Source organism: Rattus rattus, chromosome 8, assembly GCF_011064425.1.
Source record: "Rattus rattus isolate New Zealand chromosome 8, Rrattus_CSIRO_v1, whole genome shotgun sequence".
NCBI lineage: Eukaryota > Metazoa > Chordata > Mammalia > Rodentia > Muridae > Rattus > Rattus rattus.
In genome coordinates, this window is record NC_046161.1 from 87763704 (window position 1) to 87835792 (window position 72089).

Here is a 72089-nt window from a genome sequence, read left to right on the forward strand (position 1 = left end):
CAGCTGGCTGCAAGGAGCAGTGTGCAGTGCCGACAGCTTCTCCCTCGCCCGCCTGCCTGACTGTCCTTGGTAGGCAAGAGTGAACTTGGAAGTCGCAGTGGGGGTCTGTTGTCGCCTGTGGCGGTGAACTGCTGAGCTGGTCCAGGTCTAGCTGAGCGCCTCATGCATCTCTGCCTTAGCTTCTGAAGGGAGCAAGCGCTAATCTTTAAGTACCTAGGTGACACGTAGGAAATTTTACACTAAACTGAGGTGAGCATCTGTCAGTGCGTTGGTGCATAGGAGTTACTAGGACTATTTCTGGAAGCCAAAGTAGAATAGCATTTCCATGTGCATTAAAAACTTCGCCAGCACTGCCTTTTGCCAGCATTCTAAGTTTGGAGTTTTACTGAGAGGGAAACTGTTTTTATAGTTTTAATCAAAGCTATGCATTCATACAGCTTTTTAATTTACAATGAGACAAAGAAACCAATTCCTTTGACCAAATTGTGATTTTACCCATGTGCAATTTGTAAAAATGAACCAAATGTCATTACTTTTGTCTTTATTTCAAGAATATGGCCATCATTGTTCTCTTATACATCTTATCTTTTCCATATTTTAATTATCAAAATGACCTTACAGATTTATTCCTGGGTAAATTGCATTTCAAACTAACTCAATATTCAGTATTGTTGTTAAACCATGACCACTCCAGTTGACTGTGTCCACGCTAGTGCGGCATATCATACGTGATCTTACAGACAAAGATGCCGCGAAAGTCCCGCGGTTTGTCTGTGATTGCTGCTTCTCCACGCAGAGGAGCATGAGACGTCCACTGCCAAGCCACACTCAACTTACTAGGAGCAGAGAGTGGCTGGAGAGTCAGTTCCACGGCCAGGTAAAGCCAGGGCCGTCTGTATCTGCTCTCTGTGAGCCCTGCACCAAGTCAGTCCAAATGCTCTTTTCAGTCCCGTGGTCCGGGGAGCACAGGCTCTCTTCCATGATGCCTTTCTGAGACGTGACCATTATGAGCTGAGCATAAAAGCTTTGGCTGGCTTACATAGGTTATTGAGGCCATTAACACTGATGAGTATGAGTATACAGATGTGGCTTGGGTTTCTTCAGGAGCAAACTCATTCTGTCAGGAGGAAACTGTAGAACGAGCCCAGAGTGTTCAAGGGGCATAACGGTCCTGGCGGGTTTCAAAGGGCTTTGTGTTGACGTGAGTTCTAGAACACGTTCAGGCTCTCAGAGCAAAGTGACTCAGAATGCAACAGGAGCTACCTCCTGTTATCACTGTCTGTCTTTGGGAACATAGGAAGACATGGAGATTAGAGACATCAAGGGCCACAAGATGCTTTTTTAGTCTTCAAAATACTGAGCTACTGGTCCTAAGATGTTTCAGAACTTAAAGCAAATGCATGTGTTACACCCATCCCACTTACTAGACTGCAAAATCCTTGCAGTAATTTTCAAGGAACTGTTTCCCGTTATCTGCACCCCTGCTGCCGTATGCTTTACATTGACAAATCTTGGGCTTTAAATTGGCAGTCATGTTGGGCATGTTGTGTGGCTCTAATCCCAGCTTTTGGGAAATGGAGCAGAAAAGTCAATCTTGGCTACATAGTGAGTTCAAGGCCAGCTTGGGCTACATGTAACCCTGTCCAGGGGAAAGAGCTGGGGAGCTAACCAAAGACTTAATCTTTGTGTGCCCCACCCCTGAACATTCTAACTACCACTGCCCTGCACTGCCCAGTGTAACCCTGTTCCCCCTCTGTGATGTACTGCGGAGGGCATCTGCATACTAGACCAAGCCAGGAGTGGTGGTAACACTTGTAATCCTAGACAGGCAAAAGGTCACCAGAGGCTTGAAGCCAGCCTAGGCTACATTAGATTAGCCCTGACATACACGCACGTATGCCCTCAAAGGTTGAGGTGGGGTGAGAGAGGAGCCTAATTGAGATGTTGAAAAAGATGAACTCTGATCTTCATTCACTATGTTTATATTGCTCTGGGTCCAGCAACACTGAATCACAGTTTAACACAGGGATCAAAATCAAAGGGGTGGGGAGTTAAACTGTGGTCATAGCATCTGGGTTTCTTTGTAGGAGGGCACTTAGGTTCCTTGCACACAGCCATTCCCTACCCTAAAGGTGCTGGTCACTGCTTATCGAGGAGCTGAGGTGGCTTTCCCCTCTCAAGGGTCAGTTTGTTATTTCTCAAGGGTACAGCACCCATGTCAGTCAGTTGTCACTCCCCTGATGACATGTGCAGCTGCCTGCACCCTCCATGTGAAGAACAGGTCCAGCAGGCTACACAGAGGTGCTCAGCCCTCGCGCTTAGTAGGCTTCCCGTCATGTGTCCCTGCTGGCAGTCTAGTCGGTCTTTGTATTTATTGTGCCTTACATAGGAAGAAGGGACTGAATCTTTCCCTATGAACAGTCATCCAGAAAACAGGCTGTGGTGGCCACACAGTTTGCATCTTTCTTACTTGATTCTTTTAAAGAAGTGTGGGGAGGAAAACCTGTCATCTCTGTTGTTTTACCAGAATGAAGACAGCTCCTCCTGTTAGCAAAACCTATACTTAGAGCAGCAGCAGAACGGTGCCCATTTTAGAAGGTAATTCCCAGGTCTGTCCTCAGAAAGTTCCCCTTTTGGATAGTCCAGATGAAGAAATGTCTCACTGTATCCCTGCGTAGATTCCTACTCTGCCGTTTCTAAATCTAAACCAATATCTTAAGTCAGGGGCAGTGAAGCTGGTCAAGAACAGTGTGATTTGTGCCCTGTGACAGTCTGAACAGTGTGTGTGCATGACAGACAGACAGACTGACAGACTGACTAAGCAGATGACAGGAATGGCATCAGCAGTTTGTGCTGTAACCACGCCCAGAGCAGAAAACCTACTCAGTTTTATAAGCTCCTTTCCCAACCAAAATGGGTTGTCCTCATTCAAAAAACCTGTGACAAATTTTGCTCCTTTAGTGATGAGCATGGGGCATGGTTTGTTTTGGAGCGAGAATGTTGAAATGCTGAACTTAGCTAGTTTTAGGACCTGAAAGGCAGGCGGGGACTGCAGCAAGGCCGTGAAGTTCTCAGTGAGTCGCATTCCCCTGAGCTGAACCTACCCTGCAGGCGGGAGAGCTGAGATCACATGATCTGTAAGCTGCTAATACATAGAGATAATGTATAAGCTCATGAATTGAACGCACGAAGAGTGACCCTCATGCTGCACATAGACTTCGTCTTTGTTGGAAGGTGGACTGGATAGCTAAGAGCCAGCTTCCCAATGGCGTTCCAATTTGTGTACGCCTTGGGCTGGTGCCTCTGGGCACTAATGTTCATCGATACACAGTCTCTGAAGACCGGGGCACATGCCAGGAGCCTGCAGCACGGCACTTAAATGAGCCTCAGAAATGTCCCTTCCAGCTCACGAAGTCAGTTCGCTCATGCTCTGTTGACCTGTACTTGAGCCCAGCACTGTCATTCAGAAGGGGAGGCTAATGTGACAATTCTTCCTTTAATTCTTTTTGTTAACGTTAGTGCTAAAAGGCTGTTATAAGTTAGAACAAGCCTCAGGAAATAGCCTCTTACCTATTAGCGGAGTACCTGAAAAATATCCGTCTGTAGGGTCCAGTTTTCCTGCATACATCTTTGATCACAATATGCTAAGGGAAAAAAAATAGGACACAAAACTGGCATTTTATGTTTCCTGGGAGTCCTTGGCAGATACTGACACTGATGTGGGTAGCCGTCCCTCACGGTGTCTGGAGAGGAAAGCTACGCGTTTACACTGTCTGTTCTGCGCAGTCTCTCAGCTAAGACGATATCCTGGATCTTTTTTTAATGTACAAAACCCTGTAGAACCAGTGCTTTGGCTGCTTTCTATCCTAGCAGAGAGGACCTTGGTCCTCTCTACTTAGAAAGCTACTTCAGAAGCCATTGGGAAGTCAAGGTTTGTGTCTTCTCTACTGAGGTCTCAGAAAGGGAGAGAGCATCTCTGGGAGCCGGGCCTCGGGTAGGAAGTACCCAGAACCTCAGGTGTGGCCCAGCGGCCCTTCGCCTCTATAGCAGTGAGCTCAACAGCCTGGCCTGCCACCTCCCTCAGGGCATCATTGCTTACTGCAAAGCACACCTTCACCATGCTCCAGCCAGACAGCTCCAGTCTCGCCAACAAGTGCCAAAAGTCTGAGAACCCAGGGGATCTCTTCTCGAAGCCCCATCAAGTAGTGCCATCTTGGGGCTTCTCAGGACTTCCGGTATAGGTGGTCACGACCACAAGAAACCTCCAGGCAAGGGTCCATTCAGTCTGTACATCGGTAGGGACACGAGAGGTGGGATTGCCATCCGGGCCTCAGTGGCTTGTCTCCAACCAAATTATTGGACTTCAGGAGCCGTCCCTCTGCTGTGCTTGACTTCAGACTCAGTTGTTCCACCTCGGTCATGATCTGAGTACAAAAGCTGTACCAGTTTCCCATGCTTAGATCCTCTGTCTGTCTGTCTTCGTGATACTGAAGTGTCTCCACTCGTCCAGCGGCTTCTCTGTGGAAGTGGCTTCTCTCCAGGCTGCTAGTCTGTTTTTTCCCGGTGGTACTAGGACAGCATCCTGAGAAACGGGACCAGTTCTCCACCTGCTCTGACTGCTCAGGAGGCCTGGGTCCCGTTTACCCTGCCACACTTTACCGGAAGGGAGGTTGCTCAGTCACCAGGTCGCTCACTTTCCATTCAGAGACGCCTTGCTCTGCTTGTGTGCCGAGAGTTTCTGTCTCCAGAAAAGTGTAACTTTGCCCTTTTTCTGCATGACGCACATACCCATGTCGCGCACTAAGTAGTTTAATGAGGTAAAGGAAAACGCAGACCGCATCTTGCTTGCCTCTTAGAGTTGCCTCCCTAAATTGAAGTACATAGGCTAATATATTATTTTGTAGTATCTCAGACTTTGCATAAATACTATTATTTTTGTATGGAATTTTTTATAGAAGAGCTATTTCTGTATACTTAATTATTTGTGGTTTTTGAAATGCCTTCCAGTAGGTAACCGACAAGTCTTAAGCAGTGTCCACTAAGGGTAGCTCAGGGACCACCTACCCAGAATAGGCAGGGAATTTAAATTTTCTTACTCCCTGTACCCACTCCAGACAGAAGCTCAGGTTGTGTCTAGGAAGCAGTTTTAATAAGCTCTGAGTGATTTTCTTCATCAACCCACACATCTTTGTCCATGCTGTAAGAGAAGACATCTGGAATGAGTATGTTGAGCTGGAGAATAATTGTATCATATACTCTGTGATTGAGATACAAAATAAATAATTTAAAATAATGTTGATGTCATAAGTGACGGCTGCCAGGGATACTGTGGAGCTCTCTCGACCTCACACTGTCCAGTACTGAAGCTCTGAGCTGAGTACTGAGTGACTGAGTGACTGAGGTAGTGAGAGGTACAAGCCCCACCTCCCTTTGTCCCAGTTCTGGGTCTCTGAAGAGCTACTCCAACAGCAAAGCTCTCCAGAGGACTGGCTGAGGCCTCTGGGAACAGGATCAGTAGGCACTCGGCTCCCATTCTGCTGCTTCATCGGGGTTCCCCAGCGCGTATAGCCCTGCAGTGTGCAATACCTGCACCACCCGGAACGAGTTCTGAGTTGGACTCATGTTCAAAGGCTGCTTTGAAGGCAGCTCTTAGGAACCATGCCCCGGGTACAGTGCCCTCTCATCATCACTCATAGCATAGAAAAACAACAGGATGAGTAGGGGTGGGAGCAGCCTCATAGAAGTAGGGGAATGGGGACGGTTGATGGGGAAGGGGATCACATTTGAAATGTGAATACATAAAATATCCAAGAAAAATACAATTATTAAAAAACACAAAAAAACAACAGGATACAACGCTGTCCCCAAGCGACTATGCAATAGCATCTGTCTGTCCTCCAGGACCACCTCAGCACCCCTTACTATGCAAGAACCACCTTTCCAGGGAGGAGATGGTTAGGTGACTTGTATCCCAACAAGCTGCACACAGGGTCAGGAGGAGGGCAGTTAAAGGATCACAACATGGACTGAGAGATGGCTCAGTGGTTAAGAGCACTGACTGCTCTTCCAGAGGTCCTGAGTTCAAATCCCAGCAACCACATGGTGGCTCACAACCATCTGTAATGGGATCTGATGCCCTCTTCTGGTGTGCCTGAAGACAGCTACAGTGTACCCACATACATGAAATAAATAACTAAATCTTTAAAAAAAAAAAAATCACAATGTGACAGTGGACCTTAAAAAGAACTCAGTGGGGCTAGAGAGACAACCGGGTTAGGCGCACAAGCTGCTCTTCCAGAGGACGCAGGTCTGATCCCAGCACCCATGTGGCAGCTAGTACCGTCTAACTCCAGTCCCAGGGGTCTGACACGCTCCTGGCCTCTGAATAGTAGGCATGCACATGTTACAGACAGACAAGTTTTTTAAGGACAGAAAACATTGTCACACAATCCCAGGAGTGAATGCCACTTTGTGTCAGCGCTTCCGTTGACCAGATCAAGGGAGGGAGAGGGACCCTCATTCCCTACAGACTCCCTGCAGGACTAACCCAAGCTGGTGTGGGTGGCTCTACTCCGTCTGCTAGCAGCCACTTTGTGCCACTTGGTAAAAGTATCAAGGGCATGTAGGCATGACCACTGAGCCACTCATGCAGCAGGGTCGTCACCACCGGCCATCAGTAGCCATTGGACCTGCTGCTGACAGAGCCCAAAGGCTTGACTGCGACTGCAGTGCCCACTGGAGCTCAGGGTTTTTCTGCTGCTTCTCCTAGGGCTATTTTGTCTCTGTCTATGGAAGTCAGCTGCCGCCATCTCTCTCCTTCCTTCCATTCAGGCGCCCTCCCCAAGCCTGCAGGAAATCACCTGTCCTCTCCCAGATGTAGAAAACCTCCTACCGTTCCTAGGCACATCCACGTACTGTCACCAGCCTAGCCACTGTTCAGAAGGTCCTTTCCAGCCTTTTGCTTAAGCCTGCTTCCAGGAAACACCAGAGTATGAAATGCACTGTGAAGGAGGCCCTGTAGTCCCAGTGGAGGCCATGCCCATTCAAATTTTCATAATCAGTTTTTTTTTCTCTTCATCTCTAAAGACAGTTTTATACCCCAAACTGGCTTTAAACTCACTGTAGTGGAGGGTAACCTGGAATTTCTGAACCTCTTGTCCCCACCTGGAATTACAGGTACGCGCCACCATACCTGGCTGTATGCAGTCTGGGGTCAAACCCAGAGCTTTGTGCCTGAACTTGGTCCTCATTCTGTACGTTTGCCACCAGAGCGTAAGACTTTAAGTGGCTTGTTCATCTTGGTTCGTTTCTCTCTCTCTCTCTCTCTCTCTCTCTCTCTCTCTCTCTCTCCTCTCTCTCTCCCTCTCTCTCTTCTTCCCTTCCTCCTCCTCCCCCTCCTCCCCATCCTTCTTCCTCTTCTCCTCCTCCTCCTTCTCCCTCCTCTCCTCCTCCTTCTCCTTCATCTTCCAGCAAGGTCCACAGTGACCTGGACTCTTACACCATGAGGCAGAGCTGGCTGATCTCTGTAAGTTTAAAGCTGGCCTGGTCTATAAAAGGAGTTCCAGGATAGTCAAGGCCACACAGAAAAACCCCATCTTGAAAAACAACAACAAAAAGCTACCCACAGACTTGTCTATGTGCCAATCTAATGGATGTTTCTCAATTAAGGTTCCCTTTTCCGGGGTTGGGGACTTAGCTCAGTGGTAGAGTGCTTGCCTAGCAAGCGCAAGGCCCTGGGTTCGGTCCCCAGCTCTGAAAAAGAGAAAAAAAGGGGGGGGAAAAAAGGTTCCCTTTTCCTCAGATCATCCAAGTTGACAGATCATACAAATAAATAGAATTTCGCTTGCGGAGCAGTGAGCGGCCATTCTACACAAAGGATACCAACCCTGGGAACAAGAATGACAGATTTTATTTCGATGTGGAGATTCTGGGCATTGAATCCTGGGATTCAAGAAGCTAAGATAGGAACATCTTGAATTCAAGCCTGGGCTATCTAAGATAAGGAAAGGAGGCAAACAAGCCTTGTTGAAAGAGTAAAGGCCTAGGGAAAGATGCACCACAGGAGGCGTACCAGCATGGGCTGGTCAGTGCCCATGCTCTCCCCAGCACAAACGGGCGAGCAGCACGCTCACGGGCAGCTTTATTTTATCATCGCTGTCCACTCAGACTTCTGCAACAGAACAGACACAGTGAGCAGCTGAAAGGTTCTGGGCTCTGGCGCCATCCTCCTGGGTTCACTTAGACAGGGGAGAGTCTGTCTTCAGAGAGCTCCAGGCTTCTGAGAAGTTTCTCAGGAGGCATTTCTGGAAATCTTCCCTTGAGGGTCACCAGCTTGAGCACAACTGTTACTACCTCCCTGCTGGGCTAGTGCCAAGGAACTTGTGCAGAAGACAAGTCTAGCCAGAGGAATAAGCTTGCCTAGACAGAGACTTTCCCCTCATTTCCCCCTTACCCCAAATCCTTCCTGAAAGGTTTCTCAGAGGCTGGAGGGTAAAAGCGTAAACAAATCAGGGCTGGGTTTTGGCCAGGGAGGCAGGTGCCTGTTGGGGCAGGCTGTGACCACTCCTAGTCACTGAGGCAAAAAGAGGCGAGGAGCAGATGGGGAAAGCCTTGGCCTGGACAGAGCAAACGCAGGGCCAGCCAGGGTGGCACAGTAGACTTCTGGCCATGTAGGTTTTGGGGGGCAGTGGGGGGCAGTGGTTTACCAGTTGGAAGCCAGCTCTGCTGGGTTTCAAGTCCTGAGGGGGAGGTTGGTGCTTCTGTCAAGATGAAGGAAAGCTCCAACGTCCTTGGCAGCCCTTGGTGGGAGAAGTCTGTTTTCTGTTTATCAGGTCTCGTGTGCAAGCCTCGACAGATACCCACTGCTGCTCTGAGTTCCCTGTTGTCAAAAGCACTGTTGGCCAAACCAGTTACATGACATCTCCTTAAATTTGCTGTTTATAGTATTCCAATTCCCATCCATAATCCTATTTTCCCAAGTGGACATGGGACATGGTGGTGCATACACAGGGGCAGTTCCAGCAGTGGAGAGGCTGAGGGAGCGGGGAACAAGAGAACTTAAAAGTTTAAGGCCAGTTGGGGATTTAGCTCAGTGGTAGAGCACTTGCCTAGCAAGCACAAGGCCCTGGGTTGGTCCCCAGCCCGGAAAAAAAAAAAAAAAAAAAAAAGTTTAAGGCCATTCTTAGTTACTTTCTTGGCACTCTCTCTCTCTCTCTCTCTCTCTCTCTCTGTGTGTTTGTGTGTGTGTGTGTGTGTGTGTGTGTGTGTGTGTGCGCGCGCGCATGTACACACGCATGAGCGCACACACACCAGTCTAGGCTTTCGTTTTCTTTCTTTATTGTTTTTGGGAGACAGGGTTTCTCTGTGTAGCCATGGCTGTTCTCAAACTGGCTCCTTAGGCGGGCTGGTCTCAAACTTCAAGTGCTGGGATTAAAGGTGTGCACCACCGCTGCCAGGCTAATTAGTATGTGTTTTGCTTACATGTACATATGCACACCGTATGTGTGCCTAGTGCACATAGAAGTCAGAATGAGGGTGTGGGATCCCCTGGAACTGTAGCAATACACAGCTGTGAGGCACCATGCAGATGCTGGGAATCAAACCCCGACTCTCTGAGAGAACAAGTGCTCTTGGTCCCACGCTGAGCATTTTTGTAGGTACTGGGCATCCTAACTCGGGTCCTTATACTTACACAGCAAGCGCTACACCCTGTGAGCCATTCCCTAGCCCCTCCCCCACTTTTTTGGCTTTTCAAGACAGGGTTTCTGTATAGTCCTGGCCATCCTGGAACTTGTTCTGTAGACCAGGCTAGCCTTGAACTCAGATCCACTTGCATCTGCCTTCCAAGTGATGGGATTAAAGGAGCGTGTCACCACCACCCAGCTTCTAGCCCCCAAATTACAAAAAAAAAAAAGTATCACTCAGTGGACTTGGGTGTTGCACACCCCCACTGGAGTCCTGTCTTGTGGTGCATAGTAACCGGTTGGTGGATGGGGATTTCCTGAGAACTTGACTTCTCTGTGGTTGAGGTACTTGGAAGACGAGGGAAAGATCATGACTGCTTGCCAACCACAGACTCCCCTATGCTCAAACCAGTACACACCCTGCTCAGTTACTTTCTAGCTTCCTCAGGGTGAGGGAAGCAGGTGAGAAGCTTCATTTGGGGGCCTTAAATGTCCAAGGTGGAGATGAATGTATAAAGCTGTAAGAGCAGCGTTTGCCTGTCTCCAAAGGTGACCAGCTCAGAATAGCAATGAAATGAGCTGAACCAAGGAGAGGAGGGGAGTCCTCGGGAAGGACAGAGGCCAATCTCCTGTCTAAGGTGTATTTTCTAGCTTCCTGGGTTCCCTTGCACACCGCACACTTTCCCCTCCCACTAGAATGACTACATTTGTAGCCATAAAGACCCTGAAGATATGAGTGTACTTGTCCACGAGTCTCAAACAGCAAAAAGAGCTTCATCCTACCCCACGCCCACTCCAGTACCAACCAGTTCCAATTAGAAACCATTGTTATCTTCTATACCCGAGTATGGGCAGCTGTAACACTATTTAGCAATGGGATCTGTTGATAAGAAAAACCTTTTAGTATAGGGATATAATCCCAGTGCTTGGGAGGCAGAGACAATCAGATCTCTAAGAGTTCGAGGCCAGCCTGGTCTACAGAGCGACTTCAAGGCCAGTCAGGGCTACTTGGAGAAACCCTGTCTCCAAAAACCAAAAAAAAGAGGAAAAAGAAATCCTTTAACATAACCTGTTTTAAAAAATCTAGAGGATTCTATCCTAAACAGGTAAAGACAAGCTCAGTAGGTGTTCTTTGTAAAGTTCTCTTCTTCCGAATTCCCAGACACTTGAGAAGGAGACAGACAGATGGACACAGAGACTATGTTGGGGTCTCACAGAGATCCTGTCGTCAAGGGAGTATAGATGTGACGGGTGAGCCAGCCGGGGCCTTCTGCTCTAGCAGGGCAGAGAACATGGACAGTTCTTGTGTTCAGAGCCTTCAGTGCCGACATCTCAGAAGTCTCAAGTTCCAAGTCTTGAGAACTAAAGACTTAAAGGTGTGGGTCTTCGATGGCAGACATTTATGGTTCTAGGTGCCCACGTCAGAGGCTTATGGCTGTGTCCCGACACTGGTAGCCTAGCACTCGGCAGCCTGTGAACTCCTTGGCTCCAAGTCGCAGCGAGGAGTTTGCGGGGAACTGTGGCTCAGCAGCTAAGCAATCCGCCCAAGGTTTCTGAGCAACCAAATGGAATAGCCAGTTCTCTATTTTTGTTCAAAATGAAAGCCGACACATGCTGTTTGTCTCATGATCTGACTCTGAGGTGACCTCCATGCAGGTGTCACCTTCAGTGCCAGGCATTCCTGCGAAGCTTTGACCTTGCAGGCGGCAAACCAAACATCTGAAGGAAATGACTTCAAATCCTAATAGAGCCTCTGGAGAGGACAGAGCACACAGGTGCCGGTCCGCAGAAAACTGCTCCAAGAAACAGGACAAGCCTGGAAGCCCAAGTATTCAGAGAGGGACAACTGCAGTAATTTTGTAACTAAAATAAAACTTTCCAGCTCCTAGTCCCAAATAAAAAACAGCTTGGAACTTTTTTAAAATACCCCAATTTTTCCTTCGGTTAGGAATATTACATACTTGTTCAAAATACCATGATTCAGTTAACTAATGGACACCAAACCTTCTCCATCTACTACACAGTCAGGCTAAGTGTTGGGCTCAGTCACCAAGGTAGATCCCTTTGGTCCAGTCACTCAGACCGTCTGAGTGACGAGCCTGTAGAGGATGCTGGGTCACAATGACCCCATGCCAGTGAGCGAAATGCTGACAACTTTGTGTACATCCTAAAGTCTGAGGAAGACCTGGAACAGATACCAACTAATCCATGGCTTTCCCCCTCCCCCATTCCTGGTCCACCTTGTTATCCATAGGACACAGACCCAACTACTCCCTCTTCCTAAATCCAGCTCAGTACACAGGACACAGACCCAACTCCTGCTCGCTCTGCCTCTCAACAAAACACTCCCACAGTAGTTCCAGAAGAACATGTGGAATGACCTATTACTGAGCACCACTCCAATGGCTCTTACACAGCACTGCCCTGTGTAACTAACTCCTAGGCTTTCTCGTTTCCTTTGGGCTAATGGATTCCAATAGGCTATGTCCTTTCACTCAGTATGCTTCAAGTTGAGCGGGCACCCTAACTTCAGCAGATAGAAAAAAAAAAAAAAAAAAAAAAAAAAAACAACAACCAGAAGAGTTGAAGTCAATCTGGACTGGACCAAGTAGAAAAGCTGAACTAGGAAGAAAACGAGTAAGACTTAGATCTATGTCCCAACTCTTCAAAACGTACCTCTTTTGGGACATTTTTGCTATGGGTCACAAATCTACTCTGCTTTAAACTTTATGTATGTAGATGTTTTCCCTGAATAGGTGGTTAGCCTTCACTTCTGTACACGGCGTCTGAGGCCAGAGAGGGGATAGGATCCTCTGGCAGTGGAGCTGCGAACCACCTTGTGGGTGCCGCTGGGAATTCAACTGCAGAGCTCGTAACTGCTGACCGGTCTCTCCAGTTCCTGCATTCGTTCTGCTCATCGCACAGAGGCTGTATCCCCATGTGTGCGGGGCTGCATCTGGTGCCTCATGCACACTAGGCAAGCCCTGACCCAGCTTCCCCAGCCCTTAAGCTTTCTCAAAGTCCACAAATATTTAATCAGAGTTAACAGAAAACACGTGAGCCAAACCGGACAGCACGGCTCAGTCACAAACCTGTGCCTCCTCTGGCACTACAGCAGTCTCTGTGGAGACTCCATAGACCAGGCCAGCCTGGATCTCACAGGACAGTTCCCAGGTGGCTGTCTGGTATGAGGGCCAGCTACACACAAACCATCCATCCTTCCGTTACACTCCTGACATGGACTGGGAGGCTGAGGGGGCTTAAATAACAGCCACAGGTTCGTATAACAAGTGCTTAGTCACCAGGGAGTGGCACTGTGAGGATTAGGTGTGGCCTTGTTAGAAGAAATGTGTCACCCAGTGGGCTTTGAGGTTTCAAAGGCACACGCTGATCTTCTTGCTCCCTTTTGCCTGCAGCCCAGGATGTTGTTACTGCTTCAGTACCTGCTTGCTGCTGCTTTCCACCTGAGCACCTCTGTAACTGTAAACAGCTCTGATGTCTCCTCCTGTGCTAGCTACCTCAATCATGGTGTTTCTCCCCAGCAGTAGAGGGCCATGGGAAACCACCCAGCAAGACCAAAACACATAAAAAGCAAAGGAAAAGGCCAACTAAGGGCAGGACAGGTTACCTTTATGTCTGGCAAGTATCACCGAGTTCTGTTGATGAAAAGGTGGAGAATGCCCACCTCCGAAACACAGAAGTCCCTGGCTTGCAAGACCACCCAATTCCTTCAGCTTTCCCCAACAGCCGACTTGAGACAGTTGGGTTCTTGCCCCACCAGGCCTGGCTTACACCACTGGAAGCCTCAGAATGTGACTCTGCACCAACCATGATAAAAACAGCTCTTAAAAGAAAAATGTGGGCTGGAGAGATGGCTCATCAGTTAAGAGCATTGACTGCTCTTCCAGAGGTCCTGAGTTCAAATCCTAGCAACCACATGGTGGCTCACAACCATCTGTAATGAGATCTGATGCCCTCTTCTGGTGTTTGAAGACAGCTACAGTGTACCCACATAAACAAAACAAATCTTTTAAAAAAGTGATAAATGAGGGCTAAAAAGATAAACGACAGGCTGGAGAGACAGCTCAGTGACTACGAGCACTACATCCAGAGGAAGTAGGTTCAATTCCAAGCACTTACATGGCAGCTCACGACTGCCCTGGATCACAGCGGGATTCAACACTCTTCTCTCCCCCCGCATTCACCAGGCACTCAGGTGGTTCACATACATGCTGTCAAACAAAACCAACCAAACAAAAAACTTTATATAGTGCGTGTGTATGTGTGTGAGTGTGTGCGTGCGGAGCACACGTGTGCATGAGCAAATGGAAGTCACAGGTCAAATGGGAGACACTTTTCTCAGGACAGAAAGAGCTCCAGTTACTACAGTTCTAGCAAGAGTTCACCTGAGACCACAGGGACAGCCCAGGACGCCATTCAAGGTGTGAAAGAAGAGTCCGCCATATGTTCCAAGCTTTAAATCAGTTTGCAGTTTTTGTATTTCACATTTTTTTTTATTAGGGTCCATAGTCTACTAAATAAAAGCACTTAAGACATTTTGAAAAACTATACAATTTATGTCTTGGGAATTTCATTTCATTCAAAAAACAAAACAAAGCAAAAACATCGGTACTCATTCACCTAATTAAAACACTGTTTCTTCCATGTGTCTAAGACACCTGAGTGTGGAAGCTTGATTCCATCACTCAGTCACCCCGATAGTATTTTTAAATATGTATTACACAGAAAGTCTGTCCTCTCAGTACAGTCAGCTAGAGTCTAGTTCAGCATGTAAAAACCACTAGAGCATACGACAGGCACCCACTCACACGTACGCAGAACTAGGGTCAGTACTTTCAGATCCACTTTATTTCCCTTTCTCCTTCATCACATACAGAACTTCTCACACATTTCTTCAGCTAAAGTCACTTGATGTTGGCAAGGTACCATTTTATCCCTAAAACTTTCTTGGCATCAAAATATGACAGTTACCAGTGTTAAATCCATAAAATATTTACACAGCACAGCACATGAAGCTTTAGACATTTGGCAATTACACACAGAAGACGACGAGACCCCCACTCTGCATGTTTGGGATTGGGAGCTCACTGGTCCCTGTCTGGCGACCGTACATGGGTTCAAGGGCAGCAGAGGCAGCAGGCAGTTACTTCAGAGGACACTGAACACTATGATCTGGAAGCATGTTATGATGTCACCCAAGTGTGTCCCATACCACTTCCTCCTCCCAGGTGGCCTCATATCCTAGAATGGCAGGTCCAGCTGATACAGAATGGAGACAACACAACATTTACTCTGTGCAGACAGCCTACTCCTAGGCGTGTGCTATGACTTTAAACGAAACTCGTCCCAAGAACTTGTCACGTTCATTCTTGTTTTTTAGGTTCCTGGTTCCATCAATTTGGCACTCAATTGTTACTTCTTTCTTGGTAGCATCGGCCCCAAATATGACCTGGACGGCAACTAGGGGCTGTCGATATCCAACCTAGCAAACGGACGAACAGACGTTAGTTCAAGCCTTTGGTACCTTCGCCTGCACCAGGAAGTTAGCTCCAACTTCCCTTCTTTTCAAAGTCTTAATTTGTGGCCCAGGCTGACTTCCCATTTTTCAAACCTCTGGCCTTAGCTTCCTTCCCAGCGTCAGGGTTAACAAACGTGCCAGCCACACCTCATCTACTCTGCAAGATTAAGTCTCTGGGCTTAGCGTAATATTCATGTTCGTTCCCTTCCTTCTCGCTATGACTCCCCTTAGCATGGCTCTCAGGGGTGTCCTGTTTGGTGACTCCGCTGTTTGACTCATCTTCTAGATGCCCTGACTCTGTTTAACACTTGCAGTGCCCCCGCAGGGTAGGCCTACCTTAAAGTGACAGCACTGCTCTATTCTGATCCTAAGACACTGACTGACGTATTACACTTCAGATGTCTAACTGTCCCATGTGTGCTTACAGACGATGACCATCTGCTATGGATCGGCTACACATTACCATGTGACTCTATTTCACTTACACCCTCTACACAGGAGAATGAGGGTGTGTGCAGTGCTCACTGTGGCCAGCGCATAGGAACAAGCTTACTGATAACCGATTCTGGCAAGACCAACAAACGCTGAAGCTTCACAGAAAAGCTGACAGTAGTTTATGCCCTCCTCGCACTTCCTGATGAACAACAAAGTGTAACTTTACAGCATGGGAGCTTGGCTACCCATCCTAGGAGACAATGGTCAACATAAGACAGTAAGTTCAGTCAGTGGAGGTCCTTCCTGTAAGGACTGTGAGAAGACTATACTCACTCACCTCCAAAAATATACAAATGAACTTAATTATGAGGAAATAATTCCAACAACAAAAAACTGCCATATATACACAAATTCCTGTCAAGTCCTCCCCACCCCCAAAAGTTCCAGACTTATCCTGAAGCTTAAAGAAGCACTAAACAGAGGCTGGGAGTGGGGGACATGGATGGGACAGGATGGGAAGAGGGGTAGGGGTGGCGTTCCTTTAGATCACAGGCTGCTGAGTGCCACAGCGAGGCCTCACGCACATGGAAGGCCTTCCTCACTCGCTCTGAAGGATGCTGCTGGGACAGCTAGAGAGATTTTAACAATGTCTAGAGCGGACAAGTGGACAGCAGTGCTAACATCTGCTGATGGCACAGCACTGGGCATTAGTACCCTTGTGTTAGGACAGACATACTGCAAGCTTTAGAATGAAGGCGTCGTAGGGCGGCTCACACACACAAGCACAAATACAGATGGGTAAGGGACAGCATCTGGTAATGTGCTCTCAGAAAATACACTGTTCTAGTCATTTTGAGTTGGAAAAAATTCAAAATAAGTTTAATGACAAAACTTTATGAAATATGTATGTATATATACATACACACGCACACATACACTTCAAAAGTTTAAAATCACAAAATACTATTGTGTCTAAATAATGAATTTTTACATCTGACTTGTGAAGAGTACATACCACTTTCCAAAAAGCAAAACCAGTATTCTGAAAATAACCATCCTTTCAGTCTGTGTAAGCGCTCTCCTACACTGTCTCCATTCACCCACACCACTTGGTACTGAGTTCACCCACATGGTGGCTCACAGCCATCTGTAGTGGGATCTGATGCCCTCTTCTGGTGTGTCTGAGGTGTGTATACACAATAGTAAACAGCGACAGTGTGTGTACACACAATAGTAAACAGCGACAGTGTGTGTACACACAATAATAAATAGCAACAGTGTGTGTACACACAATAGTAAACAGCGACAGTGTGTACACACAATAGTAAACAGCGACAGTGTGTATACACAATAGTAAACAGCGACAGTGTGTACACACAATAGTAAACAGCGACAGTGTGTGTACACACAATAGTAAACAGCGACAGTGTATTCACACAATAGTAAATAGCGACAGTGTGTGTACACACAATAGTAAACAGCGACAGTGTGTGTACACAATAGTAAAAGACAGTACACAGTGTGCACCTACCAGACACAGGCAGTTCCCTAAGAGATGACTCTAAATACTTACGTGCCGTTTTTTCCCATAATATGGAAAATACTTTAAGTCTATAAGTCCATCATCAGGATAAGTTACTATATTTGCTATGTTTTCTTCCTAGAGTTAAAAGCAAAAGAGATAGATATGTTTTAGGCCAGAGTAGAGATTTTTCAAAACTATGTTACAATCACTGACAGTCAGCAGTCATGGCGAAACGCAGGCTGTGGTGCTCAAGCCCCATGAATACAACCGTGTTTCTGAGAACTGTTGTCGCTGCTGTTGAAATACAGTCTCAGGATGCAGCCCAGTCCTGTCTTAAAGTCTCCCAAGTGCTAGGATTTCAGGCATGTACTACCACACCTGGCCGTTCATCTTAATTACAAATGTTACATAATTAAAACCACCCTGGCTCCTCCACATCCGGCTACATCCTAGGAGTCTCTCCTCAGTTCCAGCTGTCTCACGGCCTGTGAGCTACCCTTGCTCTGTGCAGAGCCAGCTGTTTGGCCAATGAAAGCAAAAATACATCAGAGTAAGTGTGGCAGAAGTTTTTCCAAGACGAATTACCAGACTAAAAAGTAATGGTGCCCACAAGCTGCCAATCAAGAAAGCAGTGCTCACTCAGACTCAGAGGTAGGTGGAGGTTACTCTTCAGAACCGTAAGAACTGTAATCAGGATAAACTACGATGCAACAAACAGAAAAGGCACTCATAGTTCCCATGAATAAATAGAAAAAGGACCAAAACTCTAAATATGTCAGTCACTAAATGCCTGCACAGACACACTGCGTGCACAGGAACCGAGTGGATCCTAGCACTGCAACAAACGCAAGCCCAAGACGCCAACCCACACTGACGCACATCCCCAGACTCGGAAGAAGGAGTATGGGGGCAGGTGTTAGCCCTGGACGACTAACAGACGGCTGTGGTGCTGGGAATTGGCCTGTTCTGTAGTTCCTTCTTCTGGAAGCATACAAGACATGGCAAAGTGGGACGGACTACCCACACAGTCCTGCTGCCTCTGCTCTGCTTGTGTCATAGCTGTGGCCGTGGCTGTGGGACACAGTCACCGCACCCCTAAGGCTGATGGGGAAGGCATCTGACACGCTGATGGCACTGTTCAGTCCTGCTCCTGCTCTGTAGGCTTTTGTTTGGTGTTTTTGAGACAGGGTCTGGCTATGTAATTCTGGTTGGACCACAGACCATTATTACCATGTAGCAAAACAATCAAATAGTAACAGTAACAACAAAAGACAAAATAAAATGATATGGAAAAGCAGTAGAGGGACGTTTCTAACTGGGTGTTGTTTAGGGCAGGTGCCACTCACCAGCCAGCACTGTGCTACGCTCAGCAGTATAAATGGTTCAGCCTCTAACACAGAGAACACTTAAAATATTTACATGAAAAAAAAAAGTCACCCCACTGAATGTTTTGCTATGTTAATGTATTAAGTGTTCACTGGTCTATTTGACTTTCAATAAGATACTAATATGACTTAACCCCTAACAGCATGCTTTCCCTTTAAGAGATGAAAAGTGGATGTTAACTAGATTTTTAGAATAATTTATCAAGAAACATTCACTTACTGGGCCCAGGGTAAAGCTGCTCACTGCTAAGACTGACAACTGGAGTTTGAGCCCTAGAACCCATACAGTAAAGAAAATCACTTGTCCCTAACCTCATACACATGTGCTATTATTACACACACACACACACACACACACACACACACACGCACGCACGCACGCACGCACGCACGCACGCGTGCAAATACAACATTAAACAAATAAACACACTTCTGCTTACTTGTGACATGCATTTAAGTTGTATTTTCAACCCTCTTTTTGAGACAGGATCTCACTATGTAGATATTTTAAATATTTAAGAAACATGAAAGGTTTAGTGACTTGAATACTAACCTTTGTTATACATGTAATATATGGAGCTCCATCTGGGACTAACTCGATTATCTAAGGTTAAGAAACAACAGTCAGCACACGAGAATACAATGGGACCTTCTCTTCTGTTGCTGGGTATCAGGGGCACAGCAGATGAGATTAACACTACTCTGTACATTCAACTCAGTCGTCAGACTAACTAGTACGTTAGCACACAAAAATGAACCTTTCAATATAGGTAAACACTGTACTGAGGCAATCCAGTCACACTTGCCACATTTAAAACAACAAACCCTTAAATTATATAACGTAATAAACCATTATGTTTGCTAGTTTTGATAAAGGGCCCTGCTTACAGCCGAGGCTAGCCTCTCAGATGCTGGGATCACAGGTATGCACCCCCCACTCTCTCATCAATAATAAAATGTTCGTTATAAAATTATGTTCACAGCTATCTCTCCCCCCAAACCCACGTATTAAGAAGAATTGTACCTTATGTCTCCCTACACTGGTTTTCTATGGTGGTGACCAAAGCCAGGGCCTTGACTGTACAAGCTCAGCACTGCATCTGAGCTGTAACCCCAGACTTTGCAGCTGCTGTCATGTCTGTGGTCACCTGTCGACTTCACAGTCACTCTTTTTTGTGTGTGTGTGTGTGTGTGTGTGTGTGTGTGTGTGTGTGTGTGTGTGTGTGTGTGTGTGTGTGTGCATGTATGGGCGGGATGTGTGCATGCATGCATGCATGTGCATGTGCATGTGCATGTGCCTGTCATATGGAGGACAAGCTCATGATTGGCTCTCTTCTTCCAACACGTGGGCTCTGGGGTCAAACAGCTCAGGCTGGTGGCCAGAGCCTTTATGTCCGGCCCTGCCTTCTAAGATTTTCATTTGGTTTCCAGGATGTACAGAGGCCTCCAAAAGTCAAGCTGCTGGAGGCTGTGGAAGCCGATAGGTGTGGCGCTGAAGCCTACAGAGTGGTGTGAACAGCAGCCCTAGTCTTCCACTCGTGCAACAGCTCTAGGTGCACACTCATGAAAACCCTGACATCTGGAGCAGACACTGTCCGGTCCTCATCCCATCACGTAAAGGCCCACCTCTGATCAACTTAAAAGGTGGTCCTCTGAATAGAGTATATTTCAGCAATTATAGCAGATAAAGTGAGGACAGATCTTGCAGGCCAGTGTAACTCAAGACATCACCCGTTAAAATGAATGTATGGACTCACCTTTTCTCACTTAGCTTTTTGGCCTTCTTAGTTATGTCTTGTTAAAATATCCCATTAGTTTTGGCTATAACTACAACACTGTATTGTGCTCATTAGTATGTGGGTTTATTTATATTCCCAGTACTTAATCACATATAACATATGTTTTAATATTTAGAAAATTATATAATCTACAATTAAACTATGAATCTTTGTGTCATATTCATCTTCCCCCAACATTAACTAGCACTCCTAGTCTTCTAAGGTCTCCCAATGAGACGGCACTTAACACCTCCAGTGACACAGACCACAGCAGCAGGAGCCACACATGTGCACATGGCTGACAGAAACATGCACAGCAGAGGTAAAACAAGTACGTACTCTGTTCATCTTCACAAGAACACAAGGTTGTCCTTTGGAATAGCCAAAATTAGAATCATTCACACCACTACATTCTTGAAGCAAGGAAACTGGAAACTGACACGCACTATAATCTGGACCGTCCTGATGAAAAAGTGTTCCACCAGGGCAATCTGTGAGGTTCTTCTGTTCTTCCACAGAATATGCTAAAAAAAAAAAAAAAGGAGACATATGTGCACCAGATCAGCCAAGAAAACATACCAAACACAAGAAACAAGTCAAATCTTTCACGGAACAAGTATTATTCAAAGACAAAGCAGCAATGAGAATTACACAACAGATGACAGCCCGTTGTTGAGGCATCCTGCTTCCAAGAGTGCCCAGCACAAAACCACAACCACAGAGCTGTCAGAAAACATCGTATGTGCCCAACCTCAGACAGAGACAATGGCAAGGCTGTATACAGTGTTGCCCCTGCCCCGTGGGGCTTACAGCCTCATAGAGAACAGCATGGGCTGAATACTGCAGGGCACAGAGAGACACAGCACTCTAACAGTTATGACAGGGGATCTACTGACCTGACCTGAAAGCTGAGGAAGTGTGAGTTATGGTGGCTGCTAGGATAAAAGGGGGTAGAATCTGGACAGTGTAAATTTTGTAAAAACTGCTAGGAACTGAGGAGAAGGGTTGCCAAAACAACCATGATAACCCACTAAAAGATTCTGTACCAGTCAAAGTGGCCATATGACTGCGCTTACGGTAGAGCATTCATGCTACAGAGAAAAGGATAAAGTGAGAGGAAGTGAACAGACTCCTGACGCAGCCCAGGTGAGAGGTGGGCAGGTGGAGATAAAAAGATACATTTAACCGACAAGTAAAATGATTAGAAACCAGAAAGGAAGAAAGGAGAGAAATACATGCACAGAATACAACCTCAGCTCTGTGCCAGCTGCACTATGGGCATTCAGTAGCATGAAGGGAAGAGAGGTTTGATGGATCCCTCCCTCCGTGAGCCTGGTCTAGTACGCAGCCCAGCCCTTCTCCCTCCCACCCACTGACTTGAGACACTTCTGTGGTTCCTTCCCACCTCCCTCAATCTTTCAAGAATTTGGTTCCACTGAGGCATCAGAGCACCCTTTAAAAACCAGCAACCCAGTCAGGTCAGTGGTGGTGCGCACCTTCAATCCCAGCACTCACAGGAAGTGCATTTCTGAGGCAGGCCCAGTGTACAGAGTGAGTTCCAGAACACAGAAATCTCCCCACCCTCTCTCTGCTGTATTTCCCACCTCAGCAACTCCCTCCTAACCGATTCCTAGACTAGACTGATCTGTAAGACAGATCTGTTCACTGCTGGGTGGCAAGTGCCTGTCACAACTGCACTCTAAGAACCCTGCTGTCGGATAACATCTCAGCTAAGAGGACACCGCAAGGAATTACTGCCGTCGCTGCAGGCGCCACCATTATGTCTTTAAAATACAGAAAACAGGTTCATAAAATGTTTGAAATTATTTAATTAATAAACACATTAACTATTAAGGCAAAGAGATTTAAGAAAACAGATAAAGACAGTGTGGGAGAGATCAAGAGGACTTTTCTCAAGATAGGGAGAAATTACAGACTTGTCTAAGTTGATAAGAATTCAATAAAGGGAGTGGACCCAGGATGTTCCTGAGACAGAAAAGGATCAGAGCCAAAGAGTAGACATGCAAGTGGCCTCTCATGAAGAAATAAGACCGGCAACATGGTGGCAAGTGTGGGTGTTTTACTAGCAATGGAGGAACTAAGGATTTCTAATATCCATCCATCCATCCTTCCTTGAAGACTAGGTCTCATGTTGCCCAAGGTGGCCTTGAATTTACTGTTTAACTGAAGATGATCTTCAAGCCTTTGGACTTTTGATCCTCCTACCTCCACTTCCCAAGTGCTGAGGTTTTAAGGAGGTATCATGCCAGACTTAGCAGAGAAAAGGTGGAACCCCGGGTGCCTGCATGCTAGGCAAGCACTCTAGTAACTCCCTATAGCCCCAGCTTCCTTTTAGCAACTGAAGGAAGATGCTGTGTTCTGTGAAAGTGATTTATGGGGGAAGGGCAGAGGTCAGAGGCTTGAGCAAACGCTAGCAACCATACCTTAGTCATCAGAGAAAGGCAATGGGTCACCAGGCAGTAGCACATGCCCACTGAGGGAGGTGGCGTTTACTACCACTTAGTCCTGTCTTCACCCTGTGGCTGCTCTAAGCAGGATCAGAGGAGGAGCCTAGTCCAGGAACTATGTGGTTTTATCCAGAGCAGGGTTCTGCCACAAGTTATTGGCAGACTTAAAGACAAGGAATTTTAGAGTACTATAAAAGTAAAAAATGAAGTGAAAAATCATGTTAATAAAGGGATGAGGAAGAATGCTGAGGAAAGAGGCTGAGGTGGTTAGTAAACCATCAGCAAACAGCAAGAGCTACTAGCACAGAATATTGGATAAAAGCTGAACAAGCAAGCTAGACAGACAGACAGACAGTAGTGCTGGGAAAGCTTTTCAGTGGCTTTGGCATCTAGAGAACAATTGTGGTATAATATGGCTGAGAAGGGGACAAGGTGATTGAAGTAAGTAAACCAAAGCTTTTAGCACCAGTCATATGTATGGTTAAGCCAGCCAGAACAAGGAAGATATGGCTACGGTACTTATTAAAGCACTACATACTGGTGACTCTTAAACAAGACAAACACATTAAAAAATCGACATAGGCCAACTTCAGAAATGGTAACTATGCCATCCCCACTTAGGTACTATCCTGGGTATAAAAATATCCCAAATGGGCTGTGGTACAGGCAGTGGCAGAGCACTTGCCAAGCACTCGAGGCACCGTGCTCCATTCCCAGCTGCCCGGCAAGTGCTGACACTCAGAGGCACGGCTTTAGAGGACACAGATTTGGCTCTCTCTTACAACTCACTGAGGTCACTTGCAGATCTTCCCAGTTGTCAGTGTTTGGAAGTGGGAGAACAGAGGGTCAAACAAACTGTACAGGCAGTCAGTCCTGGCATGGAGTACAAGCGCTGCTCCCTCTTCTAGGACTACATACTTACGCTTTAGGAAATTCTTCAGGTCTTCAACAAACTTTTTATAAGTATGTGGGTCAGACATGCTGTATGTATAATCCAAGGCAGTCGGTGGTTTGGGGAAAACCATAAGTCCTAAAAGCAGACAGGAGAGTTACTGACAGTAGGAAATCCTCCTCACTCCTTACTTCTATTCCTGAAGGGCTGTGTGTTCACAGATGTATTTCAGTTATCAACAACTCTCTGTTGGGATCCAATGAGGAAAGGCATCTAAAAGAACTCAAATCTTTAGACGAGTTAGACAGTATCAAGTTAGAAACAGCCTCTAAATTTGATGATTTTCAGTTAATTATAACCACCACTCCTTACTCTGAACTCTATATGTATGTCCCACAGTGAATTTGGAGCTGGTGGCTTTTCTGCTACACTGGCTGGTCACCCCCCTCGCTGCAGTTACAGGTACAAGCAGCACTGCTTGGCTTTTACTCGGACACTAGGAATCTGACGTCAAGTCCTCGTGCTTGCACAGCAAGTTCTATCACTGAGCTATCTCTCTCTCTCTCTCTCTGGCTCTTGAACCTTCTAAACTCAGGTTTCTATCAAACAATACCTTAGGGTTTGGGGTTTACTTTCTTATTTGTTTTTGTTGATGTTTTTATATGCTTGCTGCTATTGATTAAGCAACAAAACAAAATCCAAAAAAAAACTTGAGCATACCAGAAAACTAAGAGTTCAAGTATGAGCCACCAGACAGGGGCCCACCTGTTCAGCCTAACATGTTTTCATTCAAAATACAACTGTATGGAAACACTGTCAACTGTCTTCAACCGAAGAGTCTCGTTCCATGTGAGCCTACAATAAACACTCGTCCTTCGGCACACACTGCTCCACACCCAAGTGTGCTTCTTACACACTGACTGAGGTCGCAGTCAGTAACAACTTCCTATCGAGAAAAGAAAAGGTAAACACACTTGTCTACGAAGAATAATCTGGCTTCTAACTTTAATGTAAACATTTCTCATAGCTAAAAACTTTTTATAATACACATATATGCATGTTTATATGTTTACTTATTTATACTGTATATCTACAAATTTACGGAACTTAGTTTTGAACACTTTACTGTTTAAAAGGTTTATATAATTACAGACAGCTTAGCATTTCTGAAGTAGATCAGACTACGGTTGAAATAACACAGTCATGTATAACTTAGATAACAAGAAAATAAACTTTAGTGTAGGCAGAGGGCAAAAAAAAAATATATTACGTATAAACAAAAGAAACAAGAAAGAGAAAAAGAAAAAGGACTAGAATGGCGCTAAGATGAGGTGGTGGAAGCTGGTGTGCACTGGCTGTGTGCAGCTCAGAAGCCCATGCCCTGAGCAGAGTGGGTGAGGGCGCCTTAGCCTCAGCGAGATGAGTCTGAGCTGGATAAGTCTGTGGGGAAGAAGGTCTGTCCTGCTCAGCAGCATGGCTGGCTTATACTGACAACAGTGCCTCGCAAGTTCTAATGACTAACAATGGCTCCACCACACATTGCCAGGTGGTCCCTGAAAGACACATTAAAAGTGGATGAAAACCCAAAGGCTCCAAAAAGTGGCCTCCACCTTCCCCACCTGCTGGCCACTCATTCTCCTTGCCACCCAAATTCTACTCCTTTAGACAGCCTCTTCCCTGCTCTACTACTGTCTCTAAAAAAAACTTATCCAGGGGTTGGGGATTTAGCTCAGTGGTAGAGCGCTTGCCTAGCGAGCGCAAGGCCCTGGGTTCGGTCCCCAGCTCTGAAAAAAAAAAAAAAAGATTTAAAAAAAAAAAAAACTTATCTGCACTTGGGGAATTTCTTGTATTACTTTTACTCTCTAAATGTCTCCAAGACCAGGTACTCACTCCCTCAGAAGCTCTCATACTTTTTGGAACTCTTTTTTCACTTTTCCTAATCAATATTTAGTCTGCTGAAAAGACTCGAGCCAGCCTAGGGCTGCAGCTTGGAGCACTTGCTAATGTTATTAGCACTGCAGGAGCCCTGGGTTTGGTTTCCAGTGTTGCCAAGTAAGTACCACCAGTGCCTGGAGACCAAGACCACGTCCAACCACCAAGGCAGAGCTGGCACTCGGATTGCTTTAACAAAGTAAAATCACGCGTAGAGAATGTACCCAACATTTCAGGTAAGAGTATTTTGCTAAAAGTGTATTCTCTAGCACAACATTTTTTTTTACGACAACAGAGAATACATTGATTTTATTCTCTAATGACGTAATATTTTTACCACTCTCATACCGACCAATTAAAACCACAAGGCATCTATTGTATAAGACTAACGGTGTAACTCAAACCAGAGCCGAAACACGCTTCTTACTGACGGCAGGGTCAAAGTGCCACACAGCATTCATGAGACAATTCCAACATTCAATTCTGCTTATTCCTGTCAAAGGATCCAAAACTCAACAGTAAATGATGTAAAGGTCTTTACAGTAGCATGTACATATGAAACATATCATTGGCATTACCCAACCTAATTAACTTTCTACATCCGTTATGATGTAAAACTGCTTTGTGGTAAAGACAAACAGTAACCCAGGTTGATTTAAAAGCTATGGTAACTTCAAGACAATTACCTGGACTAGGAATCTGGTCTCGGTACTTCGGAACCTCGTCATTCAGAGTCTGGAGCATGACCCACATGGTGAATGTGAAGAGTGCAGCCAAGAACCCATAAAAAACTAGGTAGAAGAGCAAGATGAGACCTGCAGGGAGATGGACAGCGTGAGAAGGGGACACACGCTCACGCCTGTAAAGAGCAAGCCAACTGGTCACTGCACGGCTACGAGCCCACGCTTTGCCATGCACAGCCAAGGGCCCTCACTCCGAGGGCACGTGAAGCTGCCTAAGTGAGGGCTGTCCTGGTAGGCAGCTCCCACCAAACCCATGAGCCCCACTCCTCTTGTTCTTCCAGCAGTTTTCACTACTTAAAGTCAGAGCTTTAACTATCCAGTACATGGGAGAGTGTTTCATTCAAGAAGAATTTCATACCCTCAAAACTAACATGATTTTGGGTGAGAAAGTCTCCCTGGACATACTTACATCTCTTTAAATAGCAAGTTAAAAAAAAAAAATATCCTCCAACTCACCTGAATATCAGACAGTTTATACACATTAAAGTTGTTGGGTCTTTGTTATTTTGTTTTTGTTTTTTTTAGCTTTTTTAAGACAAGGTCTTGATATGTAGCTTTTAAAGGGTGAGTTGATTTAAATGTGCAGAAGAAAATCATAAAGATGATATTCAATAAAAATTTTAAAACACTGGTTAAGTAGAAGGGCTCATGCAAACATGCAAAAAGGTCAAGAGCAGACAAGCATTGCGCTCCAGGCACAGCACTGCAGCCAGGCACAAAGCCCCTGTGACAGGCAAACTTCAACACCCACACTTACTCCACCCCCATAACTGAGAAACACTTAGGTCTATCCCAAGCCAACGATTTGTTTTGGGAACACCAAAAATAATCAGTATTTTTTTCCCTCATCACCTCCATTCAAAGTTCTAACATCAGAAATGATTAACCTCAAATTTATACAGCGGAATATAGCTGGAAGTCTTATTTATATCTAAACGCTTTAGTGAGTGATGGGGAAGCCAAGGACTCAACTCCACGAGTAACATCGCTCCAGCTTTACCCCAGCTAAGTCCCACCCTAACAGGCCAGGATTCCTAAGAGAACTACCACAGAAAACAAATTCAAAGGGCTTATAAACTTCCCTCATAAAAAATAAATAGAATACACTTACTCATCCACTCCCCAACAAGTTGATATCTAACTTTTTTCTAATTGTCAAAGGACAGGATCCCAAAACAGATTATGCCCAAAGTAAGATACATTTTTCTCAACTGCAGGCCAGGAATCTTCCAAAGGAAGATGGTCTAACCAACCCCACCTTATCTACACTAGATCCTACCCCTGCCCCAGTTACCAGGAGATACTGAGTAAGAGGACAGAAGGAAGAGAGACAGATGTCACCTTCAGGTAGTATCACTTCCCACCACCCACTGCGGTCCTGCTGCAGAAAAAGAAAAAGAGAGAGAGAGAGAGAGAGACAGAGAGAAAGAGAGAGAGAAAACCAATCTCACGGGCTGTGTCAGGTGCTACAGTGGGAAAAGAAAACCCACAGCCACCAGCAAAGTCAGAGTGAAGTTCAGCTTTAGGTGCTCACGCGAAATGATAAAACCACCTGCAGAGCGGAACAGAGTCAAATACTTAGTTAGCCCTTCTAAGAGTGTCTGTATTCTAGGACACATACTGACAAAAACCAGACTTCTGCCAGAGAAGCTTGTTGGTGAACATGTATGAAACTGAAGGCATTAGAAGAAAAGTGCCTAAAAATCACCTCAAAATGTTCTCACATTTTCAAATTTCCAGGAAAAACAGTATATGTGAAACTTATGAACATGAACAAACTATCCAAATCTACTTTCTAATGAATCATTACACAATAAAGAAATAAGTGTTAAAACGTCACATAAAGAGTTGGATTAATAAAATGCATACACAAACCAGGGCTGGGGTGTAGCTCAGGCAGCAGAGAGCCTGTGTAACAAGCACAACGTCCTGGGTTCCACTCCAGCACCACAGAACTGGATGTGGTAACTCATGCTTGTAACTCAAGGTAACCAACCTATGATACACGAGACTCTGTCTTAAACACAGCCCACCTTATCCTGTCCCAGTCAATGAGTTATCTTTAGTGCTTAGTTGCCCAAACCCAAACCCAGCACTTAAAAATCAAAGCTAACCTCTTATGAATTTCATTTGAGGTACTCAGCAAGGGTCCTGACACTCTCAGTGTAACCACCTCCTCTTCTCTGGAGAAGAGAATGGCAGAAGGTAGAAACTAAGCTGTAACTTGTTCTTCCCACCTCAGGACAGACCCGGAGTTAAGTATACAGATGGGCTAAATTCAATAAGGGGCTCTATTCAGAGCATCCAAATCGGTCAATAGTCATTGTGTGGAGCCTTCAGAGAGTGCTGTCTGCTTGGTCATGTGACACAGCAGAGAGCAATAAACTATTATATCACATTACAGATAAACAATCCCTGGTTTAAAATCCTTCAAGAGTTTTTAAGTCATTATCCAATGGAAGAAACTAACACTGTTGAACATAAAGGTGCACATCTGTAAAACCAGGATCACAAGTGGACATTAGCTCAGAACACACAGCAAAACATCCCCTCAAAAGCACAAGTCATCAACAACAAAAAACAACAACTGAAAGAAACATGGACTTAAAAATTCTGAAGAAATGGAGCTACAGATAAGGTTCAGCAGTTAAAACCAGTTGCTGCTCTTATAAAAAGATCCAGGTTTGAGTCACAACACCTACAGCTTTCCTTAACTCCAGTTTCCAGGTAATAAAATGTTCTCTTCTGCCCTTTAAGGGCACCAGGCAAGCTTGTGGTGTACTTGCATGCATGCAGGCAAAACACACGTTTAAAAGAAAAGACTCTGAAGAACTCTGACAGCCAGGCATGGTAACTGACACCTGTGATCTCAGCAGGAGGAGGACTTGAGCAGAAATCGAGTCACAGACTAGGCAGAAGGGCCAGCTGGACTCCATAATGAGTTCTATCTAGGACAACCAATGCTACATTAGGAGGCCCCTGCCAGAGAGTTAAGGGAAGGGGCAAAGCTTATTACTAAGAGCATTCTCTACTATGTACAGCATATACTCTTTTATGTACAGCAGCCCCACCAATGTTACCTCCTAAGACCTGCTGATTCTACCCTGGGGTCTCTATGTTCACCATCATGTATGTACAACTAGAAACGTGGCCCTTTTCAATGGGTACTGACTCTCCTTTTTCTTTCTGTTTTCCAATCACACTGGGGATTAAGCCCAGGGTCTCGGAGATACTTGGCCAGTATTTAACTACCAGGCTAAATATTTATTTTTCTTCTTGAGAAGTCCAGTTTTCAAACTGCCCCTCCCTTGTTTCTGATGAAAAGACAGCTAGGACAGAGGTCTAGCTGGAGGGAACCAGAGAGCCAGTATGGCCGTAAACATGAGTCTTGCTTCGCCTCCTTTTTTGCTACATGACCTTGCACTAGTGTTCTGACCTCCACTCCCACCCCACATCCCACACAAAGTTTATCATCAGTATTTATTTTACAGAAAGGAGGAGAAAAAAAAAATCAGAAAGCCAAGGGATTTCTTTTTGCATTCTCATCTACTATTGTGTGAATGTACCAAGGCACGTCTGTGACTGGGCAGAACAACTTCCACAAGTCTGTCCTCTTGTCCAGCATGTGGGTCCCGGGTTCAAACTCAGGGGTTGCCTTTAGCTGCTGAGAGTTGATAAGATAAAAACAAAACTCCTGAGGGAAGAAAAGGCCAAAACAAACTAGAAACATGTTTGGAATGGAACTGCAAAAAGGCCTCACAGCAAACAAGGTTTCAAGTTTAACCTAATCAACTGCATCTACTCTTAAAACAAAGGCTTATTCGAGGTCTAGTTCATGTGTCATCTACAACTAAGAAGAACTCTATCTCCAAAGAAACAGAAAACTCAGTCCTGTCCTGCAACTCAGGCTCAGCTTAACTGTAAAATTTAGTCCTGCCACTAGGTGGATACAGGCATGCACAGGAAGCAGCTTGAATCCCTGGTACGTCTGTCTTGAAGTACTTTTCTCCTCAGCCCTGGGCTTCCATCCCTCACTAGGAAACCCCAACAGAACTCAGGAGAGCTGTACTTAGGATTTTGAGTCATAAAACACACAGGCGGGGGTCCAGGAGAGATACAATGTTTCCTATCAGGCCCTAAGGTCAGGGCAAGCCTCCAGCACATCTGTTCCGTTCCCTGGAGACTAAGACAGCTTAGTTTATCCTTGGAGCTCACCTTTTAGTGAGGTTTGACTGAATCTTAAGCTGCTCAGGGAACTCTGTTTGCACATCCTTCCTTTCCTAGAAGTCCCTATACTCGCAGGACTTGAGTGGTCTTTCAGGGAACTAGCCCTAATTCTGAAGCCAGGACGTAACTTAATTTCTTCATCAGCTTAACAAAGACTATCTCCCAGAAAATCCCAGGGTTTTAAAGTTTATGTCAGAAACCTGGGATAAAGACCAAGTTCTTCAACATATACCACCAGCTTCCTCAAAACCTAGATACGGGTACACTGCCTGTGGTGCCAGCACCTAGAGGGCCGGGCAGTGGAGACCTCAAAGAGACAAAACTAAAACAAAGGTAGCCATGGGCACATGCCCTCAGCACATTTTGAACCTTGTGATTTCATTCACTTTGTAAATACCCACAGGAACCTGACATGAAAGCTCTCCTCACGCAATTTCAGGACCAGAAGCTCTTACTTGGTCAATAATCATTCTGTTTATAGTTTTTTGTTTTGTTTTGTTTTTTGGCACAGGCAAGTATCCTTACTTCTTTTTTTAAAAAGTAATTACAAGGATCACACTAAGTTGAAATGTTTAGTCTATCTGAATTGTAATCTTTAGTCTGACAATCTCCTACACGTGCACATCGTATCCTATGCTCTGCCCCCAAACCCTCTCCTCATTTATTTTACTGCAGTGCAGCTACTAGAATGCTAACCCACTGATTTGTTAGGTTGTGTGCAAGCTATTAGACTTCAAACAACAACGAAAAAAAGGAAAAAGGAAAAAATCTAAAACTAAAAAATGTCATCAGGATATGGTTTGCTACTTACATTCAAATATACTATGTAGTTTAACTGTGTGTAGTATGTCCAGATTTATGCGATCTCTAAGACATTTTAGAATATTTTAAACAAGACCTATATCCTGTCCCGTCATAACTCATTTTTCTTTATCCTCTACCATACCAGGCCCCTACAATCACTAATCTACTGCATAAACTTTTATATAAACTTAGTTACACAGCCAACTTCAGGTTCATCTACATCTAAACATGTATGAGCATTTCAGTCTTCTTATGGCTATTATTCCATTGTGCTGATGTACATTTCATTGACCTTTGAACTACCACTACAAACTGTGCTAGAAAATTCCCCCAGCTGGGATGGGTATCACTGTTTCATTTCTCCAGGTCACACTCCTGGGTCATATGTACTTCTATGCTCAGTAAGGTGCTCCCCACCTCCCACTCCCATTCGGGGTCCAACCAAGGGCCCTGTCGCGTGTGGGTAAGCGCTCTATAGCTAAGCTATATCTTCAGTCCTGTTTAGCATTTTGATTTACTGATTCGCAGTGCTGGGGACAGACCTCAGTGCCTCGTGAATGCTGGGTTACATGAAGCCCTGTCTCTCAAAAAGAGATAGAGCATTATAGCTAGGAACCTCCATGACCTTGTGGGTTCTTCTTACTTTATGAGTACACAATCATGAGTAAAGAGTTTACTACCTTTGCTAGATGTCTCGAACTGAACGATAGCAAGAACAGCAAGTATTTTTCAAACACAGCCAAGTTACCAAGACACACAGAACTTTGTAGTCAGTCATCAGAAAACCATTCATCAAACGTGAGCATTTGCCCTTAAATTAACCATGAAGTAAATGGGAAGGTTGGGTGAAGGGGTGGGCTAGAGACTTTAGCTCAGTGATAAACTCCTGCTCAGCAGGTGGAAGGCTCTGGGTTCAACCCTGGCACCTCTTGTACCAACCCAAAGAAAACTATTTTTAAAGGTTCTAATTAAAAAAACAAAGTTAAGTACCAGGCAGGTGTGGTGGCATAGGGCAAGCAGTTCTGTGGGCCTGGTCTACAGAGTGCGTTCCAGGACAGCCTGGTGTGTTATTCAGCCTGGGGTTTGGTGGAAAAACCAAAATCACAAAACAAAACAAAACAAAAACCAAAGGCATGGTAGCACAGAAGTCTGCAGCCCCAGTATGTAAGGGGCTGTGGCAGAAGTTCAAGGCTATCCTTGGCTACAAAGCTGGAGGCCACCCAAGGCTACATATGATCCTGTTTCAAAAGAAAAAATAAAATAAAACAAGCAAAAAAACAAAACAAGAAAACCTTTCATCTAAGTTGAATTAGATATTATCAGTAAACATTTAAAGAATGGTCTCTTGAAATAACCATTAGGCTACAGTACATTTTTTTGAAAAGCTGGGCTGTGGATATAGCATATGCTTAGTGCTTAAGTTCAATACCAGTATCATTAAACAAAACACAGAAAGGCTTGGTAGGGTAGGCCAGCAGGTAAAAGGCACCTCCCATCAAGTCTGACCACCTAAGATCAATCCTGAAAACCTGTATGGTGGAAGAAGGAAATCAACTCCTCTCACTTCCACAAGTACATTAGGGTACATGTGCACTTTCCCCGAAAAGCAAAACACATAACAAAACTGTAAAACATTGAAAAAACAGAAAATCAAAACTATGTGGTCAAGTCACAAGCCAAAGTAAAATCCATAGTCTAAATGCATTCAGTAGCGCTGGAGAGCTGGTTCCACATGTAATGCTCTCCCAGATAGCCCAGGTTCATTCAATTCCCAGAACCCACAACCGTCAGTCACAACCACTTGCAACTCCCGTTCCAAGAGTATCTGATGCCTTGATATGTCCTGGCATCTGCATTCATGAATATTCCCACCCCACACATTAAAAATGATAAAAAAAATTTAAAAATGTATTGACTAAAAAAGGTAAGATGGACAGATGTCGGGTTTTCAGTTAGTAGAAGAGTAAATTCGACCGGGGATATAATTTGGCTTAATTTGTAGAATGCCTGCCATACTGTGCATGAAGCCCAGGGCTCAATTCCCAGCACAGCCTGACACCAGTGGATAGCAAAAGCCCATAATCCACCTGGAGGTAAAGGCAGGAGGACGATAAATTCCTAGGCTATTTTCAGTCCCAGACAGCCTGGGCTACAAAGGAAACCCTGTCTCCAAACACTAGAAAGGGAAACTGAAGAGAAAGCAGTTCTGAGCACTGACGCCCACATGATGCACAAGTGCACGCAGGTGGACACAGTGGCTGGCCCCGACTTGGTAGGTAGGCATCAACAGACAAACTGAGTTTGGGGCCAGCCTGGTCTGCACAGCCAGTTCCAGATTAGTCAGGGATACATAGTGGGACCCTGTCTCAAAACAACAGTGGGGACAGAGTTCAATAATACAGCACTTACCTAGAATGCACAAAACTCTAAATTTAATTTCTAATAATGAAGGAATGAAAACACGCACACTAAACTAAAAAAATAAAATTTAAATATTTAAAAAATTAAAAATAGCTAAAAAAAAAAATAAGTGTACAAAAATAACAAAAACAGTTCTGAAGAGGCAACTCAATCAGTTAAGTTGTCCAAACCTCCAGCTTGCTGGGTGTTGATGTTCCTACCTATGATCCCAGCGTTAGAGGCAGAAATAAGCAGACATCCAGCTCACTGGCCAGCCAGTCTGCCAGCCTAGGCAAAACATGAGCTTCTCTTTCATCACAGACACCATCTCAAGGCAGTGAGGGGCTTAGAAACAAAGGGAAGGGCACTAAGCACTCGGTTCTAGCTTCCAAATGCACTCAGACTCATTCATAGGAGTGCACGATCTCACACTCACATGCAGACAGCACTCATATAAAAGCTGCTGCGGGAACAGAAGGGTCTGAAATCCCAGCTCTGTGGAGGGAGAGCCAGGCAGAACCCTGGAGCTCACTAGCTGTCATCACATCTACTTGCTGATCTCCAGATTAGTGAGAGACTGGCTCAGAAAAAACAAGATGGGTGCTGGCAAGACGGTGCAGTGGGTTAAACACTTGCTAAGCCAAATCTTACCAAATTCAATCCTCAGAACCAACTCAGCAAAGGAATCTTCTAACCTTCACAGGCAGAACACAAATACTAAATACAACTTAGAAAAAGCAATCTATAAATCTGTACACTATGGAATTTTATACATTTACTCAAAGGATTTAACTAAATTTACATATACTGGCATTGAAACATAGGCAAGACATAGTAGTAAAGAGGGAAAAAACAAACAAAACTCCAACTCTATATCTTCATATAAAAGAAAATAAAAAGCCGATGGGAAAGCTGAAATTTCTTTAAGTGACTGGTGATGACATTTCAATCAGCATTATTTGTAAATGCACAGGCAAGCTGAATGAAATTTAACAGAAACCACCCAGAAACCCAGAATCTATACTACCATCTGAACTGTGTCTGGTTCCTGAACGCGGTATCAATGTCCTTCATCCCCCAACAAATTCAGCATCCTAGTAGCTGAAGTTAAGGGCAAAATTACATTCAAGAAAATACATAAGCCCCCAACAGATCATCACGTTTGACAAGTCCTTCATCTCTGTGATGCCGAGACCTAGCAAGACAGCCCTCCCAGTAGATCTCTATGCCCACTGTTGTAGACATTCCGGACATTTTTACTACATACAAATGAAATCATCTACTATGTACTTTCTTCAGTGAAGCTTTCTTTCCCCATCAAATTATTTTGGTTATGTTTTTTTGAGACAAGGTTACTCTGTGTAGCCTTGGCTGTCCTAGAACTCCATCTCTAGACCAGATTGGTCTCAAACGCATAGAGATCTACCTGCCTCTGCCTCCTGCCTGCTGGGATTAAAGACATTCATGTTTTTATTTGCTTACACTTGTTCTCACAAGTGTAGCTGTGGTTGGCCTGGAAGTCCCTATGTATACCAGGGTAGCCTCAAACTGCCAACTGCTGGTGTCAAAGGCACGTGCCACCACACTCAGCAACACTCATGTTTCCTATACCCTTAGTACACTTCTTACAGCTGAGCTGTATTCCACTGTTCATACACTTGTTTGTCTATTCTCCTACTGATGGACACCTGGGCTGCTTCCAGTTTAGAGCTATTATGAATAGCATCCACTATGCACATTCTTCTTCTACAAGTGTTTTTGTGGACATGTTTTCATTTCTCTTGGGTAAACACATAGGAGAACTGCTGTTATAAGAAGCTGCCTGACTTCTACCCAAAATAGATACACCAAGTATCACATGTTTAAAAGCACTAACACAGCTAACAGTGATTGCCCAGAGAAGCTGATGGGAGCAATGGATCTACTGATGATGGATAACTGTGTCTGCAAAGCTGCAAACAATTTTACTATTTCTGTTCCATGAGAATAGGAAACAAAGAAACTGCACGCCATTCAGACCAGTTCAAGATTTTTTCTTTTCCTTCCTTGCCTTCTTTTGGTGATAGAGTGTTCAGTCTTATGAGCCCAGGTTGGCTTCAAACTTTGCTGTGTAGCAAAGGATAGCCTTAAATTTCTGACTCTCCTGCTTCCACCTCCCAATGACTACATTTACAGGTGTACACTACTGAGCCTGGCCCATTTCAGTATTTCCAGAGTCAGTCTATACAATGACTTTAATGTCTAGTGTCAACAGTTGAAACTCAGTTTTGTGGGGTGGAGAGATGGCTGTTAAGAGCACTGGCTGCTTTTCCAAAAGTTCTGAGTTTAATTCCCAGCAACCACATGGTGGCTCACAACTATCTGTAATGGGATCTGATGCCCTCTTCTGGTGTGCAAATGTACATGCAGGCAGAACTCTATACATAATAAACAAATAAATAAATCTTTTAAGTAAGAAAAGAAACTCAGTTTTATAAATAAAAAAACTGAGAGGTGCACACAATTGCCATCTACTGTAGTAGCAATTAAGCTACAAAGCTACAATACTCATCTGGTCCTTCAAGGTTTGCTGCTTTCTAGCTAAAAGCATTTGGACAAGTATCATACAGTGACATCTAAAATTGCATACCCTTTTCCCCTTATAGGGGAAACAAAGGCCAAAAGGTTTCTCAAAGAGAAAGCTAAGCTTGACACAGATGTGAACGGAATTCAGGTCTATTCTAACCCAGTCTGATCATCTCAGGGAACTTCTCAGAGACATCAGATAACATACATGCACAGGTATATTTATGATTCTGAAAATCTCAAAATCAGTGGGGAACTTAGTGGCACACACAGTAATCTAGCAGACTGAATTATGCCTTATAGTACAATGAATGCCACGAAACTTTCAGTATGAAGCTAAAACAAATAATTCAATATTCTCAACTTTACTTCAAGGACTAAGTAAATCACAAGCTGAAACTTTGTTCAAGAAAAAAGTGCTGACGACACACTAGATGCTATAGGGATATAAATGCAGGTGTAAAAACAGGTTCAGATATTAGAAATAGGTGGTATTTTCACTGATTAGAGGACATCAGGCTTGTGGCAGATCTGGCACACAAATGTTACAAATAGGAGAATGAATATGCAGAGAACGGACAGCATGGGGAAAGGAATAAGCTGGCCATTCCAGACCAGGAGCACCAGATTCATGACGCTGGCTACTCCATGGGGCATTGTGAAGGAGAAGAAATAAGGTGGGGTTGGGGATTTAGCTCAGTGGTAGAGCGCTTGCCTAGCAAGCGCAAGGCCCTGGGTTTGGTCCCCAGCTCCGAAAAAAAAGAAGAGAAAGAAAAAAAAAAAAAAAAGAAATAAGGTAAGAGCACAGGACAGAAGACTGGAAACAGCTCCAATAGAGAAGTCTGGGACGCCATGCTACCTAAAGCTTCCTGGTGGTGGTGGCACGATCAATGACAGTAGCACAGCTGAGGCGACAGCTTGGAAAGAATCTGATAGCAGTAAGGCCAGAGATCACAATGACTGCAGGTAACTGCTTGGCTCTTTCTGGTCATGCACTACAGTTAGAAACTTCATTCCCTAAGCAATGAACATTAACCCAGGTATAGGAATAAAAATACCAGGCAAGCATTCTACCACTGGGCCATAATCCCCTAAGAGTTTATAAAGCAGCAGACAGAAGTTGGAAAGCTGTTATCTACTTAAACTGAAATTATTTGAAAAATTATGAATTGGGGGTGCACAAGAGTTTGCATAATTCCTCAAAATTGAGGACAGGGTGATACATTAAGAGCTGGTGATAAGCCAGCTTCACTGATAACTAACTTTAAAGTTTAAATACGCATATGTAAGCTAGAGAAGGCTCCCACCTATTAAACAAAGCTCCATTAAATAAACCCCAGGTAAATAACCTGGAGTGGAGAAGACTTAGGAAAGTCAGCAGAAGCTGAGAAAGCAGCAGGAGCCCTGCTTCTATTCCTTTTATGAGACACACAACACAAGCCACAAACTTAAGCTAAGCTTCCCTTCAAGAATGAAGTGGTAATTTATGTTTATAGTCCTGGCATGTGGGAAGTAGAGAGAGAGATCAAGGTTTGAGACTAGCTTGACCTATGAGTCCTCGCCTCAAAAACAACAAAGAGTTAAGTAAAATAATCTTTTAAGAGTTCCCTCTTGGGGTTGGGGATTTAGCTCAGTGGCAGAGGGCAAGCGCCCAAGGCCCTGGGTTCAGTCCTCAGGTTCCTGGGGGGTGGGGTGGGGGAGTTCCCTCTTACCCCAGGGATAGAGATGAACCTCTGGTGGGTCTCAGGCCTCAGCCACTGGGCTATACCCTCAGATCTAAGGTTGTTTTGTTTATTGTTTAAACACACACACACACACACACACACACACACACACACACACACACACACACAAAGTTCTATGAAAACTCATCAGTACAGTAGAAATGAGAAAAATGTCCAAACACTGATAGTACAATTATACCATGGGATATCAAAACATTCAACATTCAGAACATTAGGTTCACAACATCTGTAACTCCAACTCCAGGGGATCCAACTTTTAGCCTCTGCATGTATGCGTTTGCAATCGTTTGCAATCTCAATCTCTCTCTCTCTCTCTCTCTCTCTCTCTCTCTCTCTCTCTCTCTCTCTCTCTCTCTCTCTCTCCCCCGTCTCCCCTCCCCACCCAAATAAATGTTTACAAAGAGCCAGCCAACAGACATCTCAGAGGTGAAGATGCCTGGCACCAAGCTTGACAAACTGAGTTCAAGCCCCAGACCCACATGGTGCAAGAGGTGACTCACCAGCTGTCCTGACTTTGACATGTGCACAGTGGTACACACACTTGTCCTCTGATTTTGACATGTGCACAGTGGTGCACACTTGGGCCTGTGCAGGAGCATACGCCCACCCAACTCAGGTAACAAATGTATAAAAATTATTAATAATAATAGTAATAGTAAAATAAATCAAATAGTTTATAGCAGGGCTGGGGTGCAGTTTCACAGAAGTGTTTGTTCAAAGCCCTGGGTTGGGTCCCCAGCACTGGACGTGGGGAAGGGGGATGAAGGTGGGGAGTCAGCACATGGTCTAGTTAACTAGGAGCAATGACATATAAAGGGCCAAAGATCAGTGAAGAAGTTATGGGTGTTGGTAGACTGCTTGCTTGGCAAGCACAAGACAGCTCTGGGAAGTGGCTGATGGCCACACAAGGTAACTACAAGTGTTAGGAGAGACACAGGAACTTAATCTGGTCTGGGAGGTGAACATCTGGCAAAGAGCTTATTTTTGCCTCTGGAGACCAGTCATCTAAGTAGCCAGTCCAGGATGGAATGGAGGGGTTGGAGAGAACCCTGGGAACGTTCAAGAGGTGACAGGACAGAGGAGCCAGAGGATGAAGTCAACTACATAGGTGATAATTAAAAAAAAAAAAAAAGACGGACATGGTCATTCACGCCTGTAATCCTAGCACTTTGGAAGCTAAGGCAGCAGGACTACCGTAAGTTAAAGTCTTCATAGTAAAACTGTCTCTAAAAAGCACCTGCCACCAAGCCTGATGGCCTGAGTTTGAACCCTGAGACCCACAATGGTAGGAGAGAACCAACTCTAACAAGCTGTCGTACTCCTCTACCAGAGCACACACGCACACACACGCACATACATACACACACACATACATACACACACACACACACACACACACACACACACACACACACACACACACACACGAAAGTATAATTTAAAAGATAAAGGAAGCCTAGGAGGCTCAAGGCCCTGGGTTTGGTCCCCAACTCGAAAAAAAAAAGAACCAAAAAAAAAAAAAAAAAAAAGATAAGGAAAATAGGGGTTGGGGATTTAGCTAAGTGGTAGAGCACTTGCCTAGCAAGCACAAGGCCCTGGGTTCGGTCCCCAGCTCTGAAAAAAAAGAAAAAGGGAAAAAAAAAAAAAAATAAGGAAAATAAAAGGTGGAATATAAGAATACTTAATGTTAAAATATATTAACTAAGTTTTGAAAAGACAAACTAAGTCATTATCCTTAAATATGGAAATGAGAAAATCAGCTATCTAACTATAGTTTTATATATTACAGATTTTAGATTTTAATTTACACATAGGCTACTAAACACACAGGTCACAGACATATTATATATATACAATACACACACAGGCAAAATATACATAATCTAAATTTTTTAAAGATAGCAAATGTGAAAAAAAGTAATGTTTTTCTTTAATACAATCAGTGTTTAACTAGTTCTTCACCAAATGCAATGATAAACCATGGTAAAATTGTTACTGTAGGTAGGCCTTTGCGTCTTTGCCTTGTTTTACTGAGACAGAGTCTCACTATATAGCTCTGACTATTCATGAACTCAATATGTAAAGCAGGCTGTCCTAAAACTTATAGTAATCTCCTGCCTCTGCAATTGCATCCCCAAGTAATGGAATTACAGGTATGGGCCTCCACGATGACCTATAAACAGCTTTTTAAAATAAGATAAGGGGTTGGGATTTAGCTCAGTGGTAGAGCACTTGCCTAGCAAGCAAAGGCCCTGGGTTGGTCCCGGCTCAAAAAAAAAAGGAAAAAAAAAAAAAAAAAGATAAAATGAGGAAAAAAAAAAAACAAATAAAATCCACCTTTTAGTACAACTTTAATTGTGGTAAAAATTTCAGAATCGACTCTGGGGGAAAGGAAAAAAGAAAACTCAAACAAACCATTCTAGGAGTAAGGTTCTTTAACAATATTAAGGCACATACAATCAACTATTATAATGGGTCCTATGATGTCCTTTCCCTCCATCAACCTCAGGTCTACTTCCTGGACACTTTGGGAGTTATGCCTTACTTCTACTGGGTGACATGCCCTGCTCTGGGGCCATCCTCCCCCGCTGTCCTACATTTATAACCTGCACTTAAGGTAAGGCAAGTCTTGTACTTTTTCAAAAGCACTCATATTTGTAAAATTTCACAAATGTCCTACTTACTGGACAAAACCCACCATCTTATGTAACACTAGAACAATAAACAATTTGCCTTTTCCTCTACACCTCAACAACTACCATGAGACAGAATGGATTAGAGCATTTGCTAAGGGATGACCCAGAATGGAAGCAAGTAAATGGCACTCCATGGACCTACAGTGAAAGAAAGACACATGAACAAGATGCAGTCAGCTGGGGGTTGGGGATTTAGCTCAGTGGTAGAGCGCTTGCCTAGCAGGCGCAAGGCCCTGGGTTCGGTCCCCAGCTCCGAAAAAACGCAAAAAAAAAAAAAAAAAAAAAAAATGCAGTCAGCTACTAGTTATGGACTAGAACTTATGCTTAGAAATCAGAATCTTAATTATACGTTAATGTTAATCTATGTGGCCTATCAATAGACAACCTAGATAAGACAACGATCTCCAAAGATTCCCCAAGTGTTTACCCTCAATGATACCATACTGTGGCATAAATTACAAAAAAACAAAAAAAAACAAAAACCCAACAACAAAACTTCTCACCAGGACTCTGTCATCTCACTAACTCACCTAGTGACTTTTCTCACCTACATTTTGAGGTGCAGTCCCTGCTGGAAATGTATCTTACATCGACGTATTAGATACCTGATGTAAATCTATTTTTTAGATAGTATATCTATACACACAAAATACAGAATAAGAAACAATACTCTTCCTTACAGTCTTTTGCTATTGTATTCCATCTTTTAAGTGTTAATTTTAAGCTAGATGTGGCAGAGAATACCTATAATCTCAGCACCCAGGAGGTGGAGGTGGGAGACCCTGAGTTTGAAACCAGCTGGACTCAAAACCAACAAAATTGAACTGCAACACATGGCACACTGCCTACCTTAATACTAGACGATATCCAAATCTCACTACATTGGCTCTACTCGGGTTTAATGCACAGGCTTAATGTTTGCAAAAACAACCACCAGGCACTAAAATTTTTGTTGATTTGACAGAAATGGCAACTATTTATTTCTAGTGTTGTGTTTACTGTTTGAGAAACTAACTCTAGGTCTGCTTCAATCTCCCTCTGCCTCTGCTTTCCACTTCTGATAAGAAACCAAATGAGGTGAGTGTAGGCATTTTGAGACTACTGTAACCCACTGTGCTATAGTATCAAAACAAACTACATAGCAGCCACTACTGGAGAGCTGAGACAGCTGTTCTCAATACAGTAATGTGAGGCAACATGCAGAATTCCCTTTTTCTAAAATGTTTACAGCAAAACTACCTTTTAAATATAAGATTTAGGGGTTGGGGATTTAGCTCAGTGGTAGAGCGCTTGACTAGCAAGTGCAAGGCCCTGGTTCAGTCCTCAGCTCCGGACCAAAAAAAAAAAAAACAAAAACAAAAACCACTAAATATAAGACTTAAAGTGTTGAGTGCACTTAAAGGGAAACACCTCAGATCAAGATGGAATGTACTGCAGACTTAAGTACAGTAAAACCTGAAAATGTGCACATCTTTGGGAGGCCTTTATATAAAACAGACTGAGCAACTTTACAAAGTTAAAAAAAAAACTGTAACTCTTTACTACCACCTACATTACATTTTTGATGGAGCAGGGACACAACGAGAAATAAATATTTGACCATATAAAGTTTTGCCAAGGGAGAAAAAAGCTATTACCAGAAAACATAAAAGCAGTCACAAAGTATAGCTTTAGTGTTGAAGGTAAACCCCATCACACCCTTGCTGGTGGGAATATACGGAGAAATCCCCAGGAAGGCACTATGACAGCATGCTTCCAACTCTAAAAGGTCTGGGTGCAGCCTAGATATCCTACCAGTACAAACAGATCCCAAGGAAGTAAATGGAAAAATGTACATACACAGGAAGAGGGGGTGAAGGAAGGACCAGTACATACAGTAATGAAGGGAAAACGGGCTATTTGTGCCGCGGGACACTAGTCAAGTAAACTATTATTAATAATGGAGGTGTAGACCTTTGTCATTAGATAGTGTTTATAACATACTTACATGGCTGTGATTTCTTTTAGCTTAAAAAAAGAAACATACAAACTGCAGAAGGACACACCGGAATGTTAACGGTGGGCCAGGCTGCTGGCTCACCCAGGGCCTGGATGATTTTAAGTGAAAAGTCCCTCTCGGCTGAACACCCCACAGGCACATAGATGTCCAAACTGATGTTGTGTCTGCGTGCAGGTGGCCCTCTCCATGGCTGACCCAACACGTCTAGAGACATATCCTTCAAAGCCGAGGATTAGTCTGTCTTCCTCTCACACACATTCTTAGGCAAATGTCCTTGTGCTGGGTGGGATCTTCTGCACTGGTTTGGGATTACTACAATGAACTGGAATTTTACTATTTGAACACAAGGACAACAAGCCCTGATTCTATAAAGGGATCTTGCTTAAACTTCCTAAGCTAACCCCAACTTTACTTATTCTATGTGCCACTCCCACCCGTACACTCTGTACAGGTTATCTATTTAAAAGCATATTACCAAGGAAACCTGTATTCTAACAGAAATTAAAACAGCACTGTTTGAGCTGCCATGAGGGTCCACTTGAGTAGGTGACTGAAGACAAGAGAGCCACCAACAGTTAGTCAGAGGTCAGTCCAGGCTACAGTGACATCCTGTAGGAAAAGCCCTACCAGAAGTAAAGACACGAAGCTCTAGAAATGAGAAGGCAGAGAGAGAAGCAAAAGGCAGCTTACAAAACCGAATCCTCTCCACCACCCAAAAATCACTTCAGTTCAAAGTGCGCTCTGGAAACAAGCAATCATCACCATTCTTCTCCCTTTAACCCTAAAACACTTATTTCTTCAGCACACACCAAGCTCCCAAGAAAAGACAGCAATTTAAATAAAAATTGTACATGATTACTGGGCAGTTAGGCAAGGCATCTGTAAGATAATACAACCACTGGACGGGGATTAAAGGACACTGGGCTCTTTTCTTGGCCCCAAGGAATATGTAATTTTACACAGAATCACAACCTCAGGGTTTTATTTTCCTCATTTCTCAAGTGGAGATTGGAATTAAAAACAAAACAAAAAAACCCCAAAGCTTCCGTGGCTCCTTTCAGCTTGTGATAGAGCTTCAAGGAGTCGTCCACCCTCAGGGAGCTCACTTCAGTGAGCTAATTATTTTGTGAGCCATAGCTCATTTATGGTTTTCATGCTTCTCTTAAAAATGCCATGCCCCAACGGCTCTCAGCTCTAAAAACCTATTCTTGCTCAGAATAAAAAGTAATATGTCCTTATCCACTAACAAAACACTCTTAAAAAAGGATTCCCAAAAGGTAAAATTGTTTAAATATAAAGGCAATATACGGAGAACACTTGTCCACCTTCACTAACATGTTTTTGAACCCTCAGCCTAAAGCAGCACAAAACCAGAAGACAGATTAACTCGAATTCACTATTTCTTTTTAAAACACTGAGTTCGCGCAGAGAAAATCTGCTAACATTCAACCATCACTCAGATGTTTTGAAGGCACGGGGGTGGGGGGTGTTTAACAGGACTGTCTGTCCCCAGAGCAAAATATGCAAGGCAGAGAAGCGCTGAGATCTCCGAGGACGAGGAAGCCCTCTCCGAGTCGGCCTTTCTCAGTCGGAATTCAAGTGCATTTTCGCGGACAATGTGCCCCAGTGATTAACTCCCCGTCACACGTCCCTGCAACCCACACACTCCCGGCGCTCGCCCGCACTGTCCCGGGCGTCTGGGTGGCAGCGCCGCCGAGTCACAAGATAGCGGGCAGTGGAAATTTCCTCTCCCCAGGCAGGCGAGGGGCAGGTCCGGCTTCCCCAGTCGGCGCGGCCCGCGACTCCAGGGCGCGCGCCCCACAAAGGAGGCCCGGCCGGGCCAGCGGGTCCCGCTTCCGGCGCCGCTCGCGGCGGGAACCGGCAGCACGTGCGCCCCGCTCGGGCCGGCAAAGCGGCCGCCCAGCCTCGGAGCGGGGCCGCCGGGCCGCCGGCAATGAATGGGGCCGTCCGCCGCGCCGCCCGCCCCGCCGCGCGCTCACCCCAGCTCTTGGAGGTGCGCCCCAGAAACTCTCCGCTGGTCGGGTTGTAGATGAACAGCTTCCACTCGGCCAGGCTCTGGTGGAAGGATTTCTTCTCAGTCTTCGTCATGATGGGCGAGTGGAAGTTGAGGAGAACGGAGGCCGCGGGGCTAGAGGCGACGAGGGGCTCGGCGGCGCGTCCTGGCGACGGCGGCGGCGCAGCCCAGCGACAGCGACGGAGGACCGCACGGCCGGGAACAACTCTCCGTTAGGAGACCACTAGAGCCGACTGCGCCGCGCCGCGCCGGGCGGCCGCTGGGGCCCCGGGAGCCTGACGTCTTCGCCCGCCGCAGCCAATCCCCGCGCCGCTGGCGCGCACCGCGGCCGCTGCCTCCCGCCCGGCTGGGCGCGGCCCGAAGGCCCAGAACCTCCCGGATGACCCCGCCCCCGACATCACGCCACGCCCACATCTCCAAGGCCCGCCCATGACGCGAGCCCCGCCCCCAATCCGGCCCCGCCCCGGGCTACTTGCGCCTGTAGCCCCCGCCCAGGTGCGAGGAAGCCAGCGCGGCGGGGCTGTGGGCGGAAGTCTGCAGGGCACAGTGACCGGCGGGGTGGTGGCCCGAGGAAGGTGGGCGTAGGAGGCGACAGCGCTCTCCACTGAAGCCCAGGCCGTGGCCCGCGGCTTGCGACGGAGTAGTCAAAGCCTGGAGGGCATCCTCTGCCCGGGAGTCTCCGGCAAACTGCCTTGGCGCCTTCTCCTCCGGGGCTCTGTGACGTCGCTAAACGGCACCTGCTCCAGGGCCTAGGCAGCATTTGTAGCGTCCAGTACGGGCTAGCGGTTGTAGGTTGTTGGATGAGGGGTCTCGGTCATGGCAATTTTATTCTAAATATTCTATCGTTAATGAAATGGAGTGCCGTATACTTTTTTCTCTAGATTCAGCCGAGCATACCAATGAAAGTAATATAAGTGTTTTCTCTGGATTTGTGTTCACTAAAAGAAGCCTTGCCTCCCCCACCCCCACCCCAACCCCCCTTGGCCCAGTCACTCCAATTGTTAACTACTAAATACTTGATGGAGTATAGGGGTAGGGTTGTTTAGGGCCAGGGTTGTTAGGGTTAGGGATTGATGATTGAACCATTCGGCTGATGTTTTCTTTGCCACTGGTGGCCGCTACGCCCAGGCAGAGCCAGGAATTCAGGCTGCATTCTGAAACACCATAGACAGGTTTTTAAAGGACTCAAAATGGAGTTTGAGCAGAAGGTGAGAGTTTTTTTTTTTTTTGCTTTTTGTTTTGTTTCCGGAAAAGAAATGTTAAATAGCCTCTGTTGAATAGCAATGATGAATGAATAAAACCCAACCTACTTTGTTTGCGATAATTTTATTAGCCATGCCCCTTGTAAATTTATGACTATCCCAAATCCAGTTTGGTTTTGTTTGTGACAGGATTTTGCTGTGTAGCTTACATTGTGTGTCCAAAGCTCTAGACGTCCTGCCTCAGCTTCCTGGGTGCTGAGATTACAGGCATGTGCTGCTGATTTACGGGGAGGGGGGGTTGTCAACTTTTTCCCCCCGGAGTTCCTGGGAGAGGAAGGAACCAAGGGCCACGCACACATGACAAGCATGTCACCAACTGAGCTGTATCCCCCGCCCTCTAGTTATTTATTTCTTCGTTTTCCCAGACAGGGTTTCTCTGTGTTGCCCTAGATGTCCTGGAACTCTGTAGACCAGGCTAGCTTCCAAAATCACAGAGAGCTGCCTCTGCCTCCGGAGTGCTATGATCTAAAGCCCTGTGCTCCAGTTATTTTTTTTTTTAAGCTAATAACACCAGAAAGTTTTCAGAAGCAATTTGCTGAGTTTGACATAAAACTGATATTAGTAATACCAAAATATTATGCAAGAAGTCTAGAATGTATTTCTCTAGATTATAGGCAAGGTTAAAGGCTAAGGAATGGAAATAATTTTACCTCAAAAACTGAACTGCACACTAGGGTACCTGGAACACTGACAGAATTAACTATGAGCTTTTCAGTTTGGGAAGTAGGAACGATACATCATCTATCTGGAATGAAATATAAAAATATATCTGCTTATTTTGTGTATATATGTATAACCACCATGCTTTAAGAAATAATTATCTGGTACAAAGAAAACAGAAAACAAGAACATTATGAAATGATGTTTCAAAGATGTTAGTGGCTGGCTGAGAGTTTCAATTTCTGTGTTTTTAATAGCTATAATACGGCTTTTATACTTAGTGTTTTGTGGTTTTTCTAAATAAGGGTTTAATACAAATATAATTCAGTAAACACTTTCAAAACTCATGGCTAGTCTAGTCAGTGTGGCAGTCAGTTTCAACAGACTTCAATTTGGCAAAAATATTATACTTTGTTCCAACAATATGGGACCTCTCTGTTTCTCTGTTCCATGATAATCAAGCATGACCTGAAAGAGTAAACACTGATTGTCTTGGGATATTAGCCTGCCAGATGGAGATGGAATATCAGATTTGGCCAGTTCTATTCCTTGTAGGTAACTGTCTCCTTTACAAGAGAAGTTGCTTTACGAGGTAAAAAACCTGCAAGTGTCTGTCCTGCAGTCTGTCAGAGTGAAGACATGTCATCCACAAAAGGTTTATTTAAAAGCACCCGGTATTAAAGCAGGATAGCCATGTAAATTTGAATTTGAGAGATGCGTAACTGTCTTATATTTTTAAATGTTTTCCCTTTTTTATGTGTGTGGGTGTTTTCCCTGCACTGTGTAACACATGTGTGCAGTACCGATGGGGGCCGGAAGAGGGCATCTCCTGGAATTGGTTTACAGTTGTGAGCTGCCATTTAAGTGGTGGGAATTGAACCTGGGTCCTCTGGAAGAGCAGCCAGTGGTCTTAATTGCTGAGCAACTTGGTTCTAACATCATATGTAAATAACTGAGACCCTTACCCAGGACTAAGCGGCAAGTGTGATTTATCTCATAATCTTCACAAAAAAAGAAAAAGAAAATCTGGAAGGGTCTGCCTAATTTTATGAATGAGAAAACCAATGTTTAGAGAACTAATTCACCCATGGTCACAAAGTCTCTCTTCTGCTGCCCAAACCTGGGCAAGAGAAACCTGGGGAAGAGTCACCAAGTTGAGGGAATTAGAAGAAAGACCCAGTTGCAGGCCACTTAGTGGGTTGCAAAATCCATTGCCTACTTTCTGTGGATGCCGATAGGATCTTTTGTCCCTTGATGTAATGAAAATCTTACGTTCATTCCTGATTTTTAGAAGTGTGTACCAAAAAAGGGTTTGCCATCTTCTAACCACATCAACTTTATAACTGACATGATGTTGGAACTGAGTTGCTGGAAGCCTTTATTTATCCCTGAGAGAATGGATATTAAAATGTCCTGAGCCATGCTTAGGGGCATTTGCCTCTATCTCTCCTCATAGGAAGCAGGAGCATCAGGAGGAGTCCAAGGTCAGCCTTGGCTACAAAGGTCCAACAACAAAACAAGATCTCCGTACAAACATGGTGTTGGCATCGCACTGTTTCTGACAGTCAGGTTCATAGACAGTTTCCGCAGAGCAAAGCCATTTTCTACTTGACTGATTTTATTACTGGGTGCTTTTAAATAAACCTTTTACGGATGACATCTCTGCACTCTTACAGACTGCAGGACAGACACTTGCATTTGTTCACGATCTTAGGCAAAGCCTGTAATCCCAGCATTTGGGAGGCAAAGATAGGAAGATTCTAGGTTTAAGACCAGCCTGGGCTCCATGGTGAGTTCAAAGCCAGCCCTAGCCATGTTGGAAGACCCTGTTTCAAAATCCCAAAACACAACCAAAATGGCTTGTGCAGCAGGGAATGGTGGCTCGGACCCCAATCCCAACAGACAGGAAGGTTTTGATGACAAAACACTAAAACCCAAGGCAATTGATAGGAGAAAGAATAGAGGAATGGGGGTTTACAGTTTCAGAAGGTGAGATATGACCATTTTACCTTTACTCAGTGCACCGTATTGTGGAGAATGGAGCCCAGGGCTTCACACATGACAGGTCATCCCTTTCACTGGACCACATCCCAACATCACTGTTATGATTGTCAGCCACTGGCATGGTAAGGATGTGATCTGAGTGTGTCTCTCAGAGGACCATGTTCTTAGTACAGCAGTGTTGAAAGAGGAGAACATTTAAGAAACACAGCCTAACCCTCAGAATAGCCTACTACCTATTCTGCAAGAGCAGGGGTTCTCAACCTTCGTAATGCTGGAATCCTATAACACAGTCCCTCATGTTGTGGTGACCCCCAACCATAAAATTATCTTTGTTTCTACTTCATAACTAAAATTTTGCCACTGTTTAGAATTGTAACATACGGGGTTGGGGATTTAGCTCAGTGGTAGAGCGCTTGCCTAGCAAGAGCAAGGCCCTAGCAAGGCCCTGGGTTCGGTCCTCAGCTCCGAAAAAAAGAAAAGAAAAAAAAAAAAAAGAATTGTAACATACACTTCTGGCACTACAGGCCTAGTACTGTCACCTTTCTAGAGGCCAGTGAGCCCCGCCATTTACGTAGTGCCTGCTACTGCCCTCCCGGATGGAGCCTCTTGATAAAGCAGCGCTGAACTTCAGCCTCCAGAGTTCAGAAATGAAAACTCTCTAGCTGCAACCCTGAAGACACTCCTGTTCTTAACAGCTTTCAGGATCCCACCTATCGGGCTGTATTTTACAACTAAATCTTAGATGTTTGAAGGTGCCCTTGGATCGTCCAGTAGGGACAGCTATTTTTATGCTGCAATTGTTGCCGTTGTTGCTGTTCATGTAGTTCTGGCCGTTTACGTGGCCTGGAAGGAAGGCACCAACAGTAGCCTGAAGGCAAACCGGATTAAAGTAAACATCACCTTTTTTTTTTTTTTTTTTTTTTTTTGGTTCTTTTTTTTTTTTCGGAGCTGGGGACCGAACCAGGGCCTTGCGCTTCCTAGGCAAGCGCTCTACCACTGAGCTAAATCCCCAACCCCAAACATCACCTTTTGATAGCGTGAAATTTATTTTTTGTATATGTTAAACAATTCCAGGGTATTGATAATAAATACATTTGTTTGAATAAAGTTAAAAGAACATGTTTTTTACAAAAAAAGGATTGTAAATATCTGATATGCACGATATCTGATGTGTGATACCTGCGAAAGGATAGCTTGACCCCAAAGGGGTCATGACCCACGGGTTGAGAACCAGTGTGCTAGATGGCCATAGTGTCTAACCCTCTACACTGGTATCTTTATTTGTGGATTAGCACAGAGATTCTCTGCACATGAATGGCAGTACAAAAAGTCACACCTGGCCAAATCAGAGAGAACACATGTCTGTAGAACACACGGACGGCCACGTATGGGATCTCTATATCACAGTCCCTTCTCTCAGACCCTTGAGGAAGAAGAGGAAGAAGGAATGTAAGAGGCAGAGGGCAGGGAGGGCCAGAACGGAAACGTCTTCTGGGGACTCGTGGACTTGAAGCCCCTGTGGTTGAATCCAGTCAACACCCCAACATCGAGAGGCTCACAAGACCCCACCTTTGCTGAGGAGGATGACAGCTGGTGGCTTCTGGAACAGGGAGAGTCCATTTCCTTTAAGGGTGTGGCCCCCAGTAAGGTGACCACACTCCAGTGAATGAATGGTCTGCCACCCAGGAGTATATGGGCAGCAGAAATTGAACCTGATGGGTTAGTTTAAGAGCAGAAAACACACGCAAACACGAAGCTGAGAGGATTGAAGATCTGGGAGGAGTTAGGAGAAGGAGTAAGGGGTGAATATGATCATTATTGTATGTGTGTATGAAATTCTCAAGGAATTGATAAAAATCTTTTTAAAGGGAGAGAAACAGAGCCCAAGTATGGAGACGTGGCTCAACGGTAGAACATTTAGCACACAGATGCCCTGCGATCAAATGCCAGCACAGCCCAAGAAGGAGTTGAAAGAGTAGAAGACAAGGAAAGAGTGGGGAAGGGGAGCACGGAGGAAAGGGAAGGTATTAGATCACGTGCACTTACCTTGAAGGCCTTGATGTCGTTTCCACATGGCCAAGTTACTTCTTTCAGGAGCAGGCTGCTTTAAGACGAAGCGACCCTCCTTTGCAAGTGAACACAGTCTTGTCTTTGCCATGCAGTGCAGCCAGGACACCACAAGAACCAAGTCAGTGCCAATGCTCTGCTCCTGAGCACCAGCTCTGTGAGCTAAATCAACCTAACTTATTTGTAAAGTAGCCAGCCTCAGGGTGTTGGTTACAGCAACATAAAGCGGATTCTGTAACCACTGTGCTTGGCATCTCACAAGGAAAAAAAGCACAATATGGACCAGGTATGGTGGCACACATTGGAAATCCCAGCACTGGAGAAGAGGAAGCAGAAGCATCTGTGTGAGTTTGAAGCTATTGTGACTGACAGAGCAAGGTCCAGGCCAGCCGGGGATGGAGAGGGACATCCTGTCCCAAACAAACAAACAAACAAACAGGCTTACGATATAATCAGACATAACAAACAAGGAATAAACCCAAATGACTGACCCACTGTGGGAAGTTATTTACTCAACTCCGTTATAAAATTTACAGCACTGAGAGATGGTAAACCACAGATGTCGGTTTACAGAAGGGAGTGGATGGATATGAGGGTCCTGTGAACTTTAATATGTTTCACTGGAAAATATGCCTGCCTCATGCATGCTAGAGTAGCACCCTAAAAACCAAGCTACATCCCCAGCCCTGATTTTGTTTTTAGCTTTAGAAACATGTACCTTCTAGTTGGGCTTGGTAATAGAGGCCTGGGATACCATCTACTTAGGAAGTTGAGGCAGGTGTTCAAGCTTACAGCAAGGCTGAATAATTGTGTGAGAGTCTCAGGGTAAATAAAGGATAATAGTCTCTTCATGTATTATTGAAATGTCCCTTAGTAAGCCCTTTAAACCCAGACAATAGTGCTGATGCCAAGAAGTGCGTGCTGACAGGAGCCTGAGCTCCTGAGAGGCTCAGCCAGAGCATGACAGAGGCAGATGCTAGCAGCCAACCATTGAACTGAGATCGGGGTACCCACTGGAGGCACTAGAGAAAGGATTAAAGGAGCTGAAGGGGTTTGCATCCCCATAAGAACAACAATACCAACCAACCAGAGCTTCCAGGGACTAAACCACCACCCAAAGGGTACACATGGACAGACCCGTGGCTCCAGCCACATAGGTAATAGAGGCTAGCCTTGTTGGGCACCAATGGGAGGAGAAGCCCTTGGTCCTGTCAAGGCTGGACCCCCCCAGTATAGGGGATGTCAGGGCAGGGAGGCAGGAAAGGATGGGTGGATGGGCGGGGCAACATCCTCATAGGAGAAGGGGGAGGGGATATAGGATAAGGGGTTTATGGACAGGAAACCGGAAGCCAGGAAAGGGGATAACATTTGAAATGTACACTTAAAAAATCCAATTAAAAAAAATCCAATTAAAAAGTAAATTTTTAAAAAGGGAAAAAAAATAAAAGTGTTGCAGTACTCAGAGATCCACTAGTGCTGAGAAGCATGCGTGATGTCTTGACTTTAAACCTCAGACCATATTTGGGCTAGGACAGGCAACCTCCGGGAAATGCGTTTTTCTGTTCACTTAGTTGGAAAGTAGCCAGAAGGAGCTATAAGTTCAAAGGGTTTTTTGTTTTTTTTCTTCCATTCTGGTTGTTGATGTTTTACGGGAGCATATGAGGCCCCACCACTAGTCAAGAAGCTATGGGTAGTTATCAGCTGCCAATAGTGCGTACATGTGTATATGGTACTAAAGATGGAAGGGGCCTTAGCAACTGCTAGACGCTACCACTAAGCTAAAACATAGCCCTCTACTGTGTGATTCTCACACAATTATTCAGCCTTGCTTTGAACTTGAAATTCTCCTGCCTCAGCTTCCCAAGTAGATGACATTCTGGGCCTCTATTACCAGGCCCAACTAGAGGTTACATTTTTGTAAGGTTAAGTTTTTGTAAAGTTAGAAAATCAGGGCTGGGGATGCAGCTTGGTTTATAGGGTGCTGCTATAGCCTGCGTGAGGCTGCCTGCTGGTTTGATCCCTAACAGCACTTAGGTGTCACACACTTTTAGCTTCAACACTTGGGAGGTGGATGAAGGAGGATCAGGAATTCAAGGCCGCCATCAACTATATACTGTCCCAGGCCAACATGGGTAATTCCAAAAACAAAAACATCAGGTCAGGTACAGGGGTGCACATCTTTGGTCTCAGTACTCAGGAGACAGAAGCAATAAGATGGTCATAAACTCAAGGCCAGCTAGGGCTACCAGAAAACCTTTATCTAAAAAATGAATGAAAGAAAAGCAAACTTAAGGACTGAAAGAAAAATTCACGGGACTCCCAAAGGTGAGGTGAAAAGACAAATATTGTCAGAAGTCCAGAGACATGCTTAATTCAGCAAGACACCAGTCCACTAAAAGGACCAGAGCAGACAAGACAGTAGGAATGGGGTGAGGACGGTGAGGCGGACTGTTGAAGATACCCACTAGGGAATAGCAGCAGGATAGTTTTATTAAAAAATAAAATCCAAGCCTTGCAGTGGTGGCGCACACCTTTGGTCCCAGCACTCAGGAGGCAGAGGCAGGTGGAACTCTGTGAGTTCTAAGGCCAGCCTGGTCTACACAGTGAGTTTCAGGATAGCCAGGGTTACACAGAGAAACCCTGTCTTTATAAATAAATAAAGAAAGAAAGAAAGAGAGAGAGAGAGAGAGAGAGAGAGAGAGAGAGAGAGAAAGAAAAAAAGAAAACCTTAAAGGACTGAAAAAAATACTTTTAGAAAATTTGATTTTTTACGAATGATGGCTATTATAGTAGGAAAGAAAAGAAAACACAAGAGAAAAATAACAAGGAAATTTCTTGAAGCACAGGAACAGACGGGAATTTTTAGACTGAGAGAACCGAAGTGCCCAGCAAAAGAAATGAAAATGTACCTGTACATAACTTTTACTTTGTAACTTTTAAAAAATTACATTTTATTTGTTATTTTATGTATACGTTTATACGTATATACTTGTATGTATGGGGTCTGTCTTAGTTAAGGTTTTCCTGTTGTGAACAGACACCATGACCAAGACAAGTCTTATAAAGGACGACATATATCTGGGGCTGGTTTACAGGTTCAGAGGTTCAGTCCATTATCCTCAAGGCAGAAGCAGGGCAGCATCGCAGCATCCAGGCGGGCATGGTGCAGGCAGAGCCGAGAGTTCTACATCTTCATCTGAAGGCTGCTCGTGGAAGACTGACTGCCAGGCAGCTCGGATGAGGGTCTTAAAGCCCCACCCACAGTGACACACCTACTCCAACAGGGCCACACCTTCTACCACTCCCTGAGCCGAGCATGTACAAACCATCATGGGTCCGTGATGCCACGGCACACATGTGAAAGTCAAGGACAACTTTCAGGATTGGTTCTCTCCTGCCACCATGTGAGTCCCAGGGATTGAACTCAAGTTGTCAGGCTTGGGTACAGCGCCTACCTACTGAGCTACTCACTGGCTCAGTTTTGTAATTTTTATAGTACATAAACTGCAAAGAGGGCACAGGGCTCAGTGATTAAGAAGAGCGATTGCCGCATTTCCAGAAGCCTGAGTTCAGCTCCAAGCACTCATATTAGCATATATAACTGCTATCCCTTCAGATCTAAAGTATCCACTTCCCTCCAGCCTCTGCATGCACAATGGCGCCCATAAACTCATGCATGATGCAAGTGTGTGTGTGTGTGTGTGTGCGTGTGTGTGTGTGTGTGTGTGTATGCACATGACAGTTCACAAACATCCGTAGCTCCGTTTATAGAGGGTCTGATATCTTTTTCTAGCACTGCAGACATGTGGTGTACTGACAGATGTGGGCAGAACAACATTACATATAAAAATAAATAAAGATACGAACTTACAGGGAATTTTATTATTGTTTGGCAGAGTAATAGTACTAGACACCCCCCCAGGGTCTATGACCTAGCCAGCCATAGGCATTTGGTTCAGTTAATGGTACCAGGGATGAGTTCTGTCTTGTGGGGTAGGCTTTAAATCCACTCAGGAAGTGGTTGCTTACTCCATCTGTGCCACCAGTGCTCCCCGACTGGGCATCTTGCAGGCACTAGTGTGGCTTGCAGGGTTCACAACTGGGTAAGACTGTTGATAGCTCTTCTTCCCTGCTAGCATGCATAGAACCTCCCAGCACTGTGAAAGCTAGTCAGTAGAAATGATGGTTTCAGGTGGTCAGGACCCTTTCCTTCTTATTCAAATAAGCCACCGGCTTTCTGCTTTGTTAGACTCGAACAAAGCTGGAGCAAGCCAAAGTTTGAATCCATTTTTTTTAGTTGGCAGGATGTTGCCACGAGATTTTGTTCGTCAATGACTGACATATTATTGTATAATCAATCATATCACTTCCTATCAGTCTGATGTTTTGTTTTTAGTGAAAAATAACTATGACATAGAAGTGACTATGACATTTTACACAGGAAGTCTGTCACAATCTCACTAAGAGGAACATGCGGAAAGATTTAAATGGCACTTTAGGCAATATCAGCATATTCTTTCCCGTTTGTTTTCTTAAGTTGTTGTTTGAGATGGAGTTTCTCTGTGTAGCGTTGGCTGTCCTGGAATTCACTTATAGACCAGGCTGACTTCAAACACAGAGGCCTCTGACTCCATGTCCTGGGATTAAGGGCATGTGCCACTGCTGCCCTTGCCAGAATATTATTTTTTTTTTTTTTTTTTTCTTTTTTTTTTTTTTTTTCGGAGCTGGGGGATCAACCCAGGGCCTTGCGCTTCATAGGCAGCGCTCTACCGCTGAGCTAAATCCCCAACCCCCAGAATATTATTTTCTAAGAGACTTGAGGGAGAATTCAGTCCCTGATTCTAATTATGTTGTGGTCACATGCTGAAGATCACAGCTTTATTACTTTTATACATATCCACTGTTTTCCAATGCCCTGCCTGTATGTGACTTTACCTTACAAGCAAAATAAAGGGAAAAAAATTGTCTTTCGGTTGAGTGTTGATTTGGAAAATAAAAATTCTTCATGAAAACGTACTGTGTTTCACGTTCTTAAAAATCATATAAAGTTGCATTTCTTATTTATCTTTCCCTAACAAGAAACAGAGAGTTCCTAAACCACAGATTCTTGAACATCCCAATGCCATGGGTGGGGTACTCACCTATGAGTTGTTCCCCGTGCCCTCTACCCTCACCCAAGTAAGACAATCCGTTGGGGTTTGTGATGGTTTGAGTGAGAATGTCCCCCATAGCCTCACAGGTTTGGATGTTTAATCATCAGGAAACAGAACTACTTGGAAAGGGTTATGAGTGTGGCCTTGTTGGAGGAAGTGCGTCACTGGGAGTGGGCTTTGAGGTGTCAAAAAGCCCAAGCCAGACCCACTGGCTCTCTCTTCCTGTGGCCTGCGGATCCCAACGTAGAACCCTCAGCTCCTTCTCCAGCACCACATCTGCCTGTGTACTACCGTACTCCCTGCTATGATGGCAATGGACTAAAGCTCTGAAATTGTAAGCCAGCCCCAGTTAAACACTTTCCTTGATAAGAGTCACCATCCTCATGGTGTCCCTTCACGACAACAGAACGGACACCAAGACAGCATTGATCTTGATTGCCAGCCAGAGTCAGGTGATAAAACCATGTCGTTGAAGACAGCACACATGCCCGTTGCAGAACATATAGAGAAATCAAGCTGGACGTTTCCTTCTTGCTGTCTGGCTTTCATAGTACTGGGAGGAATGATGCATGCTGCTCAGGGGAACATGAGGGGAGTCATCAGCAGTCTTCTTCAGCTGTGAACTCTGAAGGCTGCACTAGTGACTTTCCAGGAAAGGTGTGCACACTAGCACAATAGTGGCATCGCTGTTATGGAGGCAAACAACGGCTTTCTTACTGGACTTGTGACCTGCTTCACTAGAAGGATGGTGTGCTTGATGATGTAAACAAAGTGATAATTCCCCTTAGTAAAATTTTACTTAAGTAAAATTTAAAAAAAAAAACATTGACGTATTTATTTATAGGTACATGAGTAGTATGTCTTCACATATACCCAGAAGAGGAAATCAAATCCCATTACAGATGGTTGTGAACCACCATGTGGTTGCTGGGAATTGAACTCAGGACCTCTGGAAGAGCAGCCAGTGCTCTTAGCCCATCGATGAGCCATCTCTCCGGCCCGCTTGAGTAAATTTAAATTGTTCATGGTTTAGAACATTATAATGTTGGCTTGATAAAAAGTCCTGTCAAACTGCCTTCTAAATATTTCTATTTGTATTAATTGTTTTGATAAAACACCACGAGCAAGACAACTGACAGAAGAAAGATTTATTTGGGCTTATGGTCCCAGAGAGCTATGGTCCCAGAGATGGGGAAGCCTGGCAGACACAGAGGCTGGAGCTAGAAACTGATCTGAGAGGTCACACCTTGAACCACAAGCATGAGAGCCAACTGGGAATGGCATGAATCTCAGAACTCTCAAAGCCCATCCCCAGTGACATACTTCCTCTAATGAGGCTACTCTTCCTGTGTCTCCAAACAGCCCCACTCACTGGGACCGCGTATTCAAATACTCAAGATGATGGGACACTTTATTCAAACCACCACCATGTCCACACTCACAGGTTAGCGCTGCTCTTGTCCACAGACATTTCGTTTGTGGTTGGCAACTGTTACTGCAAAGTCCTGGTCCAAGGACTGAGAACTGCAGGGACTGTTGGGTGCTCATCCATGAATGGAAAAACCTACATCACTGCTCCAGGGTTCAGAGAACATCAAAGAGGCAGCAGCGAGATGGTAAGAGAGATAGAGAAAGAGTGCTGTGGAATACGGTCTTCCCAACTTGACATGGCTGCTACAGTCATAGCTCTCAGCAGGTACACAGGTTCCACGTAAGACCGGGCCCATCGATACTGTGTAAAGGACAGAGGTGGGGCTCACGAGGCTCCACCCCTCCCTAAGGAACTGTTGATTGTTAATATTTGGTGGGGGCGGGGACATTTTTTCCCCCAGCATGCAAAGGAGACTAACTCCTCACATGTGTTGGGGCAAGAGAGGATAATTGGGAATGAATTCAATAAACATACATTATGCTGTAATAACATGATAAGCAGGTATGAAATCATAAAAAGTAAAAAAAAAGAAAAACTGAAAAAGAAACAGGAAGGAAAGTGAAATTGAGTTGAACGGTAAAGGGAACTTACAGGTGAACACTGCTGGAAAGTCCAGAGGTCATGGGCTTCAAGAAAGGTTTGGTTCGAGGTCCAAGCGATCTAAACAAATCTTGGAATCTTGCTTTCCATTGATTGTTCCATTACCTCATCGTTTATTTCCCGAAGTTTGTAGGCCTGAGGGATTTCACACAGAAAAAACAAACTCTCAAAACTCCCACATGTCCTGTCATTGACCTTGGTTGCCCTGAGTGAGGTCCTGTGTTCATATAAAGCACTTGTGGACACCAGAGTGGTGGAGGGGTTTACTCTTGACCTGTGTAGGACGCTTCAGAGGTTTGAAATACTGTTAAGAAGAAAGGAGAGAGCAATCCTATAAATCTATTTAAATGCCTCAGGGACCGGGGATGTTGCTCAATAGTAGAGCGCTTACCCATAGCTTAATCCCGCGCACGCACACACACACACACACACACACACACACACACACACACACACACACACAGAGAGAGAGAGAGAGAGCAGCACTAGAACCCAGAGCCTCTCATGTATTTGCAGACCCATTAAGGCAAAGTTTTCTTTAAGTCTCACAATATACAATGTCTTGAAGCTACCCTTTACCTCAGCGCTCAGGCTCAAACATGTTAGGCAAGCACTCAATTACTGAGTCTACATCTCCACCCTTGGGGGTTTGGAGGCAGGGTCTCACTGTGTAGTTCACACTGACTTTGAACTCACTGACCTGAAACGTGTAATCCTGTCTCTCCCTTGAGATCACTCATTTCCACGCGAGAGTAAGCAGGAAGAAGTAGACCTTAGGACAGGGCGGTATTGTGAAAGAGACTAAGGAAACTAGGTTCCCAAGAACGACCTTATTTATAGGCTAACTCCCCACATTTTCAGCTTTTGGGGAAAGGAAAAGAAACAATCCTACCCACACACCACACCAGGCACGTCCTGCAGTCTCATTCACTATTGGACCTGCACACTGAATGATTTCCTCTACAGCCTTCCTAGTACTGTGACCCTTTAATTCAGTTCCTCATGTTGTGGTGACCCCCCAACCATAAAATTATTTTCATTGCTACTTCAGAACTGTACTTTTGCTACCGTTTTGAACTGTAATGTAAATATCTGTGTTTTCCGATAGCCTTAGGTGACTCTTGTGAAAGAATTGTTTAACCTTCCAAAAGGGTGGCCACCCTCAGGTTTAGAACCACTGTGAGTGCCTTTCACAACTTATGCCCTCTTAGACTCTTCCTGAGACTGGAGATGCAGCTTGAGGGCGGACTGCCTGCCTAATCTATGCAAGGCTTGGTTTTGGTTCCTAGCACTTGAAATGAGGTGATAGGAGAAGTCGTTTCTGGATGGAAGGTAATAATGATAATGTAATTTGATATTGATACCTGAAACAGCACTGTGTTTTGAACCACCAAGGAAAGCCCCCACATTCTCCTTCTTGGGAGAAATCACGTTTGGATCGAGGGATGAAGTAGTTACATTACTTAGCAGGTGGATTTAGGGGTCACCCTCAACCCGGTCCACTGAGCCCTGCTTGGAGTGAGATCAGAAAACTAAATTTCAGCCTGGAGTTGCACACATTTTTAATAGCAACACTTGGGAGGCAGAGTTCCAAGTGGAACTCGGTGAGTTCAAGGTCAAGCCTGGTCTGCATTGTGAGTTCCATGGCATCTAGGACTATATAGTAAGACCCTGTCTCAAGAAAAGATAGAAAGCTAAATCTATTGCGTGTGTTAAATAAAACAAGGCACCAGACTTACTCATACATTTTGGACATTGCCACCGTCTAAGCAGGAAGCTACAGGGCGATAAGGGATGACTAAGGCTTCTCCTCAGGCTTCTTTGGGAAAACATGTGGAGGCATGAGCCACTCCAACAGAACCACGCCTTGACTGTGCCTGGCCTGTTTAACAGCATTCTGAAAGGCCCAAGAAGTTGCCTCACAGCTGGGAAGAGGGGAGAGCCTCTGCCCATACCGTTCCTCGCATCTGTCTTCTCGCTGTGTCTGTGGATCTGCGAATGTTTCCTTTCCTTGGTGTCCGATGGGAAGCCCTGGGCCTCCCACTGCTGGCTTTAGCCCTTGCTCTAACATCATTTAGGGACACACACCTGAAGCAAAGTTGGGAAGTATTAACAGGACGAAAGACAAGCCAGAAAACAATAGCAGGCGCTGGGAAGTAAATTCTCTTGTGATTAGAGAGGTCTGTGGTAAACACTGTCTCAGGAATCCTTTAGATGATGTGGAGGGAGAAAACAGCCACCTAGTAGAGAAATCTAATTATTTTGTTTGAGTGTGTGTGCTTGTGGTGTGTACATGCGGGCGTCATATGTGTGAAGGCCAGAGGACAGCCTAAGGTCCCACTGCTCATGAGTTATTCACCTAGTTTTTAAGACAAGGTCTCTCACTGACCTGGTACTTGCCACTGAGACTGGACTGGGGGCCATGAGCCCCAGGGACCTGTCTGTCTCTATCTCCCAGCACTGGGACTGCAAGCACCTAATACCAACCTAGCTGTTTAATATGGGCTGCAGGGACTCAAACTCAGGTCCTCGTGCTTGAAAAACAAGCGTTTTGTGGCTTGAGCTGTCACCCTAGGTCTTTTATTATTTTATGTGTATGGGGGTTTTGCCTGAATATTTATCTCTGCACCATGTCCACCAACTGCCCACAATGTCAGGAGAGAGTTTGGGTCCCTCGGAACTGGAGTTACAGATGGTCGTGAGCTGCCATGTGAATGCTGGGAACTGAACCTCTGTCCCTTGAAAGAACAGCCAGTGCTCTTAACCTCTGAGCCATCTCTCCAGTGCCCTGACTACTTCTCAGGCAAATGTAAATCTGCCTAAGGGAAGCCCAAATCTGAGCTTGGCCTTGGGCACTGTGCACACCTCAGGCTTTCCCCAGGAGCTGACCACCTCTGATCGTTCTGATGGCCTTTAGGGAGGAACTCTCTTGGGAACGGAGTGCCAGCCAAGATAACCTCCTTCTGTGCTCCTCAGTTTACCACAGGGCTGGTCTCCAGTAGGAGGCTTCTAGTCTGTCTTTTGGAAGGTCGTTCTGCATCTGATGCTCCCACATCTGATGCTCCCGTACCCTCTGTGCTCACCAGCACTCACCTTTGGCGCTCCTGTACTTGCCTAGCCTGTGGGAGAAGGGCCTGTCTAGGTGATATCCTCAGGCACTCGGGACGTCCCTGACGGACCAACTTTCTGAAGCAAATGCGTTTTGATTTCTGGATTTAAACTAGAGGTTGGCGAGTGGGTATATCCACCAAGCCCAAGACTTAGCTTCTTCCTAAGTTCTTCCGAAGATCAACTTCTCCTATACCAGGAAGGGGTCCCTCTCTCCCTTTCTTTTTTCTTTCTCTCTCTCTCTTCTCTCCCTTCCTTCTTCCTTTCTCTCTCTCTCTCTCTCTCTCTCTCTCTCTCTCTCTCTCTCTCTCTCTCTCTCTCTCTTTTGTTCTTTTTTCCCGAGCTGGGGACCCAACCCAGGGCCTTGCGCTTTCTAGGCAAGCGCTCTACCACTGAGCTAAATCCCCACCCCCTCTCTCTCTCTCTCTCTCATTATCTCTCTTTCTCATTCTCTCTTTCTTTCTCTCTCTCTCTCTCTTTCTTTCTTTCTTTTTCTTCACATCTCATGGAACCCAGGCTGGCCTCAACTTCCCTATGTAGTCAAGCTCACTATGACCTTGAACTTCAGATCTTCCCGCCTCCAACTCTCAGTGCTGGGAGTACAGGTGTGTTCCTCAGAGCTGACTTCCTCTCTATCTTCAAGCCTTTTCTGAAAGCAATTCAGGTTCTAAAGGAACAGTTGGTGTGTCCAGGGTAATGGACTTGTCTTGGAACTTTCCTGGCTCTTAACTACCTCTATTGCTTACCCCCCAGGCTCAGTTCTACAACCTCTAACTCCACAGAACTCTAGGGCCGGCTGTTTTTGCTTTATCTTTTCACTATTTTGACCTTGACTTCAAGATTCTGAGCAAGTTAGCGCCTGCTTCATTTCCCAATCTTTAGCTCATCCTAACTTTGTCTCTAAGTCCCTAGGGATTATAATGCCCTCCCAGTTCCCCGGGAAGGTGGCTGTCTGTTTTATTAACTAGATTTGTCACCACCTCACATGCCATACTTCCTGGGCCTGGAGCCACTTGGCGGCTCCCCCAGCAAAGGCATTTCAACACTAATCTCTTCACTCGAGGCATGTAGCAGGAAATCACTTAACCATCATTTTGAAATGTTTATAGTAAGCAGAAAACTTCACATCTGCATGATTAACTTATTGTACGACCTCGAGATGTTTGATATCGACGGTCAACTCGATAAGATCTAGAATCACAGAAAACAAAGGCTGGCATGCCCGTGAGAAACTAAATAGCTGACGTGTGTTGATGTTGTAAGACCCGCTTTAACTGTGGGAGGCACCATCCCATGCGCTGGAGCCCTGTTCAAACCGAAAAGGAGAAAGTGAACCAGTCACTAGCGTTCACTGCCCTGCTGCTCCCACTGCAGGTGGAGACACCAAGTGACTAGCTGCCTCAAACTCCTGCTGCCACCGCTCCAACCAGGAACTGCCTGCTGTGAGCCAGGCTAGACCCTCTGTCCTGTAGACCGTTTTTGTCATGTATTTTTCTCCCAGCAACAAGACAAACAACTAATACAAATTATCGTTGTTGAGAAGTTGGGTCGTTGCTGCGATAAACCTGATCGGTGGTTCTTGGGCTGGCGTAGGGGCCTGTCTGGGGGAGAAGAGTTTCCAGCCATACACAACAGAAGTCCCAAAGCGCTATATAAAAAAAATAAAAAAAAAATCAACCTTAACGGGCCATTCCCATAGGAACTCGGAAGACAAGAAGACTGAGAGAAATGTTTAATGGTGGAGGTTGGTTCCTGAAGTTTCATATGGGGAACAATGACTCTGTTGGGAGCTGGGCTAGAGGCCATTCATGTTTTGAGAAGAAAAGAGAAACCTGTTTGCAAGTTTGCATGACTTTACACTCAGCACTTAGTAGGTAGCAAGGCAGGAAATTCTCTGTGAGTTCAAGGCCAGCCAAGAGCTACATAGTGAGACCCTCTGAAAAAGGGGGAGGGGGACGTGTCAACACCCTGCCCACGGCCTGAGAGCTTGAGGCTAAATACAGAAATGATGGGCCAGTTTCTCTCTCTCTCTCTCTCTCTCTCTCTCTCTCTCTCTCTCTCTCTCTCTCTCTCTCTCTCAAGATTTGCTTTTTATTTACATGAGTACACTGCAGCTGTCTTCAGACACTCCAGAAGAGTGTATAGGATCCCGTCACAGATGGTTGTAAGCCACCATGTGGTTGCTGGGGAATTGAACTCAGGACCTCTGGAAGAGCAGTCAGTGCTCTTAACCGCTGAGCCATCTCTCCAGCCCAGTGGCCAGTTTCTTTGGTGGAGACATTTTGCAGATAGCATACCACCCAGTCTCCGGCAGAGCTGTTTCTCGGTGCTCTGCGTCAGGTCTACAAGGAAAGTAAAGAAAGAACAAATGCGTGATGTCCAGCAAGGGAAGCTGTGTGAGCAAATGTTAAAGTAAGGACAGAGAGAATGTGTCAGCAAGGCGTCTGTAACTGCTATGGAGAAATCTCGCTCCCTTGGAGGATATGAAAGGTACTGAGGGCAGGACTCCGCCTATGAGGGTCACCAGCATACGAGGGGACAGAGAGAAAATCATCGAAAATGCCAGGGGAAGCCCTCTCAAAGACAACTGCCTAGAAGGTGATTCTACTGATTACTCTCTGACAAGCTCTTGCAGTAGCTTTAGGTAAGAGCTATCCTCTGCCCTTAGGGAGCGCTCCGTCTCTCACCAAAGAGCCCTTAGGTAACAATCTTAGGGACAATCTATCGCCAGGAAACATTTCCTATCAGATGAGGTCCATGCCCTCCTAAAACAGACCTTACCTTATGGTTCATACAGACATGTTTTCTCTATTTGGTGTGGAGTGGTGAAATAGACTATGGAAGCCCAGGCTGGTCTTGAACTCACTTTGTACACAGAGATTATCTTAGACCTCTGACCCTCTCCCCCCACCTCCTGAGCACTTGGACTTCAGGTTTGCACTACCTTCCCCCCAGCCACAGGGGAGGAGTTCCTTTCTTTGAAGATAAATTTTGAAGTATTTGTTTCTTGTTGGTAAATTCAGCCTTTCAGCTTCCTGAATCCTTTCTGGTAGTTTCTATTTTTCTTGGTGATGGGAATCTTTAAATTCACTGGGATGAATGGCAACACAGCATCTCAAGGGATCAGACATCTTGGCATCCTGTTTTTGTTTGGCATGCCATTGTGCCTTTTCTCTTTCTGGCTTATAGTTGCCAAAGGCTTTCTATGTTCTGATCTTATCGGAACATACAACCTAGGCCTTATGCTTTGGGTTCTCTATTTGATATTATCTACTCCACTTTATTAATTCCTTCCTTCTCCCTTCTCTTGTTTGCCACTCCTTTTCCAGTTTCTAGGGGTAAAAGCCAAATTCGTTTAATTTTTTTAGTCATCGCTGCTTTCCAACATCTGGATTTAACATTGCGATTTTTCTCCCTAACAAACAATGTTGCTGTGTCTGAGTTTGGGATGCTTTGTTCTGCCTGTGGTTGATTTCCAGATAGTTCTACTGCCCCTCCCCGTGGGAGACTGACACTTCCTTACTCCACCAATGCTAGACTTCACCATGTGACTCGCTTTAACCAATAAAACAGTCGACTCCATCGTCTCTCTTCGATCTTTGAGGGACAAAGTGAAGGGGTTTGCCCACACATATGTGGATGCCAGGAGTTGATGTTAGGTGTCTGTTGTGGAAGCTTTCCACCTTAAAATTTTTTTAAAGGCTAGGCATAGTGGCAGGCGCCTTTAATCCCAGCACTTAGAAGGAGACAGATCTCTTAGTTCAATGCCAGCCTGGTCCACATAGAAAGTTCCAGGACAGCCAGGACTACAGAGAGAAACCCTGTCTCAAAATAAATTAGTTAATTACTGAAAATTAAAATTAAAAAAAATTTTGAGGCAGGGTCTCAGCACAGGCTGTGTGTGCCCCTGAATGAGTGCGTGGTGCTGACTTTTTGAAAACTGTGTCTCACTCTCCTGCTCAGTGCCGGGGTTACTGACACATCGACACATTCAGCTGCATTTGCAAGTGGGTCCTGGGGACCCAAACTCAGGTCCTCACGCTTACATGGTAAGGACTTTATTGACCGAGCCTTCTTCCCAGGTCTAATTATCTTCCATTTCCTTCTGCTCTACACCAGCATATTCCAGATGTTGGGGTAGAAATCTCGGCTTGCGTCCGGATAAAACACACCAAGCCAACATGGTTCCCTGTGCAAAGGTTTAATGAGAGAAGAGGAGGAGAAGAGGAGAGGAGTAGAGGCCAACCATGAGCACGTGGAGGGAAGAGGGGAGGGGAATGGGGAGAGAAGGGACAAAGGGGAAGCGGGGAAGAGCAAGAACAAGCAGCAAGAGAAGAGAACGAGGAGGGGCGAGCAGCCCTTTTTATAATAAGTCAGGCAAACCTGGGTATTGCCAGGTGACTGTGGGGGCGGAGCATATCTGGCTGTAGTCGGGCAACTGTGGGGCGGAGCTTAGACAGAATGCCGACACCAGACATGGCTACTCCTTCAGCCAGCATTCCACACGATATACATGGCAGTAGGAGTGGCAGCTAACCCATGATCTGTTGAATAAGAACTCACGTGGTCCAGCAAGATGGCTTGGCGGTTAAAGGTGCTGCTGATTGAGTTTGATCTCTGGGTCCCCCACGGTGAAAGGAGAGAACTGACTTCCACAGGCTGTCCTTTATCCTTCTTCACACACAACCTGTCAAGTGCCTACCAATAAATAAACAAAATTAAGAAATACTTGTTACTGCGTACTTTTTACGGAGCCTTAAACACGCTTGTGGGAGGGGTTCTCTGTTTTGGGGTGGGGAGGGTTATTGGAAATAAAACAGGGTCTTGAGTACACTGGGCAAGGACACGCCCACTGACCCACACCTCCAGTCTTCCTGTGTACCGGTTTTTATTTTTATTTTTTTTAAAGACAGCATAACATTGTGTAGCTAAGGTTGGTTTCTAATGTACAATCCTCCTGCCTCAGCCTCCTGTCCAATATGCATTTCTAAATAAGAGTAATGGGGCTAGAGAGATGACTCAGCAGTTATGAGCACGGCCTGCTCTTGCAGAGGACCAGAGGTCAGTTCCCAGCACCCACATGGTGGCCCGCAGCTGTCTGTACCTACAGTTCCAGGGGATCTAACACCCTGTTCTGGCCTCTATGTGCACTGTATACATGTGGGCATAGACAAGTATGTATTCAAAATACCCCTGCACACAAAAGATAAAATAATAAATAAAAACCAAACCAAACAAAAAATATCTTCCTACATGGTCAAAATGACTTTTTCTTTATTAATTTTTTAGGTCATTATGCAAAGTAGTGGGTTTTACTGTGTCACCTAATAAAATGAATACTTTTTAAAAAAAGTATCTAATACTTTAAATACATATTTAATATCTCTATTAATATGTCTTTTTCTTTTTTTTTTTGAATTGGGCCTAGATTTTTTCCATCTTTATTAAATTGGGTATTTCTTATTTACATTTCAAATGTTATTCCCTTTCCTGGTTTCCAGGCCAACACCCCCCTAACCCTTCCCCTTCCCCTCCTATATGGGTGTTCCCCTCCCCATCCTCCCCCAATTACTGCCCTCCCCCCAACAATCCTGTCCACTGGGGGTCCAGCCTTGGCAGGACCAAGGGCCTCCCCTTCCACTGGTGCCCCAAGGCTATTCATTGCTACCTATGAAGTTGGAGCCCAGGGTCAGTCCATGTATAGTCTTTGGGTAGTGCCTTAGTCCCTGGAAGCTCTGGTTGGTTGGCATTGTTGTTCAATATGACTTTTTCTCTTTTTGGAGACTGTTTCACTGTGTCCGTGGCTGGCTTGTAACTTGTTATGTAAACCAGAAACCCACCTACCTCTGTCTCCAGAGCTGGGATTAAAGGTGAGAACCACAATTCCTGACTTCAAATGTCTTGTCTTTTTTCTTTTCTTTTTTTTTTCTTTTTTTTGGAGCTGGGGACCAAACCCAGGGTCTTGCGCTTTCTAGGCAAGCGCTCTACCGCTGAGCTAAATCCCCAACCCCGTCTTTTTTCTTTTCTAAGAATGTTTCAAGATTTTATTTTTGGTTGCCTCTGTGTGTGTGTGTGTGTGTGTGTGTGTGTGTGTGTGTGTGTGTGTGTGTGTGTGTGTGTACATGACATGCATACTTGTCATCTGTGAAATCCAGAAGAGGACATTGGATCCTCTGGAACTGTAGTTATGGATGGTTGTGAACCACCATGTGGGTGCTGGGGATTGAACCTGGATCCTCTAAAAGAAGAGCAGGTGATCATAACCACAAAGCCATCTCTCAGCCCCCCAAATGTCACCTATAGTTGGTATGAACAAGGCCACCAAACATGCCTCTTAATCATTTTACCTACAATGGTGTCTTTCTTTTTTGACAGGGTCTTACTATGCAGCCCTAATTGGCCTGGAACTTGACTTGTAGACCAACGCTCAAGGCAGAGGCAGGCTCTGTGAGTCTGGGGCCGGCCTGGTCTACACAGCAAGTGTGGCACCCGTGGCAGTTGATGGCCTCAGCACCGTTATTGGTGTCAACCTTAGATCTTCTTTGAGCCATACAGTATAAAGTGCACAATGCTTTAGCCAAAACTACTGAGCTTGAATGTAACTAAACTATTATTGAAATGAAACTACTGAATGAGCTCACTGAAATGAAGTAGAGGATTTAGCTTAACATCTACGTGGAGAAACAGACGAACCTAAAAGAGATACGTTCTTCAGGAAAAGCAGCCTGGTTACCTCAGAAGATCATCTGTATAGGTTTTAACGTCATTTGATAATCCTTGCTTAAGCCAATAATTGCATTGGGGGCAGTCATAATGGCAGAGACCTGTTAGCTCAGCATTGGGAGCTAAAGGCCAGAGGATCAGGAACTCAAGGCCGGCCCCATTACACAGCAAATCCAAAGCCAGCCTGGGCTACGTGAGTCTCTGTCTCAAAAAACAAAACTATGGGGCTGGGGATGGCGATTGACTGACAGAGTCCTTGTCTATCACTCGTGTAGCCTTAAGTTTATCTCTCAGCATCTTGTACACCAGGTTTGATAATACACATCTATAATCACAGCACTTGGATGGTGCAGGCAAGAATATCGAAGTTCTAGATCAGCTTGTGGGCAGCCTGGTCTTCAAGAGACTGTCTCAAAAACAAAACAAAACAAAAACAGAATACCTGGACTTAAGAGATGGCTATGAAGTTAAGAGCACTGGCTGCTCTTCCAGAGCCCCAGCATTCAGTTTCAACAGTCTCACCTGGCAGCTCCCAGCTGCCTCTAACTCCAGCTCAATGTCTGATGCCTTAACTTGTCCCTTTGCCCAATGACCCCAAGAATAGAAAGCCACAGCCACCCATAGCTCTCAGAAAAATCCACCACTATTATCACTCCTCTCAAACAGTCAAACTGTTTCCACAGGGTGTCATCCTTGGGACAATGGGTTATTCTCTGGAGTATAATCATTGCACCACAGGGAAAAAATCAGGCAAACAACCATAGATAAAAGATAATATCCCCTTCCAGCAGACAGGCTTCTTAGGTGACATTCAGAGCAAGTTAGTCACAGGTGGGGGCAGGGTGTGTGTGTGTGTGTGTGTGTGACAGCTTACACTTGTAATCCCAGCACTTGGGAAGCAGAGACAGGCAGAACATGACTTTAAGGCCAGCTTGATTGACACAATGAAACTGTCTCAAAAAAAAAAAAAAAAAAGTTAAAGGTGGGGAGTGGGGGGACTCGGGATATATCCTGGTGTTAGAGTGTTGCCTATCAGGTGCCTGGGTTCAATCCCCAGCACCTCAAAACAAACAAAAGGCTAGCTACATACTTCCAGTGACTGAATCTTTTGGGACTAGTCATGTAATTAATAAACACAGTCAATGACAACACGGTAAGGGAAAGCATCGGTACCACTGAGGTCAGAAAGGAGAAATGCTTCCTTCAGTAGAGGGCTAGAGAATCACTCCATTGGCTCAGAGGTTTCAATGTCTCTAGTTGGTGGTGCTGTTGGAGTAGGTTTAGGGAGTGTGGCCTGGCAGGAAGATGCATCATTAGGGTTGGGCTTTGCAGTTTCAAAGCCATCCTTCATTCCAGTTCACTCTCTGCCTCATCATTGTGGTTCAGAATGTGAGCACTCAGCTTCTAGTGCCATCTGCCACGTCTGCCATCTACGGCTTTGACGTCCCTACCATTATGGATCCTGACCTTATGGAACCATAGGCCAATAAAATCTTTTTTTTTCTTTTCTTTTTTTTTTTTTTTTTTTTAAATAAGTAGCCTTGGTCTTTGTGTTTTGTCACAGTCACCATTAGAAACGTAATGGGGTTGGCTGTTGGGCCAAGTTCTTAAATTTAAGTTTAAGTTAAGTAAGTGCCTAGGCTCAGAAACTTGCCTTCCTATGTCCTAAGTCAGTGATGCTTGATACACAAGCATCAGTGAAAGAATATTGAGCCATGAAAGCCACAGACACGCAGTTTGCTTCTATCTGCATTAGACTCAAAGCCCAGTGACACTGGGAACCCCTGGAGTTTGTGGCTACTTCCTAGTTGAGCAACTGGGTACAAATCACTGGGTCTCACAGGTTCCAGCCTAAAACGAGCTAGAAGAGGAAGCAGTGCTTAAAGTCCTTTTGGTTTAGTTTTTAATAACAGGACAGGGCAGGCATTGTGCAAGAGCACAGGATATGACATCAGGAGACCTCTCTGAGCCAGCCCCTGCCAACCTCTCAGAACCATGTGAGCTAAAGAGGATCTACCCACTCAAACCAAACGAAACCAAACCACAACACGTCTCTGTCAGCTGTAAATAAGAACACCTTCCTGACACCGTTTGAAGGGAATTTACATGGAGGTGCTATGAAGTACCACAGAACGTTAAGACACTTCATGTTCAGAAAATGGCCTGAATTCTTTAGACTCCATTCTCATTTCTTTTTTAAGAAGGGAATGCTGAGCAACCCTGCCCTGCCCTTCTGCCTGTCAGATCTTCCAGCATATTAGACTCGATGGATAACGGAAACGCATAAAACGCTCTAAGGGTCAAATTCCCTCTGGGCAACCTAGTAACTCACTTAGAAGAGATTTTAATTTTTTAAAATATTGTATTAATTCTTTGGAAATTCATGCAATATATTTTTTAAAGATTTAATTTATTTTATGTATATTGTATATGAGCGCTCTATCTCCGTGTACAGCTACATTGAGAAGAGCACATCAGAGCCCATGACAGATGGTGGTGAGTCACCATGTGGTTGCTGGGACTTGAACTCAGGACCTCTGGAAGAGCAAGCAGCCAATGCTCTTAATCAGTGTGCCGTCTCTCCAGCCCTCAATGCAATATACTTTAATCATATTCATTCACTTTCATTCCTCACCCTAACTCTTCCCGGTCTACCTCACCTCCACTCCCAACCTGGAGTCCCAGTTTTTGTTTGGTTTGTTTTCTAAATAACCCATGGAGTTCTATTTGTGCTGCCCATATATTCCTGGATGTGTGGCCATCCACTGGAGCATAATCAACCTGCCAGGGGTCACGCTCTGAAGGAAAACAGACTTTCCCTCTCCCAGAAGCCATCAGCTGGCCATAGCTCCTCAGTTCGGGTGGTACTACTTGTGAGCCCTTTCCCACTCCATCCTAGAATCTCTTGACTGTCTTGATCTAGTGTAGGCAACATGGCTGCTCTGAGTTCAAGAGGGCAGCAGTCCCCATGTTCAGAAGATACTGTTTCACTCTTGCCCTCCCTGGCCTCTAATTCTTACAATCTCCTTCCTCAGTGGTGGGTGTGTGTGTGATATAGATGTCCCAATGGAGACTGAGAACTCCCGGCTAACACATTCTTTCGGCTCTGACCAGTTGAGTTTCCTTGTCAACCATCCTGTACTGTACAAAGCAACACCTCTGATGAGGTCTGAGTGCTGCACGAATCCACGAGCCGAGAAAGATGAAATTAGAGAGCAATTTGACACTATGTCCGCTTAGAAGAAAATAGCATGTGCTTCTTCCTGTAGTCAGGACTTAAGTGGGTTACCCCAATAATATTTGTGCCACTATTGTACCTATGGGTAAATCTTGCCACATAGGTCATTATTATAATTCATAGAGGTCACAGCTGGGTAAGACTTGATGTCTTTCCCAGACAATGGCCTACATAGACTTTTCCAGTACAGTAAAAGCTAGACAGCAGGGTAGGAGCTTCCTGGTTCATACCAACTTGATTTCTCCATATCCAATGAACAATGTGTCTGATAGCTCCAGCCATAAGGTCTTCCTATCGAGTTTTTGTGGTCAACCAAGAGCAATGGCAAGATCCTATATTGTTTGGGGGGGGGGGTCTTTAAGATGCTTCTGATCAACAACTCAGAAAAGACACCCCAAACCCAGCGCTGGGCTTTTATTTAGCAATTTAAGTTTGCTGGGAGGAGCAGAGTCCTCCCAATGTTATTTAAGTCCAATTAGACTCTGCTGTGTGAATAAAAACTTCCACATGGCCTTTTCAAATATCCTTAGTGTTAGGTACCCCCCCCAATACCTCTGATTTACCCTCCCATTCCTCTGCCCACTGAACCCTCCCTCCAACTCCTCCTCCTCCGCTCCTCCCCTCCCCACCTTCATATCACCTGTGCTGTTATTTATTTCATTTTATTTATTCTGTGAATGCACACACAGGGTGGTAGGTATTCTTGGGCGACGATGAGTTTGTGGAGGTCAGAGGACCCCTTGCAGGAGTCAGTTCTCTCCGACCACAAGGATCCTGGGACTGAGGCTCAGGCTGTCAGTCTGGGTAGCAAGCACCTCTGCCCACTGAGCCGTCTGGCCCTCACTAGAGCTGGGTGTTTTTGTTTTTAACGATGTGATAACGATTTTTACCAGGCTGTTTTGTTGTCGTCGTGGTTCTTGTTCTTGTTCTGTTTGTTTAAAAAAAAAAAAAAAAAACCTTTTAAATTAATTACTGTTATGTGCACTGGTGT

At 45.0% G+C, this 72089-nt stretch overlaps 1 protein-coding gene across 1 annotated transcript; it reads right to left on the reverse strand.

Moving 5' to 3' along the window:
• Nucleotides 1-14168: 14168 nt before the first annotated feature.
• Nucleotides 14169-45130, reverse strand: Atp1b3 (ATPase Na+/K+ transporting subunit beta 3). Its single transcript, XM_032909996.1, has 7 exons — nt 44817-45130; nt 26324-26452; nt 23736-23843; nt 20685-20869; nt 19121-19171; nt 17231-17317; nt 14169-15186 (listed from the first exon to the last, which is right to left on the reverse strand). Exons 1-7 carry the CDS (start codon nt 44923-44925, stop codon nt 15016-15018), a joined length of 840 nt encoding a protein of 279 aa, XP_032765887.1. The 5' UTR covers nt 44926-45130; the 3' UTR covers nt 14169-15015.
• Nucleotides 45131-72089: the final 26959 nt, after the last annotated feature.

Coding starts and splice junctions, on each gene's coding strand:
- Atp1b3 (XM_032909996.1), bottom strand. CDS start 44,925: ATGACGAAGACTGAGAAGAAATCCTTCCACCAGAGCCTGGCCGAGTGG. Junction 19,172..20,684: donor TTCTTGTGAAGATGAACAGA/GTACGTACTTGT, acceptor TCTTAACCTTAG/ATAATCGAGTTAGTCCCAGA. Junction 15,187..17,230: donor ATTATGGGAAAAAACGGCAC/GTAAGTATTTAG, acceptor TCCGTTTGCTAG/GTTGGATATCGACAGCCCCT.